Source organism: Telmatherina bonti (genome assembly GCF_933228915.1).
Source record: "Telmatherina bonti genome assembly, chromosome: 7".
Lineage (NCBI taxonomy): Eukaryota > Metazoa > Chordata > Actinopteri > Atheriniformes > Telmatherinidae > Telmatherina > Telmatherina bonti.
In genome coordinates this window covers 30,595,602-30,656,549 of record NC_136625.1, presented here as the reverse complement: position 1 = coordinate 30,656,549, position 60,948 = coordinate 30,595,602, and the positions used below count along the sequence as shown (strand labels likewise).

The 60,948-nt window shown below is 38.2% G+C and overlaps 3 protein-coding genes across 3 annotated transcripts in view; all 3 read right to left on the bottom strand.

Annotated features, from left to right (window-relative positions):
* Positions 1–232: 232 nt before the first annotated feature.
* On the bottom strand, positions 233–27,650 carry col6a1 (collagen, type VI, alpha 1). Its single transcript, XM_079243463.1, has 35 exons — positions 27,386–27,650; positions 26,618–26,747; positions 25,075–25,275; positions 24,830–24,989; positions 23,750–23,863; positions 23,617–23,637; positions 22,908–22,928; positions 22,755–22,799; positions 22,610–22,663; positions 22,435–22,479; positions 21,959–21,985; positions 21,836–21,862; positions 21,678–21,722; positions 21,528–21,581; positions 20,924–20,986; positions 20,777–20,839; positions 20,646–20,699; positions 20,525–20,560; positions 20,384–20,446; positions 20,052–20,114; positions 19,122–19,184; positions 17,980–18,042; positions 17,804–17,854; positions 17,680–17,715; positions 17,348–17,410; positions 11,463–11,528; positions 6,428–6,463; positions 6,042–6,078; positions 5,814–5,822; positions 5,585–5,718; positions 5,122–5,219; positions 2,923–3,109; positions 2,668–2,839; positions 2,541–2,570; positions 233–2,336 (listed from the first exon to the last, which is right to left on the bottom strand). The coding sequence occupies exons 1-35, from the start codon at positions 27,468–27,470 to the stop codon at positions 1,732–1,734; spliced, it is 3,021 nt and encodes a 1,006-aa protein (XP_079099589.1). The 5' UTR covers positions 27,471–27,650; the 3' UTR covers positions 233–1,731.
* A 4,910-nt stretch (positions 27,651–32,560) lies between these two features.
* On the bottom strand, positions 32,561–35,021 carry LOC306758524 (TERF1-interacting nuclear factor 2-like; the record flags this gene model as incomplete). The annotated part of the gene is made up of 6 exons (XM_079243851.1): positions 34,896–35,021; positions 34,152–34,354; positions 33,963–34,055; positions 33,575–33,670; positions 32,677–32,795; positions 32,561–32,597 (listed from the first exon to the last, which is right to left on the bottom strand). The coding sequence occupies exons 1-6, from the start codon at positions 34,906–34,908 to the stop codon at positions 32,561–32,563; spliced, it is 561 nt and encodes a 186-aa protein (XP_079099977.1). The 5' UTR covers positions 34,909–35,021.
* Positions 35,022–44,837: 9,816 nt separating this feature from the next.
* The window catches only part of LOC306758747 (sodium channel protein type 2 subunit alpha-like), a gene marked incomplete at both ends in the record, with an annotated part of 37,163 nt that continues 21,052 nt past the window's right edge, over positions 44,838–60,948 (bottom strand). Inside the window, 11 exons of the mRNA XM_079244126.1 lie at positions 44,838–46,072; positions 46,886–47,156; positions 47,390–47,490; positions 47,665–47,806; positions 47,890–47,943; positions 48,179–48,451; positions 50,600–50,722; positions 52,393–52,566; positions 53,319–53,473; positions 53,597–53,714; positions 57,965–58,375. Coding sequence (XP_079100252.1) covers positions 44,838–46,072; positions 46,886–47,156; positions 47,390–47,490; positions 47,665–47,806; positions 47,890–47,943; positions 48,179–48,451; positions 50,600–50,722; positions 52,393–52,566; positions 53,319–53,473; positions 53,597–53,714; positions 57,965–58,375 — 3,057 coding nt within the window. The remainder of the gene's footprint in view (positions 46,073–46,885; positions 47,157–47,389; positions 47,491–47,664; positions 47,807–47,889; positions 47,944–48,178; positions 48,452–50,599; positions 50,723–52,392; positions 52,567–53,318; positions 53,474–53,596; positions 53,715–57,964; positions 58,376–60,948) is intronic.

Sequence of the window (60,948 nt, the reverse complement as noted above, 5' to 3'; positions counted from 1 at the left end):
AACCAGCCACTTAGATCGGAATTAAGTTTAATTCCAAATTGAAATTTGCATTAGGAATTAAGTGTTTACATGGTCATTTTTCCTCAGTTTAAAGCGGAATTAATTTTTATTCTGAATTAAACAGGAATTAAAACTCCCATGTAAACATACAGTGGTCTTGCTAATAAGTACATCACAAATTGTAGTCATTAGTATGAGTGTAAAGAAAAAACGTGAGCAGAGACACTGGGGTGTAGCAACCTTTATTGAAGGAGCTCGTACAACACTACAGAGGCATTGCATCTTCAGCTAAAAATATCTTCTTGAACGACATTGGTGGAAGCTGATACACTCAGACTAGTAGCACCACAGATGATAAAGACAGTCTGGTAATTCTCTGAGCCCCTGATGACAACAAATCATGTTGAAGTTACAGTTGTGGGGATGTAATAGGTATGTGTGTTTTACAGTGTGTGTGTGTGTGTGTGTGTGTGTGTGTGTGTGTGTGTGTGGGCTCACAAGTCCCATTAAGTTTTCTTTCCAACTTTGAACAACAGCAGATGTTTTCCTACATTTCTGATGAAGTGCAAAGGTGTGTGTGCACTCTGCATGTCTTTGTGCTTGAGTGGAGCTTCTCTGCCGCACAGATGATAAACAACACATTTCTGTCATTCTGTTATTGAACCAATAACCCCAGCGTAACTGGTTACGGACTGGTTACCCAGTACTAACATAAAAATCCACACATATGTATATGTAAATGACGTTCCAGCAGAGAAGCAGATACACACAGACTCACACAGACTCACACATGTTGGTTCCAGCTGTCCTCATTAGTACCAGGAGAAATCCTGAAGGGTTTTATTTGCAAGTCTGTCTGATGTCACATCCTGTTATTTCCTTTTGCTTTGGTGATCTCATACAGCTTTCAAATTCTGTTGAATGTGTGTTTCCTCCGAGTCAGGAATATGTTATAGCTTTCTCAGTAACTTTTCCATCGTCCTTCATAGCTGAAGAACTTAAAATAAAGTCGTTGACCGTCTAAAACCATCTTTTTTGGGTTAAGGGTCATACGGGAGCAGGAAGAAGTAAATGTGTCCGTTTTCAGTTCACAGTTGTGGTTCTTCTCTTCATCTGGCTTACTGTGACACAAAACATCTGACACCACTTAATAGAGCGGTAAAATCTATAAAATGAGTCCACATTAGAGCTCAAACCAATTCGTTAAACAGTGGGAGTTTGGGTCCCGGAGAGACGAGACAGTGCAGCTTCAGGAAACCTCTGTAAATCCTCACAGGTTGGATGAAGTAACACACTGCTGAGAGTTATAAAGAGATGCAGAGTACCTGAGTCGAAAGTAATACGGAAGAAACATAGAAATAAGCTTTGATGTGGCCATTACTAATGTCTCTCCAGGACCAAAGCTGTAAATCTGGACTTTTTCTAACCTGATATTTTACCTCAAAGGCAGTAATCTTTCTCAAACTAGCTGTTTCACCTCAGTAAATTTGTTGGGTAAGGGTATACAGAGGTTGAGATGGTATGCCTTGGAGGATAAATGAAGGTAAAAGAGCCATTTTATGATATTAGCATTTGTCTGCCACACAATCATGTGTCGTTTTATGACATTTTGTTTTTTCTTATTCAAACATAGTTGACAACAGTGTATGGTATATGAGTGAAACTGAATATGCAAAAAGAATGGGACTAAAAATCTAAAACATGTTAATCCTTTTGTTCAAGGCTCTGCATTTAGGGCATTGCCACCCTGCGAGTGACGGTTTGGTAGAAAACCCCACGGAGCAGAGAAGGGTAATCTGGGACACGGAAGAGCTGGCGGTGGGCGTTAGTGAAGCCGTCCTGTCGTCCCCTGCTGACAAGCATGCGCAGGTTAGCCTCATTGACCTGGCTACCCGCCGAGATGACAAAGAGATCAATGCCAGCATCCGCCACTTCACGAACACGTTTCTCCAGGATAGCCTGGGTGACGCCTTGAGACCTGCCATCAGAGAACAGCACCAGCTTCTTCCTGCCTCCAGCGGCATCCCCACGGCCACGTAAATTCTTAATTGCGAACGTCATGGCCTCTAAAACATCGGTGCCGTCGTTTTGGAACACTGCTTCTTCTATCCGAGTAGATAGCACGGTGATATTGTTACTCAAGGATTGCTCCATACGAGCACTCCGGCTATACTGGGCCACACCGACTCTGACACCGATACCTCCTTTCCTCTCTGCGTTCAGGAAACGTTCAGCCAGGCGGCGGACAAAGGCCTTGCTTATCTCAAAGTTCTTCTGGCCCACACTGGCAGAGCTGTCCATCATCACCAAGATATCAGTGCTATCAGAGAAAGAGACTGCAAGACAAAAAAACAAACAAAAACAAACTCAAAATAAATCCTAAAAAGAGGTTTCAAGAGAAAAAAAAGAGGGTTTTTTTTGTAAAAAAAAAAAAAAACTACAAAGAAAACAAGGTGCAACATAACTGGAAAGACAATTTATAAAGCTGCTTATATAATGTAAAAATTGTACAAAATTTTGAAATGCCAAACCAGACTTACTGGGACATTTGTAATCTGGGCATTTCTTCTCTGGAAGAGAAACAAAACAAGTCTGTTTAAAGTCTGGTTCTTCTTCAAAGTGCTGAGCAAATGAAGTTGTGTTTGCGTTTGTGAAGCTACATTTCACCTTGACAGATCTTGGCTGTGAGATTTTGAAGGAAATTGTCATCCAGCAGTTCAGCAAAGTTCTCCAGTACGAAGGAAAAGCCAGGTTTCGGGTCATTCTTACATACCACGGATTCAAGCTGCTCCTGGTTGGGGTGGCGGCCTGCGAAATCCTTCACACCTAAACCACCCACCTGGAGATGAAGATCTTTGGGTTAGCTAAAATAAGGCTGTGATGCAAACATTGAGAATGACTGTCCAGGCTTACTGCACTTACCAGGAGGTCTTTACCACAGAGCACATTGAGGGGAACATTGTCCCTGCTGGTATCAGAGCGCCCATCAGTGAGAACGAGAACAACTTTGTTTTCTTTCGTCATCAAACTGAGTATTTTGTTTACAGTAAATTCGAGGGCCTCGCCTGTGTATGTGGCCTCAGCCATCCAACGCATGTCTCTTACTGCCCTGCACACGCACACACACACACACACACACACACACACACACACACACACACACACACACACAAAAGGTAATTTGATAATAAAAATAATAAACTTTTTGTTGAAATAATGATAGTCACTGACACACAAGCATCATTTAGTCTTTTACGTTCATGCTTTTTTTTACCAGCCTATCCAGCAGTTTGGCTAATCATAGTGGTTTAGCTAACGCAAACTGAAAATGTTGACTAGGATTTACCATCTACGCGTTTAATCATCTTTGGGATTTCTTAAAATAAATTGTTAAACAATTTATGGTTTTGCCAGTGTTTGTTTTTCTTGTCAGAAATAAACCTATAGATTTATGTCTGTGTCATGGCTGTTTTGTAGCCTAGCATTACACAGATCAGTAGCAAGACTCAGCATATTGTTAGCCTATTAATATTAACCAAAAGTCATATTTTGGCCAAATAGTGATATCTGCATAATTTTATGCCGCTAAAACTGTGCATAAGCACCCATGAAACTTTAAATTATGACTTAGGGAATTTTTCTTGGAGGCTAATGAAATGCTATGTCAGTTTAATAGCAGTTTTGATAAAACAAACAAGAGCAGCTAACATTTTTTAAATTAGGCTATATAAAAATAAAATTTGTCTTTACTACACCTTATGTGCTAAAATAGAAACAATTTCCTTGCTATATAATTTTTCAAGTAGTCCACACCTATTGACCTATTTGGTGATATCTTTGTCCATATTAACAATGCTCATGCTGGGGAATGTAATGTTAAAAATCTGGGACTAGTCCTCAAAGTCTAACTTAATTCATGATTTTTTTAAAATTCTTTTTTACCCCTAAATGTTTGTCTATTGTGAGAAACAGTAACAAAAAAGCAAAAAATAAATAAGAATTTAATTTAAAAAAAAAAAAAAAAAAAAAAAAAAAGTATTTATTGCAGTATCAAGACCCAAGATCCAATTGCCAAAGAACTTCTTACCATTGGTTCTCTTCACAAATGTTGAAACAGCTGATTCATATTGTTTAGCTTACAAAAAAAAAAAAAAAAAGGGACATAATGACAAAGCTAGTTTAGGTTAAACTATTGGTACTTTTGGTCTCTTTCCACTTCAAGCTTATGATATAATGCACTTGTCCTCTACAGTTCTTTTCATCTTTTTTTTAAAAGAAAGTTATAAAAAACATCCCTGTTACACATTATGGTCGAGTTCGGGGGGTGGGGATGGGGGGCTTGGTATATTTGTAAATTAGCCACTTTAGTGCACTTTGGTGAGTCAGGCTTAGGGGTTAGGGTTGAGGGCTTATCCACCCACTGAGGAATGATTATAAATAGTACATTATTTGCTGTCATTAATTTATTTCCTTAAGTGCTTAGTCAAATTAAGAGTCGCTGGAAAGCTCACACTCACTCCTAGGTACAATTTAAAGTGATCAATCAACCTAACATTGACCAAAGTTTCTTTCAGTAGAAAAGAGAAATTGATGTGAAAAAAAAAATAAAAAACTAAAGTTGACATAATATTGCTATATAAATATTTTTATAGATCAAATAAACAAAAATTTAAAAATTAATTAAGATTAACAAGTAAAAAAGCATCACTGTACATGTCTGTAGAAGTAAAACACTGTGAGTGAAATAATGTACCTTTTAGAAAAAAAAATTAATGCTTGAAAATTCTTTTATAGTTCATGTTTTCGTTTTAAAGGCAAGTTCTCATTTACCGTTGTTAATATTGTACAATTATAAGATTTATTTCCTAAATCATTTTTGTATTTTTGCTTGGCATAGCACATCTTAGCAAGCTCTATTATCCGGTAATGAATCTAATTCTGGGTAAGAAAAAAGTAGATATCAAGTCCAATTTGACTTATTTTTCTCACATTGGAAATTATAAAGGAAATTTACAACATAACAAAAACACTACAAATCCTAGAAAAAAGTAAATGAGAAAGCCAGAAGTAAAGATTAAAGCAGGCAACCAGGACTCCTTTTGCAGGTATGATTGAACTTACTGTTTAAAATCAGTGAGGTTGGTAGTGAGTTTGAAGGCTTCTTGGGCTCTTGATCCACTGTACTGGACTACACTCACAGTGGACTGGTCCACTGCAAACTAGAAAGTAAAACATTGCACAGTGAGTGTGTGTTTTGGTCTGTGTGTCCTGTCTGCAAGTATGTGTTTTTGTCTGTCAAAATTTTCTGAGTCCCACCCATCCTGACTAATTACACCCAAACTGGAAGAGCAGAGTCACTGGAGAGACATAAAAGCACTTTCCAAATCCTAAGACAATATCGCATATTGACACTTTCTATTTTCAGGTCTGATCTCAGAGCATGCATTTTGTAAAAACCTTTGAATAAAAAGACACATTCTTGTTTTAGATACTAACCACAGTGGATAAACATCCTGCAGAATGTAGAAGAAAATAAAAACAGATGTGAAATATCAAAACACAATGCATCAAAGAAAGATGTTACCTTCACTTGGTGGTCTTTAATCAGTCTGTCAATAACTGTGATGATAAAATCTTTGGAAAGAGCATAGTTCTGGGCACCAATACTTTCTGAGCTGTCCACAATGAATGCCAGGTCCACAGGTGCACACTTGCAATCTGAAGATACAGAAAATACACAAAAGCAAAGTAAATAAAAACTCATTGTGGCCCCACAGTACAAGGAATAATTAAGATAATGACTCCAAACTTACCACAACAGGCTGGGAACCGAATATGATAGCATGAAAAGAAACACAAAAGTCAAAGTTAATTAACTGACAGGAAACAAAACATAAACACATGACCAGAGTGACCAGGTTCGGTTTTCAATGGCATGTTTACATTTAAAGGCACTGATTTGGAAGAGACCAAGTGTTGTTCTAGAGTACATATCGCTTGATTAAGTGTGTATTTAGCTGAAAATGATGCATTTAACTTACAGCAGAGCTTCATGATTATATCCAGAATTTCGCATTCCTGTGGAATATACATTACAACCATGGGCTGTTACATCACATAACATTAAAACACAAAACACAAGCAGGCCTTGGAGTGTTTCAAGCTGCTCAAAGAGAAAAAGAAAACATGACACTGGCGATATTTTACTTCGAAGTCTGTAAGTGGCTATGTGGTTTAGCATTGAGGAAATTGGATGTGAGGCTTTGGACTGAGCATACAGTATCATTTTCAGATTTAAAAGTAGAGCAGCCTCAAGGGGGAATTAAGTGTGTGGTAGTTGGTCATCTGGTCCTGGGACTAGAATGAGGGCAAAGGTTCAGATTAAATGGACTGATTTTCTTTCTTCTTTTTTTTTTTATATACTCACATCAGTTCCTGGTGGTCCACTTGGCCCAGGAGGACCCTGAGGAGAGACAGAGAATAATTACAAGAAAAGAAGACAATAATCTTTGTCTTTCTGCTTAACAAAACTCTTCCTGGTGTTATTTCAAGATGACAAGGCCAAGCCCTCATATTTTACATTTTAACTGGAATTAAAAAAAAAAGGGGGTTTGTTTGGAAAACCATTACTCCTGTGACTGAAAACCAGATTCCCACAATAACTGAACCCACATCCACACCCACACATATGTGTGTTCTGCTATCTTTTTGCAACAACATATGAATCTTCCAAAAGCACGCTGCCACAGCATTTTGTTTTTTTCGCACAGCTGAAAAAACCACACAGAAAAACCATCTGTTTTGTTTTAACAGACATTAAAATTTGGTTTAAGAGCATTCTTTTCTAAGACAAAGACGCCAGCATCGCGTGAATGTGTGCACACAAACACGCACACATTAAGGAGCGAGAGAGACAGAAAGACACAACAGTTAATTGTAGAGAAGAGAAACTGTCCCAAGAACACATGACGCAAACCTTTCATACAAAAATATGCAAAATGGACAAAAGCCAGGGGAGAAGTCGTGAGAGGAAGAGTGGGAAGGGAGGAGCAGAGATGTAAGTGTGGAAGGGCAGGAGTTGGTTAATGGTTTGTCTGTGAAAAGATTCCTTCATATACAGTGTTATATTTAGATAGAATTCCTGATTCTACACCACAAGCTTCATCTGCCAGCTGGTGAAAAGAAAAGGAATCCCATAATCTGTCCATCAAACGGAGAGCAAAATCCAGCTTTTTAGTTTTGTGTTTTTTTGTGCTGAGATTAGCTAATGTTACACCAGTTGCTCAAATATATGCAGATTCTTCATCATTAATAATTTGACTGATGTCATGCACTAATTTGCTACTTTTTAAAGGGTTCATGTTTCTTATTTGGCAGTCTATATGAGATGATGCATTTTCATACAGAACAGCAAAGTCATTTGACACATTAATTCATTTTCTGAACCAACTTTGTCTTATTTCACTAACAGGCATGTTTTGGGTAGCAGAAGGAGGCGGAGGACCTGAACAGAACTCAACAGATTCAAACCAGGAAGTTTTTTTCTGTGAGACCACAGCGCTGACTGCTACACCAGCTTACAGCCCACAGTGTAATACGGTCCTTCACATTTGCTTTATGCAGATTGTTACTCTCCATTCCAAATGACAAAAAGCCCTTTCTATAAATGTGCCACTGGTTAACTCTCAACCAGAATTATTTAACCAGTGACCAGGAAATCACAGTCATTTTGGCACTTAGTTAGACAGGAAATAATTACTTCCACCAGGGAGGCAGTAGCGCTTATGTTTTTACCGTCTGCTTGTCTGTTTGTTAGAAAATCTACAAAAAAACTACTGGAAAGATTTTCATTATTTCTTTTCTGAGACAGGGTACATTCACATCAGGATAGTCCACTAGACTCGGTCTGACTGGGCTCAGCTCAGTTGTACGGGGGTGTATCCATTCAAACCGAGATTGCATTCACATTGCACTTTGGTCAAACGCTCCAAACCTTTACAGTAATATATCCCCATTCCCACCAAAGGTGGCGTTGCACTAGTATTTAGCTAAAGAGAGGACAAGACTCGAGTCGCGAGTTAAACATGGAGACTAATCTGTCGCTGTTTTGGTTTTTTTATGTTGTCTTATGTAAGTATACCCCAGAAATACACTGCAACAATGGATGCTGTATGAACAACAGACTATCGCTATGTATTTACCCACAATGCACTTTCTGATGGACTTTCCGAGCAAATGGTCTCAGATTCAAATCAAAAACGCTGATGTGAATGTGCTCTTATTCTCTTTTAGGTCTCATTAAATTTGAGAGTGATCTGGATCCCCATTTGGACCCAGGACTCTTTTTCAAGGATCAAAGTGAGCTGGGGGTGGGGGGTATTTTCAGTGTAACGCATATAACGCCACAACAAATGGTCACAGTGCTTGGCCCAAAAAATACAGAAGTTCCCAAAAGTTTTAAAAAGATAGCATTGGATCATGGGAAAGTTCTGGATACTATATGCCAGAAAAAAAAAAGAAAAAAAAAAGGATCTTTCACATTTTCAAAACTGCAAGAGAACAAATAAAGATATAAACATGCATCCAACACCACAATGTAACCAGGACACTGTGAATTCAGTATCTATGTATCTAGGAATCTAATAGTGTATCCATAGAAAACGAATGTAGGACTATAACACAGGGTGGAAATTATAATATGGGGACAAAATTAACTGCTTGGCGGCAGTCTGCACTCTCATGAGTGTTTATTTATTGGTTGGCAGTCTGGCACATATTTGCCAGTGAAATACTGACTGGTTGAAATCTTCAATCTTAGCATTGATATGTGGATCATTAGACCAAACTTCTCTCTCTAAGCCCCACTGAGTTTCTACACGGCTGTAAATTGGGCTGTATATACTGTAATAATTACCTTTGACCTCACCCAGTTTTGACTAAGTTCTAGTAGGAAAAAGTTCTTCTCCCAACCTTTATCTTAACTGATAATATGATCAAGTGTTTCATGGTACATATAAATCATTCCTGGGTGTTAATGTGTTGGTCTCCAATTTGCACTGGTTTATCTCTACACCCCTGTTACCTAATCCAAGTCAGTATTGCCAAAGAATCACATGATGTACTTACACTTTAATTAGATCTTATGATAGATTTTATACATCTGCAAACTCCTCAAATTGCAGTTTAAATGTCACGTTTCCATGTAGCCCTTTAATTGAACCCATCGCTCATCACTGTCAGTGGTCTAAAAGTCAGCAGAGGTGACTTTTGGCCTACAACAAAATGTTTCAGCGTTTACATGTGCTGAAACGCTTGTAAACGGAAATATTTTTGTTATTTAATTAGATTCTCCTGGAAGCAGTCAAGCTTTGTTGTTGTTGTGCTCTAGTTTTTTACTTTAGTGATTGAAATGCCTGAAGGAAACTAAAGAGTCAAATTCCATATACATTTTCCTAAGTTTGGCCAAGAAATCTGGCGTTTGCCAGACAACGCTTTGAAGCCGTAATAGTATAAACAATGTTATGGATGTGTTGGTGCACAAAAAGACTTTTTAAACACAACCACTTTACACACATATTTAACTTAACAGAGTATCAATAAAAAGGTGAAGTTAATCGTATCTCTTCAAAAATGGATTTTTTTTTTTATAAATATGAAATGCTACCAATAACTTTTTCCACCCATGTGTGGTTTGTGCAAATGTTTGACATGAGCTTTAACACAGTTTTCAGAAGCAGGGAAAAGACTGATGGACAATCCAAAAGCAGAACATACGTTACACCAGTGTTTCTCAGTCCAGCTCCTCAGGCCCTGCATGATGTGTTACTGCTCCAACAGACCCGATTCAGATGAATGAATCTCCTCATCAAGTTTTTAGATAGCCTGTTAACTAGCCATTCATTTATTCATGTGTGTTTAAGTAGGTATACCTCTACAACATACAGGGCAGTGGGTTCTAAGGAGCAGGACTGAGAAATACTGCATTATACTATAGCAGTTGACAGCATGGAAGCACAGAAACACATCATGTCGTTGCCATTTGTGTCTTTGCAATACCAGGAGCCCTCAGAGAGTGCAGACCTCTGTCATGCTATGGGGTCACTCACATGAAAAAAAAAACCTCAAAATGCCCAACAGCCCACCCAGTTGCCAACCCCACACCAACAGTCTTACGTATACTTCAAGCTAACGTCACTATGGCTGTGTCCGAATGTGCACGCCAGCTCCTAACCCATTCACTACGCAAGGCTAAACTTTATTGTGCACTTATTCTGTTGGTTAGGGCATGAAGCTTGCTCGTCACAGATCATATGACTACTGACTGTCACCACGACAACCATCACGTGTCATTCCAAATCCAACCCAAACTTTACTTTCTTACATTGTATTTGTTTTCTTTCTTTATAGATTATTTATTCAACAAAAAAGGATGTACACTGAATGATAATTCTTTTCTTTTTTTTTAACCTGCTTTGATGTTTGTGTCACTTGCACCACTTTGAGCTCCTGCCTGCAATGCATTGTGGTCTATTGGTCTATGCTGACCCATCTAGTGACCACTGATGATCACTACTTTTCAAGATGCATTGTTGGTAATTTCTAGTGTACTATTTTTTTCTCTTTGGACATTCAGACACCCCTAGAAAATGGTGTGATTACAATAAAGGGCACTACGTAGGGCAGGGGTGGGCAACTCTGGTCCCTGAGAGCTACAGTCCTGCAGATGTTGGGAGTATCTCTGGTGCGACACAGCTGCCTCAGATCAGTGGGTAATTAGGAAACTTGTGCAGAATTTGACTTCAAGCTCTGCAAAAGTCTGCTGACTGAATCTGATTGGTGTCAGGTGCCCTGGAGGGCCCGAGTTGCCCTCTCTCCTGATGTAGGTAATAGTGTGGACAGTCGGACACCGTCAAGCTCTGCACAAGTCTGCTAAATAACTCCTCACACTTGCAGGACTATGGCCGTGTAGGATCAAAGTTGCCCACGACTGAGTTAAACAGGCAAAAAAACCAATGCCACTAAGAAAATAATCTGTGTTAGTGGAGGCAAAAAAACCAAAAAACAAAAAACCAAATGATCCAAGATACATTTCATTGATTGCCAGTGTAATGTGAATAATCACTGGAGCAGTGAAGGTGCATTTATCCCCAGGTCAAAATGTGTCTATGTTTGTTGCGCTTTGATAAAACATCAGAGACTTTGTTGTATCAGTATCATATAAATAATTTAGTCATTTTCGCTAAAACCTTAAATCAGAGCCACTTGCTTTTGTAGCAGGTATTTATATTTTAAAAGAGAAAAACAAAATATCCCTATAATTATGTGCAAATGTGAAATATGTTGTGGTTTTGAGGGAGAAGTTTAGCTTGTATACATGGAGCCCCTTAAATATTTCAACTTACATGCAAACCTATAGCACACATACATGCATGCACACAAAGTATGGTTCAGAGCATTCTTACTGGTTTGCCCTCAGCTCCCCTGTGACCTTTGGCCCCTTTCGGTCCGGGAGGCCCTGGTTGGCCGTTCTGTAAAAAAAAGGAAAAAGAATTTAAAAGAAAGGCACACATCTGTTTCTTTTCTTATCAGTGTATATTTCATGTTAAACTACAAGGCAAGTCACTCAATTTTCAGGATGTCCTGTTGTGCTGCAACCCATGTGACTTTCTCATCTTTAGCTTCCTGCCATTAATAATTAGAAGATTTTTCTCTAACAATATAAGCCATGATGAGAATACAATTTTCTCAACCATTTTTTTCAGGATAGGTGTTCAGTTCTCAGTAGCAAACAAGGCTGTTCTTAAGTAATGCAATGCAAAGTTCATTTAAGGGGAAAAAATAAAAGAAATAAAAAGTCATCAAAAAGTTTTGGATACATCTGAGCATGGCAGTTTATGTCACAGACGTAGAACATGGCAGGAAAAGGGTAACTTAATTATCTTTTTACATTAAACAAAAACTGGAAATATTTGCAAAGAGTTTTTAAATAAGACAGACTGAACACTAAACTTTTTTTTATGTCTCATAAAATCGCATGAGATTTAATGAGAACATTAAACAAATGAGGTAATAAAAAAAGAAATGGACTAGCTTTTGGGCCTAAATTATCCATAAACAAAAAGAATATTCATTGTTTGCTCAGCAGTAAAAGTTTAAGTTATCAATACTGACTGTAAACACTTAAAAAATACTGAACGGTCATATTGGCTGGTCCAACAGATGAAAGTTATCTCTGCCAGATGGGTATCATATCAGAATAATTTCAATATGTCCAGTCCTCCCAAAAAACCCATAAATCCGTTTCAAATAGAGTCAGAGCAGCTGCAAGGGCCGAGAGATGCCAAATCAACTGCAGCTGTTGCACTTTGACCTGCAGCTGATTACTGAGGCTTTATCGCTCAGCCTGCAGACGTGCAGAGAATAAAGAGATCAACACTGTAAATAAATTAAGGGCCATTTTCATTAAATGCCATGTTCCCACAAATACTGGTACTCAAATGTCAGTATTGTGGTCAGAAGAAGAAAGCAGGCTGCTGTAGACACATGAAGAAGCAGAAACTTCAGGGACTAATACACAGATTAAGGGTGTCCACTCAACTGAACTAGTGCCCAGAATTCAATAGCCTTTAAAAGGTCTTCTTTTCATAGGGAAGTTGTTTTAATAAAGGAAATGTCACTCAATCACTATGTTTATATGCAAAGTTATGGCAGCAACAGTTAAAGCACAATTAGACCATTTAATTGCACCGCTGTCACTCAGCACAGATGCATGCACAGCTGGGTTGAGCTATAGTTAACATTTAAATTTAAATAACCAAATGAACTTGCTTGTTTGATCTTTTACTGGCCTTTGCCAAGGAGTCAGTACACATGTAAGGTTAGTGACCAAAGTAGCGGATTCTCTGTCAGACCTGTTTGTCTAGTTTTTGTACAATTAACATGTTTACATGAAAGTCCAGTTTTGTTCAGACAAACACAACAACATTTTCAATTAAAGGTTTGTAGGTCATTTACTACACAGAATAATTAATAAGGACTGTGACAATACGCTCCGATTTTTTGGCTGCCGATTCGATTTGAATCATGATTCTCACAATTCTTCAAAATTGCTGATGTTTGTCGATTAAAAACAAAACAAAAAAAAATGTACAAAACTTCTTTTGCTCGTCATTTTTCTTGATTTCAGTTTGGAAAAAACAACACAGCAGCTAGACCATCATTCAGCTGCTATAATGCCCAATAAGACAAATAAAAAGATTAATAAAAACAATAAAAATGACAAAAAAAAAAACTTATAATTGATTATTTATTTGAAAATACTTTTTTATTTTTTTCCACAAAAAAATTTATTTTACAAAGGTAAAAATCCTGATATTTGATTTTTGGATTTGATTTTCCCACCCCTAATAATTAATATCTTTTAATTTTTTTCTATGATATTATATAAACGTAATAGATCATTAACTAACTCATTTAAACCGAAAACACATGATTTACTCTGTAAAATGACACCAAACATTTCTGCTCTTTGATCTGAGCTGAAAACTGACTCAGATCTTCTTTTCTACAATAAAACCACTGACTTGAGTTGACAGATATGAAAAAGAACACAGACTAGATGATGCAAGCCACCTGGCTTTTATCAGACACACAAACTCATGTTAGCCTTTAATAAGCATACACACATTTACACTTATATATGTTTTTCACATGTGTTTTCACTTATTACAGACTCTCAACTTCAAACACCATGATGTAAAGAACTTGAGCTACATCATGCACAGATACACACCTCCTGACCCTGACTTTATGACATCATATTTGATGACGTACAGCCAGATGTGAGTGTTTGTTTTACCTTGTTCTCTATGCGCATACTATTATCCCCAAACATTTAAGTTAAAGTAAAAAGGCAGAAAAGTCAAAGGGTCTGTCCTCACCTGTAATATACTCTAACACCCCCCCCCCCCCCCCCCCACCCCTCCGACCCCATACCTCTCCCCTCTGGCCAGAGAAACTGCAAGCAACAGCCTGTTGATCATGAAAATATTTTAACTATTGAGATTAGCTTTCTAGTTACTTACAAATAATTAAAGTAAGTGGCATAAGAATTCAGTCATCTTGATGTTTAATGATTTATGGCCAGTTTGGTATAATAGTCAAACAGCAAACATCTACTGAGATAGACAGAAAAAGACAGAAAAAAGGAAAAAATCAGTGGGAATGAGTGGAATGTAATGAATTCATTTTTTCCATTTGAAGTAAACAAAAAAGAGGAAAAAATGGGGGAGAGGGTGGGCATTTCCTTTAAAATAAAGGCTTTAGTCATGAACTATCCAGTGGAACAGAGGCCATCCAGTTTTAACACATTTTGTTGCAAATCAGTTCAGCTTTATTTGTGTTGCGCCAATTTAAAGTTATCCTAAGTCAACTCAAGCCATGTTACAAACATCATCAGTTCAAGCCAATTCATTGTGATTTAAAGGTGATATAAGTTCAATTTATAATAACATTTTTCCTAAAAATGTATTGCCTATCTGAGGGAAACCACTGCATTGCATCAAATCTGGTCTTCTATTCAATCCTTAACTTGTTCTTTGGGTGAGAAGACTGACATTACTCTAATGCAGTTGTTCCCAACATGTGGAACCACATGTATCAAGTCTGTTGGAGTCACATATTTACATTGCTTTCCTAATTTTTATTTAACTTATTGGATGTTGCAAGACTGTGAGGCTAAAAGGCTACCTGGGCTTAAAGGAAGTAGAAATTGAAGGGGTTGTGTAGGAAAACTGTGCAAATAGAAAGATTTGTACTTTGGAGTTTGTTTGTTTTCTTTAATAACAATGTGAAGGATGACATCTGAGGCTCTGTGGCAAGCTGTCTTTCTAATTAATTTTAATATCATAAATGTTTGACGGTATCTAGTATCAACAAGAAAGTTAAAGCAGCAACTGGGTCACGAATAAAAAGAATCAAACTGCAGCTCATACTTGCAGTAAATAGTCTAGAATACTAGCTTTGATGCTTGCAAATTATCTCACTTGCTTATCTTTTGGAGGCTTTAGCAGGGTTTGTCCTGGAAAATTTCTGCTCCGTAAATCTCTGCAAATACTGCAGACATTTATTTTCTCACGTGCAGTCTCTCCTGAACATCTCTATAAACTGTCATGACAGCAGTGCATATCTGAAAAAATGTGGTGATAAAATGGAACCTTTTTGCTGTATAACCATCAAATTGAGCTTTTTTTTTTCCTTTCTTTATTTAACGAATGAATTTAGTCTAATTAGATTTACAACTTTTTAGCTGATGATATGAGTCCTCATTGGTTAATCAACCATGTTAACATTTAAACTTTAGGCTGCTTTCTGCTGTTTTGATATATATATTTTTTTTCTTTCTCACTTCTCATTACTTTCTGAGTTTTTCTTAATACATGTAGCGCCCAACTGTGATGTTAAAGTTTAATATACAAATTAAATCAAACTTTTACTTTCATGGCCCCCCTGCTAACTAAAGCTTTACATGGATTTACAAATAGGTTGCTCGATTTGTAGTTGGAGTCAACATTTCTGAGCTCCCAGAGAGTCTGAACAGCTCAGGAAGCCTCAACTTCAAAATTCAACTTAGCTGCTCTGCACATAAAGAGTTGTAAAAGATCATTTATTTATTAGCACTTCTGGCAGTTTGTGTCTTATTGAGTTAGTTGCACAATTGGTAATGTTCAAACTATGCCACATTACATATTACTACCTTGTTTTAGGCAGCACGTAAAGCATAATGTGTTGTTATTAGCTTGTGAAACTAACCATGAACAACGACCAGATTGTTTTGATAACTAAAATGTGGTAAGTAATGCATGTTGGACTGTGTATTAGCTCTTCAGTCAGTTTGAGTCTTATTGCAGCCCAGCCTATATCAAATATAATTGGGGTGTTTGAAAGCACAAGGTATAGCATTATAAGTTGTTTTTAAGCTTGTAATGCTAAAAACAGCGAGTCTGTTAGCATGAACGACCAGAGAATCCCAGATGTTTCATGACTAGCTGCTGGAATATGGTGAAATCATTTCCAGCTCAAACTTTGAGACTTACATAATTCATCAAAATATTCCTGTTTGATATCTCTGCTAATAGATTATTTAATATGTTTTGGCTAATTTCTACAAGTACGAATAAAATTATACACTAACTGGCATTTATAAAGTTTACAAGAAGCTTTTGGAGCATGATATGCTCAATCACTGGTTAATGGACTATTACATGAAATTTTAAATCACTAAAAATAAATATGGCCTAAAATAATTTATTTTCTAAAATTGTTTATACTTAAACATTGCTTTTACCCGTTAATTTTTTTTTTTTTACAGATGTTGAACCATTTCCTGTATCCTGCAGATGGTTCCCAAGATAAATATTAAAAAACCCAAAACAAAACAAAAACATGTGGATGACAGTCTGTACTGGTGACACAATGAATTATACATCATTTATTCCTGACTGGCTCTACACTTCTGCAGTCTTGATAAGTTATAAACTGATCTCGCACTGTGTCCAATGCTTACAGTGTGACTGGTGTGGAAGGAAAGACGTCACAAGTGCAACGATGTACAGATGAAAGAAAAGTGCAAACATACAGAACTGTTTATGTCATGATTCATGGCACAGGAACTTTAAAAAAAAAACAAAAAAAAAAAACAGGAATAATTTTTATGTCAACACGGCTAAATTGAACCGGGGATTAAAGTGTTAAATCTGGCAAGCTCCATGGATACGCATGATCCACACACACATGCACATGCACTCACGCATACACCCAAAGAGTAATTCAGTCTCTTCATCGTTTCTGCTCATTTCCTGGTATCCCAGACAACGAGATATACACAGCTGCATCGGCTCAGAACCCTCTTCACAAATGCTGCACACACACACACACACACACACACACACACACACACACACACACACACACACACAAACCCACACACACAATGAGTTCAAATGTATTTAAGAAAGCATTTCCAGCTGCAGAACAGGAGGAAAATCTGAGAGCAAGATGGATGGACTCAGGAAAATAAGAAAAGTCAAGAAAAACTAGGCAATGTCCAAGAGACTAATGAAAGTAGAATTTAATGAAAGCTAAAAAGATCAAGTTATTGAGAGATTTTAAATTTAAAAAAGTATCCGTTATTTAAAGTATTGAAATACATCAGCAAGAAAAGGTATAATTTGACCATGATTCATGATGTATGACTCATATCCTGTCAGCAGTTGCTACCAAAGGACTGAGGGAAGATAAAACAGCAACTAGCAACTTCGTAAAGAGAAGAAGGAGGAGGCAGACTCACATCTGGGCCTGGATCTCCGGGCTCTCCATCATCTCCTTTGGGTCCGGGACTTCCATTGCCACCCTGAAAGTCACAAAGCAAATTATGAAAAGGTCACAAAGGAACATTAACATGACAATTCATTTTCCACTGGCATCACTTCAGTTAGTGGTGAACTATAAAATCTATAAAAAATAAAGTTAGTAGTTGTGAGAAGTAGTGGTAATACGTTCATAAGATGCTGTAGGCAATCAATGACGTAAATGTCATGTCAAATATGAATTCCAACAAGTGTTAAGGGTATCGAATTAAAATAAAATGACAAGTGAAAAGAGAAAATTGTGATAACCTACCGGCTCCCCAGGGTTCCCACGGGGTCCGGGGTAACCCTAGAAAAAATAAAAATATTTTACGTACACACGATGAGAATAATGTCGACTGTGTCGTCGAGTTAAATAAATTATTCGCAGCACAAACCTGGAAACCAGGACAGCCTATTGTGCCGTTTCCTGGGGCACCATCTTCTCCCTGAAAATAAAAAAAAGAAAAATTCACAGCTGCATCTGTGTGCAAACACATGTGAACCTCATGGCAGGGCTTATGATAGATGGCACACATCTGTCTTCCCCCCCTACTCTGTCTCCCACACTCACTCTGTCCCCCATAGGGCCTCTGTCTCCTGGAGCTCCTTTGATTCCTCTTGGTCCTTTGGGTCCCTTGAAGATACAGGGAAAGAAAAAATCAGAAACATGCACAACGTAATAACTCCTCACTAAAAACATTTGTCCTGCATTTGACTTTGTGTGTGAACAAAATCTCAGACTTCTAACCCTTCAAACCTCCCGATAAGTCCTTAATTTGTTTGTTTTCTTGTGAAAAATGTTAAGACATGACATCATCAGCAGGCCAGAAGGAGATCTGAAAAACTCAGCAGTGTTAAACAAGGAGAACCGACATTATTAACCGACTTTGAACACTCTGTGACACCAATAGACATGAAACACAACATTTCCACACCCGTATTAGTCACAGCGGAGTAAGGCTGAACTTACATGGACGTGTCAACTGAGTTAACATCTAAAAACGGAATCAGGTTTTATTTTAATGTCTGATGACTTCAGTCTGGTTCAGGGACTTCCAGCGTCATGTAACTATCAGAAAGCTAAATCTACGTTGGCGTTTGGCAAGCTGACCCTTAGACTGTGATAATAAGAGTCCAGTAACTTTAGAGGTTTAATACAGGTTGATTTTAATAGTTTCAACAGACACCACTGATGACTACAACTGCTCCTTTAACCCTTAATAGAGCACGCAATGAAATATCTTGAATTTAGACATTTTAACCTAAAATTGTCCTTCTGGTGTACCAAGACCACTATTCTGTTATTACATCAACAAAAAAAGAGGTTTAATGCTGAATATGAAAGAAAATTAAGTGATCCAAACGAGGCACTTGCATGATAAAGGGTTAAAGCAACTAAAAAGATTCATTTTACATTTTTATTTTATTTTATTTTTTTTAATATATATTTAGCAAATTCAGCAGGGTTAAGTTGAAGCTACTGTGCTTATTTGTACATCCAACTTTTTAAAAATGTGTTGTTTTTCCTGAAACTTGTCCACTTTAAACAAGTGAGATAAGGTCAGCCAAACAACATAATCCCAATCTTTCATACAGAATACTCATTTCATCTATGACAGATGTGTGTTTATGTTGGATCACTTGCAGTTATAACACATCTTCACTGCTTTTTGCCCTTATTAAGAAACTGTGAGTTGGACTTTCAGGGCTCACCTCTAGTCCAGCTGAGCCTTCATCTCCTCGGTAGCCGGGAGAGCCGGTCCTTCCACGGTCACCCTGGAAAGAAGAAAAAAAAAACCCCACCATTTAAGAGGTACTGGTAAAAAACTCACATAAAATTGTGCAATAATGATGGAAAATCTGTTAACAAGCTGTGAAACTACACATTTAACAGCTTTATTTTAGTCTTTTCTACAAATACCCTTCAGTAAGTATTTATTCCTAATAATAATACTTTTGTAAAACTTTTTCCATGTTTAAAACAGCATTTAATAACGGTCTCTAGTAAACTCTGATGTTCCACATGAATGTGAACGATGAACAATGCATATTTGTGCACGCTTAGCGTGTCAGCTATTCCATGTTTTCAGAACCACTTTGTTGGTCAGCATTTACTGAGATCTGATGAGGAAAGAAGGAAAAAAAAAAAAAAAAGCACAAAAGAACCATTGAAACTTGTGACATCAAGAGAGTTTTTATATTATGATTTCTTATAATTTCCCTCAGGAGATTCAAAACGTATTTTACATTCACTCATTACCACAGCTAACACTTGTAATGTATTATTATTATTACTCTGCCTGGTGCGTTAAGAAAACCATATTGAGGCTTTGGCTGGAGCAGATGGAGAGAAGAACTGAGTCAGAGGGGAAAGAGTGAGTGCTGGTGTTCCCAGGAGGAGTAAACACACAGAATGAGAAAGGGGCGATGGAGCAGGGAGGAGTGGGCAGCGGCAGTTTGGCCAGGCTCGCCCCTGTTTAAGCATCATGGACACATTCAGAAATTCCCATCATTAAGTAGAAAAAGAAGGGTAACAGAAGCGAAACTGTCGTGGAGTCTGACCGACTGGTCAACAGGCAGTGCGTGCAGCGCATGTTTGTTTATGTGTGTTTGGTTGTGTGTGAGTGTGTATGTCGGCCTTACAGGGTCTCCGCTGGGGCCGGTTGAGCCCTCCCTCCCTGCCTCTCCGCGCAGCCCTGGCTCCCCCTGGGAAGAAAAAGAACACATGTAAAGTTGCCAAAAGGCATTCAGCACAGTGACAACACAGTAGAGCCAAGTTTTCAATGAAATTAGATCAGCAGGAGAACATGGGGGCTGACACACAAACAGTACCAAATCCCTCATGTTGGGGAGGTTGAAAATGATTCAAAATGTGTAAAAATGGATTTCATATGAATTTCCAAGGAAGAAATGTGAGATCTAGAGAGACTGGGGATTGGCTTCCATCGGCCTTTATCATCCCTATCATGACTTACTGGGTCACCCCTCAGACCTCTGTTTCCACGGGAGCCTTGTTCCCCCGTCTCCCCAGCTTGTCCCTGCAAGAGATTTCAAATTTGTTCAAACATGTCATGCTATGCACACATTAACTTAAAATCAGTATTGAGCCTATTAACCTTATCGCCAGGTGGTCCATCGCGTCCAGGAGGTCCCTAAAATACATGCAACAAAAATCAGAAACTGTTAAAAGCCATGAAGGTCATATGTTTTGTGCTGTATGGAAGAGTTATCACATACATCATCTCCACGCTCTCCTTTGTCTCCGTTGGCGCCGCGAGGACCTGGCTCACCCTGTCACAGAACAGTCAAACACAGGTCAGTGCTCCTGCTCTGTCTTTTGTCATTCTCCTTTGTTTCCCTCTTCCTACCTGAGGCCCCAGCAGCCCAGAGTTTCCGGGCCGCCCTGGTTCACCATTTCTTCCAAGATCTCCCTGAAAAAAATCATAAAAGGTAATTTAGCAAAGCTGCAAAAAGCAGCCTGAGATATTCATGAGCTGGAATCTCATGTGTCTTACTTTTTCTCCTTTCCTTCCATAAGATCCAGGATCGCCCTTCGGTCCCGACTCTCCCTGCAGGCCCTGGTGATGCACAACACACGGACACTTTCAGTGCATGATGATCATAAGCAGCTGAAGCCACAACACTCGATCTTGGAGGCTGCTGTACTTGTATGCTCCTGTAAGCGTGAGTTTTGGAGTTTGTTTACATTAGAACTATATGGCTTCATTTAAACAGCCTGACAGTAGAGAATGTAAACAAAGTTGTGATTAAAGAGGCAAGAGTCTCTGTGTGCGTTGCCTCGGTGTGTGATGTTGGTCAGGGACATTCCTGAACATGCAACTTTGGCTAGTGGCTAATCTGTAAACAAAGCAGTTGGAGTCTTGGGCGGATGCGGAAGTGGCTTGTCTGGACAGAAGAAATGAAAACACCAAAATATACAATGATGGCCATATCTGATTGGCCAGGTATTTACATTCCTGAAGATTTGATGTTGATGTGACAGTTTGTGAATATCTAATGACTAATCTCTTATCTGGCAACGATTCAAACAGTCTTTAATGTTAATTGGTGACAACAGCTTGTGTCAAAACAGACAAGAGGTAGAGCCATGTAACTCACATCTGGTCCAGGAGAGCCCTTACAGCCGGGAAGCCCGGGGAAACCAGGTTCCCCCTAATGAGAAAAAAAAAAAAAAACACACAAAAAGATGTTAAAATGCATTCATCAAGTACACAAAAGAGAAAGGTTCACTAATTATACTGTACTCACCTTGCGCCCATCTGTTCCATCCCTTCCCCTCTGACCTTTGTCGCCCTGAGGGGAAAAAAGATAGAAATCAGAGAGCGATTATTAAGAAAGTAATGAATGATGTAATAGAAAACTCCATAGGAACAGAATCAAACCAAAGACGTTCAAGAACATCTTACCTTAAAGCCTTTGTGTCCTCTTTCACCCTGCAGAAAAAAACAAAAGAAAAACACATCAATAAGTTTAGGAGACTGGAACATGCCAATGCTGATAGAAAATACATCATTATTTGTAATTTATACCTTATCTCCTCTGGGACCACGGTCTCCCTGGAAGCAAAGAAACAAACAAAAGGCATTGTCATGATTTGCAGCATCATAGTCAGTGATAGTATGGATAAAGTCTGGGAAGAGTCAGGGACCAGTATAACACTAACAAGGCAGCGTCCTCATGGAGATGAAGATAATGAAAACATAACGGATGAAAAACTCTTGACAGCACTTTTGACAAGCAGTAAAGTAGAAATTGCATGAAAAAAACCTTGAACTGAAACAGTAAACTACATGAATCATACGACATAACGGAGAGAGAAAATATAAGAAATCCAGTATTTCATTCAGCTTTAATATGAATCAATACCAATAAAATGACAACAGAATGTGAGCGTATGTGGGTTTGATTTTTCCAGGCTAAGCTAAATGCTAACTCTTACAACACCCTCTCGCCCATCAAAGTCTCTAATCTTTTTCAATGATAATTAACTAATTAAAAGCTCTACCTTCATTCCACTGTAACCAACAGGACCAGGATCACCAATGTCGCCCTGAAAAAGAGACAGAAACATTAGATCAACTGAAGATCAAACTGGCCACTAAGAAGTAATGTAAGCATGATACTTAGAAGGAAGGAAGTTTTGTTGTGTCTTTTTTTTTATGAAAGTGGATGAGACCTACCATATTTCCAACATCTCCTTTCACACCTGGCATCCCTGGTCGACCCATCTCTCCCTGCAGTGAGGAAAAACATATTAATCAGATCAGGGTTTCAGATAGGGGTTATGAATTTCGATACTCTTAAGTTTCCATATAAATGTTGCACCTTGGAGCCGGGATCACCATCTGGTCCTTTGGGCCCTCCAGGAGCCTGCAGATCAGGCAATAAAAGCAGTGATGAGACTCAAGAAGACAAATAGCTATTTTTTATTTGCTACAAGACAAAATAATAATAATGATGATAATAATTATTACTTACATTACAGTCAAAGGAGCAGCACTGGAAAAAGAGAAGAGAATTTTTAAACTGGGAAAGGTGTCTTTTTGTTTCACAGCTAGAAAACAACTGGGCTGAACAGCATTCCCAATGCACAGCTTTAAAAAAAAACACGAGACAGCCCATTTCTCAGCCATCTTGATTAGCTTTTTTCATGTTTCCTGTGTGTTTCCTCGGCAACCCTTTTTTTGCTTCCTAAGATGCCAATTATAGCACAGAACCCAACTGATCACATAAACTTAAAAAAACAAATGGACTAAATCAGAATGCAGTTTATTTTATTGCAGTACACACTTGACTTTAGAAGCCACAAGATTGGAAAAAAAAAAAAAAAAAGATGCCAAGTGGAGAAATCTGGGTTTTAAACATCTTTAAGCTGTTAAATTCAGCTGGTAGAGCAACGATCTGTCTTAGCACTTGCTGCATCAACAAAACTCATCCACAAATGTGCTTTTCCTGAAGAAACTAAATGCTCATTTATCTTTCGATCAAAAGTTTTCAGGAAGAGAGGAAAACATAAACATGCAAACTGCCAGAACGCTTCGAATCACAGATGGCACTTAGCCACACTAGCCAGTCTAACTGTGAGAAAAACCAAGCCTGTCTGCAATTCAACAAACACAATTACTGGTAACAACATTTATAGATTTTTTTAACCTAATTGCCCCCAAAAAGACATCTTAAGACTTACCACATCCTTTGTCTCGTTTGTCTGTAAATAAATGAAACAAATGGGTTAGCTTTGTCTCCATACTTTTTACATTAAAACTACAGAGAACAGAACAGCAGAGAGGTTTAAAAAAAAAAGAAAAGAAAATACATACGATGATATCAATGATGGATCTAATGGTTTTAATCTTGGAGGTTTTGGTATTATCTGCCGCAGTGAAGTTCTGTCTGTAGGTCTGATCCGTAGCGATGAGTGACAGTCTGGTGTCCTGAGGAGACCAAAAACACAAACATCTTCACGTTTGCATGAAGAGGCATTTGCACTGTGCCTTACTCATATGAAACATTAATCCTTCACGGTTTGTGTGTGTCTGTGTGTGAAATCTCACTCAGGCATTTCCTGGTATGAAAATTATTGCTTGTTAAAATACAATTAAATCTATCATCAAGTTATTTAATTCATAACATCTATTCAAACATCAGCCCACGCTGGTCATGTATGAACATCTGTACAGCTTGTGTATGTTTTTGTACACACACACTCATTTATCTAAAATATATGGACAAATTTGAGTCTCATGAGGACATTTTGCTTTATTAAAATTGGCTTCATCTTAAAGTTGGTTCATTTATATTATTCAAATACATCTCACTGCAGACATGCGTAGGATGTAGCCAGCAGAAATGTACACAGACATGCAGTTTATTATTCCTGTCAGATGGATGTTAGAGAGCTGAGAAAAGTTTTGAGGTTACGGTGTAAAACTGAATTTCAGGGTTTATAGTTTGATGCAAATACGGCCTCAGTAGGCTGAGTTGGTCACACTTTGTGGTGATACCCTGTAGAGAGTGGCAGGGAGGCTGGCAGGATACACCCTCACTAGCCTATCACAGGCAGGACACAAAAACATGTTAACTCCTCTGCCAACCAGCTAGTTTCACCCAAAGATAAAATACTGCAGCCTGACATTTCTCTGGGTTTGTAACGTGTTTTTTGCACAGTTTGACTTTGAGAGATGAATTGTGTTTTGGAAAGTTTGTGAGATTTTAGATTATGTGTAAAATGTGGATATTATGGAAGCATCTTCCAGTGACCAAAAGCATGGTTTATCATGTGAAAAGGAGCTCTTAACAAGTTCAGAAGCAAAATGTTTTGTTTATGAGTCACATGGGTCTCCAAGGTCACAGAGGTTAAAACGTCTCTGTGGGTGTTTATGGATGTGTATGTTTTCTACCTCCTGGTCAGGTGAGATGGCCACAGCAAACACTTTGACACCATGTTGTTTGGCCTCATTAGCAGCTTCCTGCACACCTCCACACGGCTCTTTGTAACCAGTGATAGGATGCCCATCGGTCACGACAACAATGTACTTATTCTCGTGGTAGTGGGAACCTCTGCAGGAAGACACGCAAACACACACTCAGATGCTGCTGCTGTGCTGGTTATGGTGCACTGCCTGCATGTCTGTGTCACTGATACCCAACGAGCAGTTCAGCCAGGCCCCTCTTGATGGCGCAGTCAGTGTATGTGCCCTTGCCGATGTATGTGATGCCATCGATGGCATTCTTCAGTTCCTCGCGCTGGGAGCGCATATCACTCAGTTCCCTCACAAGGATAGATTCGTCACTGTAGTGCAGAGCTCCTGAGTTCCAGGTCAGGACACGGTCACAACGGTGGCGCCTGGAAAGCATTGGCGTTAACACAAATGCGACAACAGCAAGCAACTCTGTACAGACAGAGACTCCAGTATTTACAGTTCATCTAACTACGTTTCAAAAACAGATAATTGAAACTGATTTGAACGCTTAATGACACAAATATCAATTCAACAAACTAATAATATTAAAAATAGTGTCAAACTCAAGTGTTGTAACATGACATGATCAGTTCCACAGGCAATACGAGTGATGGGTATGGTCAGATACCACAGTCAGCCACAACACTGTAACCATTGACAGCTAATGTTAATAAACACTGATGACCTTTTGCCGTAATATCTAAGTGCTTCGTTAACTTGTCTGAAAGAGAAAAACTGGGCAAGCATAAGGATTTAAGCTACTTAGTTTAGTGGGTTGGTTAGATGGTTGTCATGGTAACAGCCATTCTTGTAGGATGCTATAGGTCTACAGTGGCCTGAACCCCAAAAATGTGGTCAAATAAAGTAAAACTGATGAACCAGAATGAGTGTTGTGGATATCCTAGGCTCTTTAAAGCAGTTAGCACGTGAAAGCCGCTCCAGTATGATCCAACCTAGTTGGTGCCAGACAAATTACTACAAAGATCATGTTGGTTCTGATGAAACGGTGTCTAAACAATAATAATTTGTTAATTATTGGACTGTATAATTACAAATTGTTGGAATATCCATGCTGACCGGTTCCTCTGCTGAAAGTGTCTACAATGGACTCGTGAGCATCAGCGCTGGAGTGGCACACACCTGCCTGATGGGGAAAAGTGATGCTTCTGGTAATGTTTTGCTAAGAAACTTTGGTTACATGGGTGTTACATTGAGATATTCCTTGTAACTTAACAGTATTCCCTGATGGCAGTAACCTCTTCAGAAGGAAAATGCAGCCAGCCACACAGCAATGACTTTGAGCTGATGTCTTATCTTCAAAAGTCTTCAGATTTCCATCTGATCAAGCATCTGCTGGACAATTTCTTATACTTATATCTGCACCATGTACCAGATACCTGAAGGTACAGAATATCTTCTGAAGTCTAATAAATCCACACTGCAATGAGCCTGGGCAGTTTTGGCTGCAAAAGGAGAGCTTACTGAATATTAAGCAGGTGGTCATAATGTTATGGCCGACTGGTGTGTCATGCACCTGAAACCACACCCAGCAGTGATGTCACAAAGTTCACAAGGAGCTCGCACATCCCTGCTGCATCGTGACAAGCTAAGATGGTCCATGGCTACATAGGTGCAAAGATTTGTATATGTCTTCCATCAGCACATAGACATGATGTGTGTGTGTGTGTGTGTGTGTGTGTGTGTGTGTGTGTGTGTGTGTCTTACATGTCCTTGAGTTCATCTATGAAGTGTTTGGTGAATTCTTTAATCTGGTTAATATAAAAGTCGGTAGGGGTCTGTCTGAGGGCGACACTCTCGGATGTATCCAGTACAAAGAAAAGGTCAACAGGACACTCTGCTCACAAAGGAAACAAACAAATAAGGATGTCATCACACATCACCCAACGCAAACAAAACAAAACAAATAAATGTGGATTTTATCAATCTTAGAACCATTAAATCATCCATTCATTAAAGACAGGCAGTACAACAGAGACGTCACAACTGCAGCAGGCCTAAAGGTAAAATGATACGAGAGTTTGGAGCATCACATTTTGTAGAATCACACTGATCAGCTTATGTGGGTTGACTTTTACAAGTGACACCTACACTGGCTATCTACTGGCCTATCTGCTAATACACCTGCATGGTAACTGTGGCACAGAACAGGCCTGTAGGAACTACTGCTTTGGTTCTTTGGCTGCCATCACTTTGGTATAACACATAGCAAGCTCACAGGCCCACTGCAAGGAGCAAACACAGGCCTACTCATGGTGAGCAAGTATTCTGACTGACAGTTATAAAAGCATCTTCATGTATTTATAAAACTTCACCCGAAAGCATGTCAACTAAAAACTATTACAATCTGATCTTATAGCAAATGTGACATCACAGCATCCAGCTGCAGGATGGCCGCTTAACATGCAGAACAACGTCACAGACAGCAAGTACGGACACACACACGCTTCAAATCAAAGTTTCCAGCAAACTTACCCGCATGCTTAGGTATTTGGACCTGCGTTTGCGCTCCTGCCACCAGAACGCACAGCAGCGCAAGGAGACCTCTGAGAGCCTCCATGATCAAACTGCTAACAAAAATTAAAAACTATCCTGAAAACCAAATCATACGACACCCTGATCCACAGAGAGATGAACACCGAACCTCCCGTGGCCCCAGATTCTTTTTTTTTTTTTATTACACTATTGGAGATCCAGCACTCCGCCGCAGTTTGTCCGAGGCGAGACCCGGAGCGCGCAGAGGAGGATCAGAGCGCACGGTAAGGAGGGAGGAGGAGAAGGAGGAGGAGGAGTTCACACGCTTTAGCTGGAGAGGAAGATGAGCTGCGTTACACCAGAGCGCGCACGGGCCAAAAGTTTACACTAAGTTAGAGATATGCCCTCTTCCTTAAAAGGGGGTCTGCCGGGATATGGAGGCGCATTTAAGTTCCATTTAGTAAATAAGTGGCTGAATAAGTTTTTAACTGGTTTTATAGTTTAAGAACATGTAGTCTGTGTTTAGTATTCATAGATAATGCTTCTTTATTTCTGCAAAGTTTGTATGTTAGAGCTCTTTCTCAACATGTCAGCAAACCAAAAACTGCCTGCATAAAGAGGTGAAGGCTGAAGAATTTGATGAGATTTAATGAGAAGCAGCTGACAAACATCTTGGAAGCATTCTGTATCCCGTTCCTGTTTTAAAAAAGCTCGTTTCGTTTGGAAGATTGAGTAGGTGGAGTCTTCCTACATCTGGTTTAGTTCTGCGACCTGACCTGAACATAAAAGCAAGTTATGGAGGGGTCCCCCTCCCTCTCCTCTTTTAGATTTAGATACTCCTTTAAACTGGAAAGCAGAAAGAGACACAGTGCCATCTACCGCTCCTTGTGCGCTGATCTTGGACATGACTCTGGAAAGAATTATGAGGGAGCGTGGAAAGGGGGGGGCAGAGGAACGTGGGCTGTTCGCTTGGCAAGGTGTTGATGGGGGTGGATGTTACATGGTTGCTGTGGACACACGTATGAGTGTGTATGTGTGTGTGCGTACTCCAAGTGTGGGACTGCAAAGAAGGTCTGGCTTTGAGTCACATTTTCCATTGAGATCACTGAGCCAGGGACGGAGGAGAGGAAAGAAGGGAGAGGAGGGATGAGAAGGAGAGAATGGGGAACATCTGGTAATGATCTGTATTTATTAGCAGGCTCTCATAGTAAATCTGGGGGATTTTTAGCAGCTGTGTGGCTCTAGAAGTTCTGATGCATCCATATTCAGATGTTTCGTTGCCAGCCTTCGTCAGGAAACTGTTATTCCATAAAATTCCCGGAGGAATGCTCTGGCACAACAGCTGTCCTTTGAGTTGACTTTCTGAACAGAACAGACTCCAAGTTGCCTTTTAGAATACTGGAAATGGGATCCAAGTTTCTCACTATGAAGATGAAGTCGTCGATGTGAAAACACACACACACGCTCCCTGAAATAAAGACTCAGCATCATGTCAAACGGCTGACTTTCCAGAAGATCGTGTTGTTCAGACGAAACCTGCAGCATTTCCGAATGAGAAAGAAGTCATGTTACTTTGTGCATCTGTAGACTGAAAACGTCTTGCAACACCTGAGACACCACGTTCATCTGTTGGACGCTTTTTCCTGCAGACGGCAGTGGCATGGATGTCTCAAAAAAAACGAGTCAAAAGTTGCTTTGCATTAACAGAAGAGGAAGAAACTCATCTTTTTTCAGTTTCAAAACACATGGAAGTGATTCATCACAATGAGCTTGTGTCATTGATTTGGACCAGAAATGGTTCAAATGAATGTTTTCAGTTAGTGGACATGATTTACAGCTGGCACCATAAAAGACTCATTACAGAAAGTGGTGAATTCCCTTTAACGCATCTTTGTAGCCGCCAGTCGAAAGCTCAAGAAAATTACAGGTTCATCAAAATTCCAAACCATGCCGAAGAAAGTTAATGACAGGAAAAGGCCAAGATAAACCTCCACAGCATCTGCCATCAATTTGCAGTCCACTCAGACATTTATCAATACTCTAGTTACTTCGCTCAGCAGCAAAGTAAATGTTTGGCGAAACCAGGACTGTGCAAGAGAACACAGGTCAAGCATCGTGTCTGGTTTGCAGTCTGTTACTGCCACCTAGTGAAGTCCTTTCATATCCTGCTTGCAAACCTAAAATCACACGCTGCCAACAATCCTTCCTAAACCTTTTTTTTTTTTTTTTTATGATAAAATAATCCAAGCACAAAGTATAACCAAGCTAATTTAATTTGAGTCTCACAAAAAAAAACAACAAGGGAATAAATCAATGTCACCATAACTGCACTCTCAGGATTTGTCACCCAGCATATTTACAGTCACAGCTTTCATATCCGTATTTTTCAATGTTTAAAAAAATATCTATGTACTTTCCATAATGGCTTTCTGAATACACAGCAGGTTAACTAAATGGTATGAGCTCCCATCACTCATAGTGGAAAAACCATCGCTGGGCTACAAAGTGTTTTTGCCCAACTCTCAACAGACAGAGGGAAGTAGTGTGATGGTCTGTTATGATGGACTGCCAAAACCACAACAGATTTTACAAGATGCATAAAAACAACTCCAGTAACATTATTGGGCTGTTGGTTGAGTGACCTGGCTGCACCAGTCATGCAGTGGATCGGAGCCTGAGCAGGAACATTTGGAAGTAAACTAATGACCAGAACTAGCAGCTGTCTTAACACAGATCAGAGGGAATGCGGGTTATTTCATAAGGGAAACTAACAGTATCTTAATGAGGTTTTCTCCTCTGTGATTCTTGTTGGGCTCTGGAAAATAGTTCTCACTGCAACATTCAGATGTATTCATGCATCAGGAACAAATATACAGAAATGTAAAAAAAAGAAAAAAAAACACTCAAAGCTTGATGGGGAATGAGGGAAGAGAACCGCTTGTGCTAATTATTATAGTCAGCATCTCCTTGACTCCATTTAAACATCACAGCATCATTCTGTACTGCAAGTTTAGTCGATCCAATAAACATTTTAGTACCAATTTGTTAGCAAGTACAGTGTTTACAATACTTCAGTTCAAAATGTTGATTGGTTTTAGATCTTCTCCAGATTCAGTTCATGTTGGAGTGGCTCTTCAGGTGCCTCCTCAGGTGGTTCAGACAGGTGTAGGTCTTGGGACAGAGCTGGCAGTGGTACGGTCTCACCCCTGAGTGGTTCAGCATGTGCTGCTTCAGCACACTCCCATCTGAGAAAGCTTTCCCACACTGAGAGCACACATACGGCCGCTCCCCTGTGTGCACACGCATGTGAACTGTTACTTTGTGTGCCATTGTGAAGCCTTTGCCACACACTGTGCATTTGAACGGCCTCTCTCCCGTGTGGGTGAGCCGGTGGGTGCGCATTGCTCCCATCTGGGAGAAAGCCTTCCCACAATCCGGGCAAATGTGCGGCTTCTCGCCCGTGTGAACCCTGGTGTGACTCCTCAGTCCTCCTGCAGTGGAGAAGCACTGGGAACAATGAGTGCACTGGTATGGCCGCTCTCCAGTGTGAGTGCGCATGTGCTGCTTCAAGTCGTAGCGATTCCTGAAGCCACGACCGCACACGAGGCAGCTTTCAGGTCTGTCGTCGTTGTGGCGCAGCTCGTGATTGGTCAGACATTTCTCAGACAGGAAGCACTTGCCACATTCCTGACACTGGTACGGTTTCTCATGGTCAACTCTCTGATGATACTTCAGCTCGCTGATGCCAGGAAAGGTCTCATCGCAGTATCGACACCTGAAGCGATGATTGGGGCTGTATGGAAGCTGATGCTCGCTCATCTGATGGTTCCTGAGCAGATGAGCCATCTTGAAGGTCTTTCCGCAATGGGAACACTCGTACTTTGTCAGCAGCTGTACACACTGGTGTCTGACACGTTCGTGCAGAGACCTGAACTGACAACCGCACTTGGTGCAAATGTGTGCAGCATTTTTACACTTTCTCTTCCTGTGTCCAGACAGGTGAGCCTCTGTGCGGAAGGCTTTACCGCACTGAGAGCATTTGTAAGGCTTCACTGCTGTGTGGAACCTCTGGTGCTCGAGGAACTCAAAGCGGTACTTAAAGCTTCGTCCACACAGCGGACAGTTGTGAGTGACCCTCCCACGTGGGTAAACAGCTTTGGCAGATGTCTTCCTGGAGGACAGAGATGCAGAAGTTCGATGACCTGAGCTACTTTTCTTGTGTTTCCCGACACTCATTAATTTCTCCGTCACTAGTTCACCAATCTCCTCATGCCGCTGTTGATGTTTGGACAGGCTCTTTGAGGAGATGAAGCTCTTACCACATTGCTTGCACTGATAAGGCTTATCGTGATCTACTTGCTGATGATACTTAAGGTCACCGATTCCGGAGAAACCGGCACCGCAGTGGCTGCACTTGAAAAGGCGGCTTTGCATGTGAGTAAGTAGGTGCTCCTTCAGGCTGCTAGACTTTGGGAAACTTTTACCACACTGCACACAGTCATAGTTACTCCCCCGTTTTGGGCAGTGGTGTCGGAATTTATCCAGTGAGGTTGGAAAACTGTTCCCGCATTTAATACAAAGATATGCAGCGTTTTTACATTTGCGGAGCCTGTGACCAGCCAACAGAGTGGCTGTTCTGAAGGCCCTCCCGCACTCTGAGCAGTTGTAAGGCTGCAGCCCACTGTGGACTCGCTGATGTTCAATCATGACAGAGTGGTGTTTGAAACATTTGTCACACTCGGGGCACTTATGGATTCCTGCGTGCTGTCTACTGCGAGGAGATGAAGGGATGTCCGTTGTTTTGGGCGATTCTAGAAAGTCTGCTGAAGTGGAAGGGTTTGTAGACAGTTCTTCGTCAAACATGACGATTTGTGGGACGTCGTTATTTTCGTCATCACAAGCGCTCGGATGGGAAGCAATGGCCACTTCCAGTGACGGAGGAAGAGACAGAGATGGAATCAGAAGATCATATGATTGAAATGGAGCTGCAGGGAAAATGAGGGGGGAAAATTAACACTGTACGAAACATACTGATACATACCACAACGCTGCAATGTTCAGCTTAAGCATAAGCAAACACACCAACAGTGGACTTTGCAAGTTTTCCATGGCACTGTTTGCTCTGGAGAAGAAATTTAAGGTCATCCCCATTGGATACGCACTGCATATACTCCTCTAGGACAGCAGGAGCTGCACTGATCCAAGATGCAGTCTATTAAAAGAAAACAGAAAGGTTACAATTTAAGATGAAAGTGGCATGACATTTTGTCTTAATCATCTTGTAATGACACACGCTTGCCTGTTTGAAATCTGGTATAGGCAGCAACTCCTCCAACCGAGTGAAGAATTCACAAACAAGAGTTTCTAAGGCGGTGTCAAAGTCAGGACCGTACTCCACAGGAAAAACATTCTGTTGGATAAAAGAGAAATAAGCTTAGCTTTAAGAGCATATAGACAAAAAACAGAGAAGCTGCAATACGAATGTTGATTCTGTTGGCATCAAATCTGATAGCTGGGAGTAACTGTAATAATCTGATCTGATGCATACACATATTCTAAAACCCCTTTTTTTTTTTTATTTAAAACATTAATGTCAGTGTCAAATATTTGATTCAGTCATCCACTAAAAGCCATTTAAATAAAATGTGCTTTTTGGGGCAATATTATTATGCGATTAAAATGGGATTTGTTAAAATTAACTAATTACAAAACCTCTAACTAATTAGATTTTTTTTAAAATTGAGTCCCACCCCTAATACAGACATATTCAAAAATACTACCACTACTACTTGAAGTCGTAGTGCTGCCAACACGAAAATCGCACTGTAATATTTTTACTAGGGGTAGGAAAATCGAATGGAAAAATAAAAAATTTGGATATTTTTGCTTCACAACTTCAAAATTGATTTTTTTTTCAAATAAATAAAAATAATCCATTGTATATCTTTTGTCATTTTTATTATTTTTATTGATCTTTGAACTCGTCTTCCTGGGCATTATAGCAGCAGAATGATGGTCTGGGCCCTGTGTTGCTTTTTCCTAATTGAAATCAAGAAAAATGACAAGCCAAAATCTACAAAAATCAGCAATATCAAAGAATTGTGAGAATGGCAATTTAAATCGAATTGGCACCCAAAAAAAAAGAAAAAAAATTGGAGAAAAGCATATTGTCAGAGCCCTAATTTTTACCTTGAGAAAGTGCTCCCTGCCGTCAGTGTCTTCGATGAGGCCTTGCACCAGCTTCATGAAGTTCGCCTCTGGGGCTTCAATTACAGGGTCATTTGCCTGAATGACAAGACAAGACAGATAACTTCAGGTTCATCAAACTTTGAATACCAATCAAAGTCTGCAACTAATTCTACTTGTCATCAATAATCAATCTGTTTGGTTTTGGTTTAAAATGTTATAAAATCATGGAAAATGCTGCAGCGTAGCACTACAGCTGAACGTAATGTCTCCATGTTGTCCTGAACTTAATTTACCTGCATATAAGACCAATGTAAATGAAACCCTAGCAGTGGAACAGTTTATAAATTAACTTTTTTTTTTAAATTATTATCTTATTTATAAACCTCACCTCCTCCATGCATGAAGTTCGAATTCTGTTCAGATGAGTCTCGACAGCCTTGAGGTCTTCAGGGTGTTCAGAGCGTAGCAGTTCAAGAGTTGTCTGGAGGAAATGCAACTTTTAAGTCCCTCCTAGTAACCTCTCTAGGGATTTATAGTTTAAATAATTTTTTGTTAATTTTTATATTATTTGACTCACCCTTGCTCTCAGGCCCAAAGAGAGCAGTCTCCCCTCTCTTTTGCTCATCAGTTCAGGAACAGCTTCTGTTACCATGGACACGAACTCCTCCAGTTTCCCATAGTGCTTTATGTTCCGCTGCCTCACCACTTCCCACATCACTGCTGACATCAGTCGGAGTGGTGGGACCAGGAGTGCCAGCGAGGACAGCGGGACACTGAATTCTTCAGACACAAAAGTAGACATGGTCACAAAGATGTGTCTTTAGTGTTATCTGAGATAAACAGGCTGGACATTAAAACAGTTGCTCATGCCAGCTTATTAAAGCAAACGTCTGGAATTGTGTGTTTATAAACAACCCACTTCATGCTTTCGTCAACTACTAAACTAAACAGTGATGAGACATAATGAATTAATCAAATGGTTAATGCTTTCTGAGAGTCACTTTTGCATTAAGGTTTAGCCCCTTCACGTAGTTATACACTTAAATTCGCATACAATTAACTGCATCGCTCATTTAAAACTGCAAAGCAATTAATGCAAACATTAAGTGTTATTCCAGACTTTTTAAGTCTCCAGTGTCAGATATTAACACGCTAATATGTTAGCTAGAGGAGCGTATTTTATTTGGGTAAAACCATTCTTGTTCCAGGGAATAGTCGAGGCCTGCTGAGCCACGGCTAATCCTATGGTTTAGCTACTCGGCTAAGCGCAAAAAGACTGGAAAATGCATAATGTTGTCCAGTTTCACAAAACAATACATACCCATGTCGTTCATTTTTTAGTTCTTCAATAACGCTTGTCGAACACTAATTAAAATATAGTATCTTTCATAGTTTCTGTTAGCTTGCTAGCTATTCAAATATGGAGCTTCAGGCGCCAACTTCTTCCTGAAACACGCTATTCATGAGGGGGCGCGTTGGCCCTGTCAGTGCCTGCTAGGAATGGGTCAACTCGATTTGCTGTGCGGGGCAGCTCGGGAGAAGATTCCGCCACATTCCACTGATATTATCACTAACTCCGCCTTACCGGACTGCGACCATTTACCTAAACTAACAACGTTTATACTAAAAATTTGTATGGTCAACTTCAACATCTGAAACAAATCTGTATTGATACTAATATTTATTAGAATAGAATTATATTTATTTTTAAAAAAAAAAAAAGTGGTAAGCATTTTTCCAGATAAATTTAAACAGAACTGGAAGAAAAATATCAACATTGAGGTTTTAATATTGTTGAATTAATCCACTAATATTTTCCAGTTGGTAAAATATAAAAATGAAAGAAGTCCAATCCTTATGGTGGTTTATTTAATGATTAGAGTACAAATACTGTTAAATCACTTATTGTTAAAAATTTTTTTTTTTTTTTAAAGTAACGAATTATAAGACTGAGATGACTTTAACAAAATTTTGAGCTGCAGAGAGCAAATATTATATGCATCACAGTGAAAAGTTGCCCTTTAGGTTAAAATATCAAAGTTTAGTGACAACACTGAAGACGAAGGTTAAGGAATATTCAGATTTAATCAGATTTGATAAGGTTTATAAAAATGGGATTCCTACAAGAGACATTGACTTACAGTGTCACAGTTCCTGAAGTTCACAGGCGCTTTATAAATAAGCTGCTGCTGATGATGATAATCAGTATATAAGTCAATCCTAGCTGGCTGAATAAAATCCTTTTGAAAAATGTGACTTAGCAAACAGTGGAATCAGGTAGTCTCGGTTTGGATTACATTGTGACTTTTGTGAGGAAGTGTCTTGTCATGTGATTGAGACATATGCAGATCTTTGCATACTGGGAAACACAGGGTCGTGTCCCAAGATGTTTCATGGTGTACTTTCTTAGTTCACTTCAATTTTTATTTAGACCACACTTTAAAAACGGGTTCAGAATTTCTTCAGCTGAAAAGCAAGAGGTTAAGTCATTTAATTATTTTCCTTGATTTTTGCCTTCAAAGCAGAACGTATCAGGAAAAAAAGAAAAGAAAATGATTGGAGAAATTTTGCCATCACTGAGGAAAAGATGTTTCATAATCAACATTCTACCACCATCAGAAATGTGCAGAAGTGGTGAGTAACCATTTTTTGATGTCACAATAGTGTTTGCAAGTGTTTTCAGCTATGTTTATAATAATATACACACACATCTACCTATCTATCTAGTACTATTCATTCCATTTTTGTGCATTTTTAGTATATTCTGTGGACACATAACTTTCAATTGACCCTTAGGTCCAGCCCCATGCTATGCATTATTTGAAAGGCACCCATCTTGTTCATCACTTCTCGTTCATTCATTCATTCATTCATTCATTCATTCACTAACCTAACCGCTTAGTCCGATTAAGGGTCATGGGGAAGCTGGAGCCTGTCCCAGCAGTCTTTGGGCTGCTTATATATAAGACTTTCTTTTTTTTAAATTTACTTTATTGCAGGCCTTTTCAGAAGACCAAGAAGTTGTGAATGAGGAAGAGGGATTGATTGATGAACAACACAACACAGAAAAGCCAGAGTAATTTGTATCCAACGACACAAATGGAGTAATTTTGTTCTTGCTTTTTATGTCATCAACATGCAAGTCATTCTTCAAAATCTCTGACCGTGCATATGACGACATCTTAAAATATTTAAAAGATTTTTTCTCTTTTTGAACGGTGTAATATTTGACACCGCTTTACAAAACATCACAACCCACTTCCCCACCGCTTCATACATGATGCGGAAGAAATTAGCATAAAATATGACTTCACAAAATATGTTGTTTTTCCAAAGTGCCATTCCGTTTATGCCTTTGATGAAGCAGTAATACAAGTATATAATGCAACTGGAAAGGCAATACGGAGAAAGTCAAACAAGTGTGGCTATGTTGCATATCCCAGACACACACAAAAACAATTCCATTGAAGATGTGGCACTTTAAGATCATATATCCAAATGACAGGAATTAGCAAGTGTACCTAAAGTACGCATGCAGCAACAGGAACAGTTTAGCATGCATGTTTAATATGTATGTTTAATATACATACAGTATATTATTATACATACAGTATATTAAACATGTCACTATAGGTTAGGAACATCATCAATTGTGATTGCAAAGTTGTTGGGCATTGACAGTATCCATTGAAATCCATTTATTGACCCTAATGCTTTCATACGCCCAGGGGAGATATCAGGTGTGTGGAAAGTTTTTTTTATCCGTGTAATGCGAGATAAGAGTTGGCTAATGGTTGAACATACAGTGGCAAAAGTTTATAGGTTCAGTGAGCATGGAGATAAATGGCATTTTGGGCAAACAGCTCTTGCACATTCTGGTAAACCATTTGCCATGTTCTAATGCCTCTTTCATATCACTAAAGAGGGTTCAAGACAGTGTGCCTACTGTATGTTTAAAATGGCCTTTCCCAAAGGAAGAAAAGAAACTGTTCATGTGTTGGTCATTCTACCCTCAGCAAAATGTGTTTAGCCATGTGCCTCACCCAGCGATAATCCACAAGCCTCCAATATTTATATTATATCTTGGTCAAACTTGTGTAGTAAGATTGATTGTAAATACGTTTCTTTGCTGTTAAAAGAACTTTGCTGCTCATTTGCATGTTTTTGTAAAACTTTGTACAATAAATACCATAAAAATATGTGTTTTTGTCATCATTGCTATACTGGCATTCTGGTTAGAACTGTGGAAGAATAAGTACACAGTAAAATAAAAAAAAATAAATAAATAAAATAAAATAAAAAAAACAGGTCATATTTGAAATTCAACTATAGTAAGAAATAAATGTCCGGTATCCTGACACAATATCAATGCATATCTAGTGCCCCGAACCCATATATAAACAAGTACCGGTACATCCAATTTCAACCAAATTCTGGATTTGTATAAGAAATGGTCCAGAGTGTTCTGAGACTTGGAGAAATATCCTCTACAGATATGTCAGGATTCTGGTCCTTTTCAGCATCTTGATCTCAGATACTTCCAGACATGACCGCAGGTCGTATTTGAAGCTCATATATTACAAAAGTCAGACACACTTGTTATCCGGACACAATATATGTCCTAATGCAGTATCTTATATCCATATATCACCAGATATAAAACATGTCTCAGTTTGCACCGGAAATGGTCCTGATTCTTCCAATATTTAGGGAAATATCCCCTACAAATATTTGTGGATTCTTGCCCTTTTCACACAGTGAACCTTTCCCACATTCAGAGCATATTATGAATGTTCTGATGTGTGTACATGCTGATGGAGTGTCACCTCGCTCACCATAGTAAATCTTTTCCCACACACAGGTAACTAATACAGCATTTCTCCTGTACAGTTGTGTCTGTGTATCTGCAGTTCACCAGCTGAGATGAAAACCCGGCCATAGTCGTGGCACAGATAGAGCTTTTCACTTGTGTGAATCCTTATGTTTATGTTTAAATATCCTGACAGGGAACTGTTTCTCGTAACACGTGAACTGAAATGGTCTCTTGTCTGTGTGCATGTCTTGTTTGTTCTTGAAGGCTCAGCCGCAAAGTGCACATATGTGTGTTTTCTCCTGTGTGTGTAGCGAAGCTGTTGAGCCGTCAAAGTCCACGTAACTGGTTTAGGTGTCTCTCAGTGAATCAAGGAGAGATGATGAGAAGAATTACTGCTCCGAAGCAAAGGGCACTGTTCAAAAGGAGAAATTAGAATGAGGGAGATCAAGTTGGTTAATTTTATGGCATTTCTTTTCTAATTGGTTAAAATATATAAACACCAAGGCTGAGATTAACTCCAATCTCCAATAAGTAATAAAAAAAAATGTACCAGTTTCACCAGTTTGCCATGTTGACAGCAGCGTGAAGACAGAGAAGCCACTCGCTCCCACTCTTCAGTTTGATTTGAATATTTTTACTTCTTTTTTTTGTTTGCCAGAGCAATAGTTAGTTATTATTGCCTATGACAGAAATGCACCCCTCTATATTTAAACTTGATCATAATTTTTCTGTACAATCCCCAACTTGGGTTTAGTTACTTGGATCTCTGATTTCTCCATCGTGACAGTCTTTAATCTGCTCTTTGTCAGGACCAATGTGCTTTGGGAGCTTCTTATCCCAGGAGCCCTCATACCTATACACCACAAGGGGGCGATTTATCCTAAAGAAACCATTAAGGATGACGGTGAACCGTCATATTTGAGGAAGAAATGTGACCAGAAGAAGAAGAAAAAACAGGTGAAATAAAAAACAATATAAAACAGAACATCTATCCATTCATTTTTAACACCCACGTAATCCAATTCAAGGTCATATTGGAGGCATGTTGGAGGCAAGCCTGACTTCTATCAGGCAGGAGGCTGGTCACACCCCAGACAGGCAGGTTACTGGTTCATCACATAGGTGGCAGAGACTGTTATGTAATGATAACTAATCATAGTTAAATGAAATGATTGAAGTAATTTACATTGTCAATCACAAATTTCACAGCTTTTCTTTCTTTGGTTTTGTTTTCTAAAAAGACAAAAATGTAAGAAAACAAACAAACAAAAAAAACTTAGCCTTCTGAAAGTGTACAAATACATTCATTCTGTCAATTTATCACTGACACACTAAACAAACTGAATGTTTGAGCATTGTTCTACAGACAGGAAGTCAAACTTACCTCTGGAATCCATTTTGGCCTTTTGACCACAGCACTGCTTACTTTTGAGCAAAACATTGAAGCCATCAGCTTAGGTTGCATGTAGTCATCCAGCACAGACGTTATGTTACTGATCTACTCTAACTTTATTAAATACATAGTTATTTTAAGGCAACCAAATTGCATTCTATAGAAATGCTGTGCCAAATGTTTTTATTTATTTATTTTTTTCATGAAACAATTGTTAAATAAATGTGTGTTTATATATATATATATATATATATATATATATATATATATATATATATATATATATATATATATATATACACATATATATATATATATATATATATATATATATAGATAGATAGATATATATATATAGATATATATATATAGATATATATATATATATATATATATATATGTGTATGAGGTATCTGTGTTTGTCATGTCACACATGCGGTGTGCCTGATACCAATGGGTTAATGTCTCTCTGGCTTAGCATAGCTCATAAAAGAGGGAAGGATAAATCAGGTATCTGACATGTTGTAGTTTAACACTGTTCATATTGACTCAGAATCTCTTCAAAAGTTAGATTTAATTCAAATAAAAAGGCTCCAAGTCTTCAAACAGATATGTACATACATGAATCCCCATGTGGTGGCAGTGAAAGATATGAAACAGTGATGGCCCAACAAGTACTTAGCAGTAACAGAGGATCCATCCATGGGAGAAGTAATTAGATAGCGCTTCATCAGGCCATCTGGGCAGTGTTACCAACCATGACTAAGTAAATCCCTGCCGTGCAAACTGCCTGAAACTGGAGCGCCTGTACCTAAAAGGCTTTTTCCTCTGTCTTCATTTCTGAATTCCCAACCTATTTTACTGGGATCAAACACAAAAATTTGTAACTTTGCTTAACAGGTCAACTGAAACTTTATTTTTTTTTGTCAGTAATTTTACTGGTAAACATAGTAAAACACAACTGCAGCAATGGCATGAAAGGGTGTTTTTGTAGCTTACAAGCCACTGGTCTGTAGGTTTTAGATGTTTCCACACTTCATCTTACTGATACAGGCTTGTGCAGAACCTAAAGACAAGCTGTGGAGGTGACCCAGTTTTATGTCAATCAGGTATGTTGGAGGAAGGAAATGTTAAATCTGCAAGGAATTGACCCTCGATGCTTTGAGCTGTTCTCTCATGCATAGTGTCTTTTTTTTTTTTTTTTTTTTTTTTTTTTTTTTAAATACAATCTTGGCAGAAAAATACAGCATCTCAAGGGCTGCCCCAACATTTTTACACAGACTATAAAAGATTATTCTCTGTCGCTTAATTTTAGACAGAAGAATTTTCTGTAAAAGTTGCCCTGTGCTTCCAGGATGGAGTCTGACAATTTAAAGCATTTAGCACCCGAAAGCTATCATACTGGAAACAATTCAGACTCCTCCTGACCTCACAGGCTAATGATACCAAGGCAATGTGACTCATGACATTAATTTAACTCAATGTTAGTCCAGTATACAGTATGGTAATGACTAAACAAGCAATTCATCAAATGTCCTTTCTATTAGCAAGCTCATAATATGTATGCAGGCAATTTGCAGTGCATTACACTGACATTGCTCTGTTTTGGTTTGTGTAAGTGCATTTTGTAATTAGACATAGTGCCTTTTTAATCTTTTTATAAATGTTTTCTCACTCTGATGAAGCTTTAATCTCCACCACATGCCCCAACGCTTAAAATTCAGATCAATTACCAAGTCCCATTCAGTCAAGTCACATTTTCCTGGCACTTCACGCACAAACCCAAATTAAATTCAGTGTAATTATGAGGATGGATGGCAAAAGTTAAATGTGCGTGTGACGGATGTGTTAATGCATGTATCTGCACATGTGTACTGTATGTGTGAGTGTGCGTGAGAGAGAGAAATGGAGGAAGGGAGAGAAAAGACAGAGTGTGTATTTGAGTGCGTAATTAAAGCAAGTGTGTGCGTGCGTGTGTGTGTGAGTGTGTGTGTGTGTGTTAACATTCAGATTATCCCTCTATCCCAGCTGGTCAGAGTTGGATTTGACCACCCAGACAACCAGAGAGAGGAAATCTCAGCTAAATCCAAATTGGCACCCTTGATGATTTTTTTTCCCCCAAAACCCAAAATATGGGCGCCCTCAATTACAAACCAAAATTCAGCACTAATACTAACCAATTACAATTATGTTAGTATTTCAAGTAAAGCAAATCTTGAGAAGCAAAGGGTCAGGACCCAAACAAAAAATTCCAGATTACAAAATTCAGTTTTCAATTTCTTTATTTTCCTGACCTGAAAATTCAATAACTATTGGTAATCTCACAGCTGCATCTTGTTGTGGTATTCTGTATGTGTGTGTATGTGTGTGTGTGTGTGTGTGCGTGTGCATGCATGTAAGTGTGTGTGTGTATTTTGAGCCTCCATTTCTCTAAAATAACATTTAAGCTACGTTGTTGAGGAGGTTTTATGTGATTGTGCTGCATTTGTGGAGGCATTATAAACAAATTTAAGCTTTAAAGGGCAACACACTCACAAGGACAGATCGCCATGGAGATGCAGAGGTCCGTGCACATCTGTCCGTTTTTTGTTTTTTTTTAATACACATGGACTCATGGAAGAGATTTAACAGCACCATGAGCTGTAATGAGGTCAAATCAGCTAACTGGCTTCTCATGTACAAATAAAGCCGCCTTACTTTTTTTTTTTTTTTTTTTTTTTAAATATTTTTTGTTTGTATTTTACTTTTTAGTAATAATGTTCAAAATAAAGTCTTAATTATAAAACAGGCAAAGGGAAAGTTTTAATCATAAATTTCTAAATAAATTTAAATATTCTAAGACATAAGTCACCATGCGAACTAAAATGTACTGACATTTGAGAAGTCCACAAATACAGAAGTGAGTTTTATTACCATTTATTAAAGCAAACCGCGAGTTGTTTAATGGAAATGCAACATAGACAATCATGTTCTCAAGGACTCCTTTTGTATATTTATAAAAATGAACATATTATGTTTATATAATTTGATCATACTGCTTTATGGCCATATTGAGGGTCACTGAAATGGCCTTTTAATATAAATACATTACAAAAAATAGGTAAAAATCAGTTTACAATACTTTACAGCCTTAAAGCTCATTTTCACACTTAATTACAAAAATTAACTTTCGCTGCATTCATGCCCCTCCAATCCACATCCATCAGGTTAAATTAAGTTTATAGACAAATTCAGAGAAGTGTGCGGATAACAATCAAAATCAGGCACATGAATTGGGGAATTATTAGCACACACAGCCCTTCTTTGCGACTGAAGCACACATTACTTGCAATCTGTTAGATGTGAGAAAAAAAATGTGCTATGTCATGAAAAATGTTCTCCACATTACTATATTTGTAATACTGGATACATAATAATGCTTCTTTCATTCATATTTTTGAGCTATGAAATAAATATTCTACATTGAATCATATACTGTATATGATATTGTACATGTATCCTTGTTAGCTTGAATTGCTGACTGTGTTGTTACAACTTGTTTTAAAGCATAAAATGGCTATAAGTTAATCGTATATCTTAAAATTTGAACACTTTACTTTAAATACTAGCTTCAGCTACAATCAGATTTAACCTTTATAAGCATTTCACAACTGCCAGACATGTTAGCTAGAGATAAATAGCCTTTTAACATTGGAAATTAACTTAAAAATATCTGCATTTATACAAAATATGAACATGTGTTTGTAGAAAAAAAAAGCCTCAACATGCAGTGACTCAGCTCGGTCATAAAGCTCACAAAACCGCTTTTAAAAGTGTCTATTATGAACTGTTCTGGCAAAGAAATGCTAGACATTTAAACAATTAGTTGTAAGAAAGCTTGTTTAGTGTTTTCCTTTCATGACAAAGACATAAAATGCTTTACTTCAGACAGAGTTTCCTTGAAACAGATGATCTTTGCCTTTGAAGCATAAATACAATTATAAACTAATGCCAAAGGTAGTAAAAAATTGTTTAAATGAATGTTATTACTAGCTAATCTACAAGCTAGCTTGCTAGCTAACAACACTCTTATTACACAGCCTTTTTTTTTTTATTTTACAAAAAAACTGGTTCATGTTGCCATGTACACTTTAGATTTCCATTAAGGTGTGAGAATTATTGCTGACAAATATTGTGCAATAGCTTAAAGCCATAAAATTATAAATAAGAATTTGACATTATAAATGATTTCCTGTCATAAAAGAGTTTCTTTTAGCTGATGTACAGCTATATAAAATTGTTTATAAGTTTGCATGAGTTTTCAGTATATTAGCATGTATATAACCTCATCTGATTTTCACACAGTTTGTAAAAGTAAATAGTGAGAGGGCAATTAAACAAAGAAAGAGGACATTTTAGTTGATGATTAATTTATAATGATTTATTGGATTCACATATTAGATCTAGGATTACAGATCTAATAAGCAAATCTCCAAAATGTGCATCAAGTTTTAAATTAGATTTATGTTTTTATTTACCTTAGTTAAGGTATAGTGAATAATCTCTTTTGCTTAAAGGGTCTGGGGCTATTAAAATCTATTTTTGACAAAAGATTGGTCAACGTATGAACTACTTTTTTATAGATGAGAATGAAATAAAAGTTTTTTGTTTACGCAGTTCACTACATCTAAATAATAATCAAGTATGTTTTTTCCCTCATATGTTTGAGTTTTCTTTATCTACTTTTGAGCTTGTGTGAAAATCTGATGATGTGCTGGCCATTTTTAAACACACAGTTCAAAATGCTAAAAAGGTATGACAATGAGTTTAACCTTGCACTTCTGCACCTGCTTTCTTGAAGTTGATGAACATGCAGAAATATTCAACAGATGAGATATTCCATGTAAACACAGGCTGTGAGCTACTTATAAATATTGCATATTTCACTGGTATCTTCCAGAGTACTTAAATAGTTTGATGTTGAGTCATCATCATCATCATCATCATCATCATCATCATTATTCTCTGTAAACAAAGACAGACAAAAACTATCCAACCACTCTCCACACAGCTCAGTTTCACAGAAAGGTTTCCTCATAGTATTCACCAGGCTCCCCAATTTCAGGATCCCGAGATATTGATCTGACTAAATCAGAGGGGCTGAGGGATACTGCTCGGGTCACACTATCATAAGATGGTGGTGAAGACATTAGTGTGTCTTCTGTTGTCTGTACAACCACAACCCCCATTGGCCCATAGTGTTGTATCATAGAGGCTATCAGCCCTTCAGTCTCTGGAGCGTTCTCTACATCCACTACAGTCTTGTAGTTAATTTGTCTATAGAGGTAAGAGGCCTGCTTCATTTGCCGACGCACCAGATGCCTTCTATAACACCTCTGGATGATGACTGCAGACACCTCCTCCAACTTGTGTCGTAGCGTGGAGGTGATGGGCTCATGAGAAAGTTTGGATGGGTTGGCATTCATAAATTTCTCCTCCATTTGCTGTTTGAGGGTGTCCATTTCTCCTGACTCTCCCAGGACTCGCTTTGTGAAGGCAAACAAGATGTCCAGGCAATGGATCCTATCCCCACTGACCATGGGAAGGTCCATAGAGATAAGCTGGATCTTGTTGGGTTTGGGGATACGCAGTGGCTCCGAAAGAGCATCAGCAAAGTTGGAAAGCATTGAAAACTCAATGAACTGCGTGGCTTCAGAATCAAACTTCTCCCAAACCTCATAAAACATTTCAAAGTCATCCTCACTGAGTGGCTCTGTGCTCTCCTCAGTGGCAACGCTGAAATTTTCCAGAATGATAGCTATATACATGTTTACCACAATGAGGAAAGAAATGATGATGTAACTGACAAAGAAAGCAATGCCCACTGAAGGGTTGCCACAGTTTCCACGGGCATTAGTGCCAGTATTGACAAAATGAGAGTCACACTCCTCTGGGGGGCTGGACATTATGGGGCTCAGGAGGTTGTCCCAGCCTGCTGAAGTGCTGATCTGAAAAAGGCAGATGATACTGTTCCCAAAAGTCTCAAAGTTAAACATGTCATCAATCCCATCTTGTTTTTTCACATAGGCAAAGTTTGCCATGCCAAAGATAGCATAGATGAACATGACGAGGAAAAGTAGGAGGCCAATGTTGAACAGTGCTGGCATGGACATCATTAAGGCAAACAGTAAAGTCCTTATTCCTTTGGCTGCACGTATAAGTCGAAGTACACGTCCTATCCTTGCTAGTCTGATGACTCGAAACAGGGTTGGAGATACAAAGTACTTCTCAATGATGTCAGCAAGAACAATACCTGAAACAAGAAAGAAAAATACATCTGTGATATTGGGAAAAGGATAAACTTTTATTGTATTTCAAGCTCCTCTTGCTATGTTTTTTTTTAAAAATAACTTTTTTTGCAGTATTATTTTTTTCAAATATAACCAAATATTCCAGATATTCCCAGAGATTAAAGTAATTCTCACAGAAAAGCTCTCTCCATTTTACTCCTGTGGATTTCCACTATGAGCAGCCATATTCAGAGGTGTATAATCCAGTTGGCACAAAGTAGAAGTCCTGTCCTGCAGCTGTTCCAACCAGTCACTAAACCAGCTAAATTTAATTAGCTCAGCTCCACTGCAAGGTAGATGAGCCTGTTAGTGAAAACACTTGTTCTAAATGCGCAGGTGGATCCAAAAACATGATAGGACTTCTACTTTATTTTTACTTCTACTTCTACTTTATACACCTCTGGCCATAGTTGTTTTTGGCAGATTTAGCTAAAGAATGAAAAAAAACAGCAGACTGTGGATTTCAGGTCTCATTTAGCCATCTATCTGTTTATCAAATGAGAAAGTTAGCTTAATTTTCAATGGGTGGAGGCAATTTATTACTGACATTTTCTTTAAGACAAGAAGGCAACGACTAGTCATTGTTGTTTTTAGAGCTCACTGTGGCTAAAATATATATTTTATGCAAATATCCTACATAGTGTAAAGAAAAAAAATTCATTCATGATATATTCAGAGTTGAGAGTATGTCTTATAATTATTACCCTCAAGACAAAAAATGAAATGGAATGAAACTGACTACAATTAAATGAAGTATTGAGTGTTTCAATTCTTACCCACAATAGAAAGAATTATCACCACAAAGTCAAAAATATTCCATGCAACGGTGAAGAAATAACATCGGAGGGCAAACAGCTTGATCAAGCATTCGGTGGTGAAGATCACAATAAAGACCAGGTTGATCTTGTTGAGAATGGACTCCATTCGCTCCGACTGCTCATCTGTTTCCACCATCATGGTCACCATGTTGACAATGATGAGCATCATAATCATGATGTCAAATGCTTGCTCGGACACCAGATCAAAGAAGAAGGCCTGGAGGATGTTCTAAGATGGAAAAATACAGTCATTCAGTCAGTAAAGCTTTAATTATAAAATTTTTTTATAAACAAAAGTGCATAATTATACATAGAATGCTTAATAATATATAGCAATGATAATTGCATATGATGAATTCTATACTAATGTGTTTTAAAATAGTGTAAATCATGTGAATTTAAAGAAATTTTAAAGGATGTCTCCGTATTTAAGAAATATATTATAAGTATAATTTGTTGTACCCCAGGTCTTGGTATTGGTTTTTGAGGTTTCTTAGATCCCAACTTTTTCATAGCATTATAATACTTCTTCTGTTCCTCAGTCATAAAGATATCTTGTCCACCTAAGTAAAAAGGGAAAAAAAAATCTCACATTATTTTTACAGAGATATTTATAATCTTATAGAATTAAATACTCAACCTATGTTTACAAGTAAAACATTAGCCGCCCCTTCTGCCCTGATTGCTTAACATACACAAAATTGCTTGACACTATCAAGGGATCAAAATGTAAATGCTTATCTTTCTCTTTTGTTGATTGAAATTGTCTATGATGACGCCAATGAAGAGGTTGAGGGTGAAGAAGGAGCCAAATATGATGAAGACAACAAAGTAAATGTACATGTAGAGGTTTATTTCTCTGCTGGGTTGTTCTTCCACCTGTAAACAAAGCAGTTTTGTAAGTTTAATGTAAGAAACTACCAATGTCAACCCAGAAAAGATATTTACAGGCGCATACTTACTCCTCTTGAATCTACAGCTGCATTCATAATTTCCATCCATCCTTTAAATGTTGCCTATAAAAAAAAACAATACAAACTAAACTTACTGGACTGTTAAAAAACAAACATGGCAATGAGTGTCTCTGCTGTTGGAATCTAAATTTATTGAAGACTAAATATGGTGGTACATTTCAAGGACAGAACATGGACAGAACATTTCAATGGACAGAAGTATGTCAACACAAGAGGTAATGAACAGTCACATTGGTTGTATTAAAAGAAAAAACTTTCGCTGGTAAGAGAAACTCACCACTTGCAGAAGGGAAAGGTACCCAAGTCCCACATTGTCGAAGTTGACCTTGACCGTTGTCCAGTAGAACTGGGTGTCATTCATGGCAAGGCAATCAGACTTGTTGTTGATCACAGAAATGCTGTGGGTAAAGCCTGTTTTGTTCACACACTTTCCAAACTTTCCAGCAAACAGGTTAACTCCCATGATGCTGAAGATGAGCCAGAAGATGAGACACACAAGGAGGACGTTCATAATTGAAGGGATAGCTCCTATAAGAGCGTTCACAACCACCTGATAAGAAACAAACAATAAATTAAGTCAGTTCTGTTGTTCCACATTATTCAAATCTCTGATTTTGTATTGATAAATCACTCCATCATATAGGCCTATTTCTTCATATGTAAGTCATTTAAATGTTGGATAAATGATTGACAACAGAATCCTCATTGCCTATTTTTTTTTAGGTGCAAGCGTGGCTGACTTGGACATCAGAAATCATCCAAATCACCTTAACTTCTAAAATAGGTCAATTTATGGAATCCACCCCACCCATCCAGAAATACCCACCCCAACCAGGTGAGGCAGATGACTGCCTGAGGTTTTCTTCCTGTTAAAAGGGAGTTTTTTTCCTTCCCACTGTCGCCTCGTGCATGCTCAGGATGGGGGATTGGATCGAAGTCATGATTCGATGCAATCAGTTGGTTTCTATTATAGGCTATGTATGAATTGGCTTGAAATGATGTGGATGTAAAGTGTCCAGAGACAACATTGTTGTGAAGTGGCGCTGTACAAATAAAGCTGAATTGAATTGAACAAGCCTGTCACTTTTGCTATTTTATTTTTGGTATTTTAATTATCATTAATCAATGATCTAGTCATCTCTTTCAGGCTGTTTAAGCTAAATACTTCCAAACTCACTAGCATGCTAAAGTAAGGAATCACAAATGTGGGGGAAGATACAAAAATTGTGGAAATAGCTGTGCAGGGTTTTGAACTAGTAGCTGTTTGCATGAAAGCAATTGCTAAAAGACCAGAGTATTTCAACTTCTTTATGACACTGAAGGAGAGGCAAGATAATCACCAAACCTATCATTTTATGAATACATAAGTATCCAAAGCACATTTCATGTCAGTCTGTCCAGTAATGGCCTATATTATACATTTATACATTTAATTTGAAATCACTAATGTTTCAACATAAATCCAGGACTTTCCAGGACTAGGAAACCTTTTAGTTATCTTTGGTTACACAAATAGTCAAAAGCAATCCCGTCTCACAATAAAATTAGCCATAAATACCCCAGTAACAGTTGCCAATTATTGGATGGTAACCTAACCCTCTGTAGATGTTTTGCTTCTACCAGGTAGTGTTAAAATCACATAATAACAGCTTCAAGCACTGATTATAAAAATGTGTAACCTACAACATTGTGCACTTTTCTAATGATAAGCCTAAACTGTTAACATTTATATTTAACCATATTCATGAAATCTACTCCTAACCCTGCACTTTTAACTTCTAACCCCTATCCAATTGCAGACCACAGTGAAGTAAAGAAAACTAAGCAATCCCAACTGGGACTGAAGGTACAAAAATGAAAGGACTGTGGAAACACTTTTACAGAACAAATTTTGAAGTTTGCTGCATGGGAGTCACCAAAGTCATTTCGACCAAATAGGTAACAAAATCAACATGTAATGTGTGTTTGTTGACATGGACATTGTATCACATAAGTTGCGTCTTCATAGAAAAAGGAAATAAGTATAGAGAAAGTTGTTGTTGTTTGGCTTTGGATCATATTGTCTTTGGGTTGTGGTTCAGTTCTTGTGGATTTCTGTTCTTTGGTTCTGGTCTTGTCTGACATCTTCTGTGTTTACAGTTTTATTTTATAGTCTATGCCCTTGTGTATTCTATTTACTATCATGTCCTTTGTCATATCCCGGTAGCTTCACATGTTTGTCGCCAGTTGTTAAGTGTATTTTTCTTAGCAATTTTTGTTCTTTTCTTTAGTTCAGGCTTTTCTTTAGTTGGTTTTCATGTTCGAAAAACACTTCATCCCTCAGTAAATCATTGGTTAAGTTCCCCTGCTAGCCTCACCTCTGTCCTACATCTAGGTCCCGCCTTCTCGCCCCCTGCTGTCTAGATCTCTGACATAAACTGCACAGTTTTGTGCTGTGGGAGGATGTAGCTATTAATTGTAGATCATTATAAAGTTACATGGAATAGATATATGTACTAAATTCCTAATTCTAAAACTTCTGGACAAAGTCTGGAGAAAAATGATCAATCAGATTATCATCTTTCCTGCACCTGAGTCCATTCTGCTACATTTCCAACATTCTTATAGAATCCTTTCCTAACAAGATGATACCATGGTTTTATCACAACAAATTGACAAGTTAAAGATATCAAAAGAGACCAAAAACTTTAACACTCACCCTCATCCCCTCAAATCTGGATAGAGCTCTCAGAGGTCTCAAAGCCCGCAGGGTCCTCAGGGACTTAATGGCAGCAAAGTCCGAATATCCCAGTGAATTTGCTACAAGGCTTATCAATGACACCTACATGGAAAACAGAAAAACACCAACTGTCAGGACATAAAACAATTTCAGTTGCATAAGTTTTTATGTTTAAATGTTTATCAAAGTATTGGACAAAGATTTTTTTTTAACACATCCACATGTAAAAGAAAAATAAAATAAATAAAAATGATAAAAGAAACATCAAAAACATTTAGAGAGCCATATTTAAAAAGTTTTTGTGTATTTTGGGACATTCCACAGTTAGGAACACTCCTACTAGATTTTACGGTTTAGATTTGGTTGAGTTTTGGTTAATATTTTAGCAAATTTGGACTTCCACTCTATTCTACATCCAAAACAGACAAAATGGTATTCCGCTGTTGAATGACCCTTAGATGACAGCTATGAATGGAAATGACATGGTATAAATGACCGACAGAGGAAATTCATGTTGTGATCGATGATGGTAAAACACAGACCAGTATGCATGTATGGACACTCAGCCTCCATGCATGCATACTCAGCTATATATGCATATAAATATGTATATATAACAAATAGAGTGAGTTTTATAAAGAACTTACATCAGTCTTTGCCAAATTTGTTTGCCAATTTTAATACAATTATTCCAATATGTTAATTAAAAGCAATCAAGGGCATATAAGAGCCCAATATCCTGCATTTCTTTATAAAAGTCTATTTAGAGATGTGTTTATCCAATATATCTAAAGAAGATACTCAAAATTCATTCTGGACTACAGGCATCATTGGCTCCACATGCGTACAGACGTAAAAATACAGGGTAAGAATAAATAAGTGAAGTTTGATAAACAGATAAGATAGGTGAACAGTTGCAACGGTTAACAGCGCTGTCATGTTTTAATAAACAAATAAAATAAACAAAAAAACAGTTAAGACACAACAGATTTGACATGAATTCATTTGTAGAGTGAAACTAAGAAAAGAAATGTCTGTTCAACAACATTTTTTTATCAGTTTAGTGTACTTTCCACAGTATTGTAGATCTTCTGTAGATAATCCTCTGAGCACATGGATCTTCATTTGTTTTGGATATGAAAAGTCAAGGTCCTGTAGTCACTGATTCAATGAACACAAAGACCACTCAGTAGTTTTTTTTTAGTACATTTCTAAGAAAAGAAAATCTCTGTGGAAATTATGGGTTTGGAAACAGGACGGTGACTTTTGATATCACAACGGAAAGGACTTACAAGTGAAGAAACACAGGAGCTTTGTGATGCAGATGCAAGTATCCAATCTCAGAGCCCATACTCACCTGGGACCCGCTAACTAAAACTTACCCTAACAATAGCTCGGTCTGTGGCGATCTGTATAACAGCAGGCAAAATCAGAGGAAGTCAAGACAGGCCTACAGCCGCACGCCTCGGCCGCGTTGGATGCCCTCACACTACAGAGCCTCACCCATTTACTCCAAACGTGTTTGACGCTGGCAAAGCTTAACATTAAATCCCAGAACTGGAAAAACCCTTTTACTTCATCCAGACAAATCCTGGCATAAGAACAACTGCAAAACTATGCAACGTTACAACCATTTTGGTATGTTTTAATCTAGTTAACTGCTTCCGGTAATGCAAATACAGCGAATGGAATTACATTCCAACCCGAGATATCAAGATTTTATTTGTAATTAACAGGACTGAAACATAAAGTTCAGCTAAATGTTCACTTACATCCACAATAAGAAAGTCGAGCCAACACCAGTAGTTGGTGAAATACTTCTTAAAGCCGTATGCAATCCATTTAAGAAACATTTCCAGGACGAAGATGTAGGAGAAGACTTTGTCAGCATACTCCAACACCACCTTTATGACTTTTCTCTTCTCGATGTAAATATCCTCGAATGCCTACAGTAAAAGAAATGACACCAAAATAACAAAATTACAACAGTTGATGGTGCAAAAACAAACTTGATTGCATTCATTTTTATTTATTTATTCCACTTTTTTGTGAATATTTTTTTCTTCCCAACAAAATAAATTTTATATGCAAATCAAGTCAGTGTTTGTATAACCCATTTGCAAGAATATTTTGGTTTGATTTATTCCTCCTTAATATGTAAGTTTTTTTTGGTATGAGCAATCTGACCTTCCTGCTCATAATTAAATTTACTTATGAGATAGCAGCCTCACCATTAACCCTTCACAGTCACCTTTTCATGCTGCTTTTGCCTCATAATGAAACATGATATGAAAATAAATAAATATATTTAGAGCTTGATGGAAAAAGGCTTTATTAAAAACAGAGTCCTTTGTTAAAGGCTATTTTTTTAGATGGAGCTGCAGTAGAAAAGCTTCTGTGTTTGTTGCTGTCATGAACTGTAGAGGTATGTAGAAGTATGGAGTTTATTAAATAATACATTTGGTTGCAAATACATTAAAAACTTGATGAATTGACTGAAAAACACTGTTTTCAGGTTGATTTAACTTTGCAAACGAGACCTACTATTATTCTGACTGAACTCCAGCATGTTGGGTTGAAATAGCCGGATTACTTCAGGCTAAAACCAAGAGGTTTAATATGTAAAAGATGTTCTGTCCATGTCTTTTCTTTCGCTTTTAATTTAACGTGTGCATTGTTGTTACTGTAGCAACATTACCAGAGCGCCGCTGCTGAGCAGGATCATGAAGATGATGAATGTCTCGAACCAGCTGTGCTCTACAATCTGATAGCAGGTCTTTCTCAGCCTCCACCAGGCCTGGCCCAGACCACGGCTTATGTCGACATTGCAGCACTGACAGTGCCTCAGGCATACTGATGACAATTTCAGAATAAATTCATACTTCAGATAAATTGGAGGAAAAACTTTTTTGTTTTTATTCTTGGTAGATAAAATTAAGTAGTGACAGTAGTTGTGTGGTGAAATGTGATACTCACACTCAGGGAAGCAATCATCTGGCTCCATACTGTCTTCATCAAGGTCTGAGAAGTTATCCTCTTCTTCCCCAGGCTTCCTCAGATCCACTGTGCTGCCCTCTGACAAGCTGACCTTCTCCTGAGAAGACACGTCTCAATGTTACCAAACCATTATCCCATTAGGACAAGTGTCTCCACATGGAAACAGTCCATTGTATTAAGATACTATTCACATAAAACAACAGTTTTTTTTCAAAGGGATAAGCAGATGTTTCCATTTTGGAATAAATGTGACATGCTTATGAGGTTCAGCACTAACAGAGCGGAGAAAAATGCTTCTCTGTTTCATGAGGATTCATCTCATTAAGGCTAAGCTCACCTAGATGCATTGCCTTGCCTTTCAATCTCCTCTGAGCCTTAATACAGCTTTGATGAGATTTTCATGTATTGTAAAGACAGCATATTTTGCATGATTCACAGGACAGAGATGCAGGTTTAATCCAATATAGCAGCATAAAATCTAATCCAGCATTAAAAGGCATCTACAGGAGCTGGAGACAAGATTATCAGCATTACCAGTCTAATAGCTTGAAGTCAGAACAGACACAATATGGACCAACATATTGTTTTAAAGCATATAAAGAGCATATAAAGATCTTATAGTTCCATATATTCCAAATAGAGCACTTCGCTCTCAAACTGCAGGTTTGCTTGTGGTTCCCAGAGTCTCAAAGAGTACTAAGGGAGGAAGGGCCTTTAGCTATCAGGCTCCTCTCTTATGAAACCAGCTCCCACTGTGGGTTCGGGAGGCAGACTCCCTCCACACCTTTAAGATCAAGCTGAAAACCTTCCTTTTCCAGAATTCTTATAGTTAGGATATGAGCATCTCCTGAGTTGGAGTCTGCATGTACGGGACCCAGCTATCCAGGTTATGCTCATTGCTCTTATAGTTATGGGTAGTCTAGCCAACCATTACTTATGTAGCAATGGGAATGTTACCTGATGTACTGAGAAGTACCTCGCTCTATTTCTCTAATGTATTAATGTAAATATATGCCAAAATTGCCGTCTCTAACTTATTTCTCCTTTTTTCCGCGGGTCTTCCTGAATAAGTGCAATTGTACACGTTGATCTGTCTTTCCTGTCCTCTCCACCCCAACCAGTTGAGGCAGATGGCTGCCCTCCCTGAGCTGGTTTCTGCCAGAGATTTTCTTCCTGTTAAAGGGGAGTTTTTTCCTTCCCACTGTCGCCGCGTGCATGCTCAGGATGGGGGATTGGATTGAAGTCATGACTCGATGCAATCAGTTGGTTTCTATTATAGGATATGTATGAATTGGCTCGAAATGATGTGTATGTAAAGTTTCCTGTGACAACATTGTTGTGAAGTAACGCTATACAAATAAAAGTTGAATTGAACTGAATTGAATATAACAGTGTAAGCTTGAATCCTTTAAGATGAATTGAAAATGAATTCATATCTAACATTTTCATAAGCGCCATATACATTTTTTGGTATTTAATGCTCTACACATGTAAAACATATCCTTCTTTAAAAGTGAGCAGCTGCCAATGCAAGTTAAGAGGACAGAAGGTTGAAGGAGGGCGGTGTGGTGTGCAGTGGGAGGGAAAGAGGAAGAGAGAGCGATAGACAGCAGGTTGCTCAGCTCAGCCTCGCCCTGCTCAGCTGTGGCAGTTTAATCTGCTCTACAGAGCCTGGCTCCACATCTGGCTTACTCCTGTCTGACTGCCAGACAGGGCAGAAATGGCACACCCTCCTCATCACCAAACGCCTGACCTATAGGACATTCTGTGCACATTTGCTGTAAAGCTTCCCAATGAACATATTATATCTGAAATATACAGAAAAAGAATGGAAGAGATAGTCAGAATCATAATCCCAGTTTTTTTCCATATTGGTGAGACAAATAGGATTTAAAGTGTTAATTACTGTGCTGCAAATGTGGGTTATATTATGTTTACATTCAGCAAAGTTAGGCTACCAGTTCAAGCCTCTTTTTCAGTCCTTGTGTTAAGATAATCTAGCTTCAACAGACCTAAACGTTGTTTCACAGCTGTCTAGTGCAAAAAGTAAATAAATGACCTATTTTTAAGAGCAGCTTTCCTAGCATTTGATGGCGTTTAAGCAAACTGTCTAATGTGTAACAGAATGCAACAGTAAGAAATAAAATCTACATGAATATATTGTACGTATGAAACATGTTTCTGTGAGCATGTTGTGCCTGGACGACATGGCATGAGCACAGAGCATCTCTAATCTTTATCAGAAATGTCAAAAGGAGGAAAACCAGAGAGGGAAAAGCCAGATAAGAACAACTAAATGGATTTAATAAAGAGCTGCTCTCCAAGAGCTGCTGGACAAAGGACCAATCAGAATCAAGCAGGACATTGGAGCATGTCATAAAACACACTTTCCTCATCCTCTTCCCTCCCCAGCAATATAAACAACACAACTCTTTATTGCTTTCTAGATCCTGCTGAATCTGGTTTCAACTAATGTTTCCAGACCTTGCTTAAAATCACAAGTGCATCTTGACTGAACATTAAATCTTATGCACTCTGGGATGGAAATCTACAAACCGGGCTTTCTTTAGTATACAATATAGTGCAGCACCTAAATTCACAAAAAGCAAATATTGCAATCATTGAAACCTACAGTTATTACAAAGCAAGCACAGCTTTAATCCCACATCTGGTTACTGGATTCAACTAAACATGTTTTGTTTATTTACATATTTATTTGCCGACACTGTTAGAAACGGTTGTAAATTGATTTTCTGCATTAGCTTACTGTAAATAATTTTAGAGCACTGTTAGATTCCTACCTTTTCTTAGTTACCGATCCTCCTATTTTTATTGTGTGTATCTTTATTCCAATTGGATGAAGAATGATCTTTTTTTACATTATATACGCTATACTTCTAAATATAAAGTCAAATATGTCATGTTTAATCATTGTTATTGCAGTGTGCTTTCTGTTAAATCCTTTTCCGTCTGCTATTTGGATTATGTTAGCATAACATACACATCACAATATCTACAGAAAAAGTGCAGAAAAGTCCAATATTGATAGCTTGATTCAAATCATAAAGTTTTATATCATCTCTCCTCACAGAGAAGTGTCCAAACTCTGTGAATTGCTGACGTGTCCAAAGTCTCAACTTTCAGCCGGATAAACTTTTCTTTCATCTTGACATCTTAATAAATAACAGTTTCCATTTAGGTCATACGTCTCTTTTTTCTGTTTCAGCTCTGTCATCATAGTGTTCCAGTAATAGTAACAGCAAGGTTATTTTTGTAGTAATCGGCTTTTTAGCGTGGCCTTGTTTTGCACTATCCAAGTTTTATATGTGTATAAGAGGCTAAAGTTGATCTTCCATTCATCCATTCATTTTCTTGCCACTTATCTGGGGATGGGTTGCGAGCGCAGCTGCCTAACCACAGAATCCCAGACTTCCCTCCCCCTGATCAGTTTTCTACAAGTTACTATATTTCAGATTATTTGGTGGAGTGATTTCCCACATCTTTTAAATGTGCATTTTTACACCAGCTGAAGATTTTCATATTCAGGAATTATTTAGAGAGTAATGACTTAAGAGATGCGTTCACATTTACTACAACATACGGTATATCAGTGGTGTCCAGCTTCAGTTGTTGAGAGCCACAACTGCTGGTTTGCCATTTATCTCTAATGCAAAACACTTGTAGTAAATACTTTTTTTCATGATTATTTGTTAACACAGGGTGCTGCAGTTTATTTCTGTGTCTATCTGTCAAAAAGCACTAAGAATAAGGTAAATTTAGAGTCACCAAAGCTTAAAAGCCAAGCTGAAAACCATGTTAGACAGACAATTTGATTTTTAATGCAGCAAGACATTGTATATTTTTATAAACTTATTGACAGTGCATCATCAGACAAAATAGTGTTATCACTGAAAAAGAATTTTTTTATTTTACCTAAAAACTTTCTGACCTTGAAAATATTTGTTGCTGATTGGTTTTGGTGGCACAGTGACATTTATTATTTAAATTCCTGGAATAGTTGTTTCCCTGCAGCATCCCAGGAGAAACCACACCTCACAACCTTGTGCTCCAGCCCAGAGCAGAAGCTTCACTCTGTTTTATGGCACCGCGTCATTTACTAGCAACTGGATATTAACATACCAGCAGATTTGAACTTGCACCGAGAGCAAGAGGTAAGACACAAGTCAGCTTCAGACTGACTTTTACTGACTGGAGAGAGTTCAGAGTTCAGGAAGAATGAAAGATGGATGGACATTACTCTTTAAGTCCATGGGTGTTGAAAAAGGGATACCATGATTTTCACCTGTACTTTTATGTAAACTCCTGTATTTGATTTCACAAACTTACTGGTTTGTTGTCTTCATCCTCTGATGATTCTGAAATCTCTTCTTCCTCAAGAAACTCCACATCAGACTCCCCAGGTGCGATGGGAACGACAACAGTCAGGTTGGGGTTGGTCATGTAGCTATCCTCCTCTGGCGCGATGCATTTCTCTCCATGGTCTGTAAAAATTCCCCCATTGCTTTCCATGTGATTTCCAACCGGCTTGACAGCCTGACTGGCTTCTTTGGCTTTCTGATTTTGACTCCTCAAGCCATGCCTGAACAAGTTGACGACACATGAAAAAAGCCAGGACACACCGCTGTGGATGCGGGCAAGGGCAATCTGAATATTGTTCAAATCTCCATCTTCATCTGGAGCAGAGAGGTTATCAGAGCTGAAGGAGCTGAGCAGGAGGGCAAGAAAGAGATTCAGCACCTGGAGACAGACAAACTTTAGGTCACATAACATATCAGATAAACAAATAATCAAAACACTTGTGACATATCATCAACATTTAGCCTTAGAGCAGCAGGAAACGTTGGCTTTACATTATGATCTTGCCAATATTTGTTCTTTTTTCTTCATGGAAAACAGAAAACCATCGCATTTAAGCTACAGGATAAACAACTCTGATTCCAGACATGATGCGCCACATATTTTGTCAACACTAGAAAATCCTGCCTTGTAATTCAGGAGGATATTCTACAAAGTTATAGTCAAACACGTGGATTCTGTGGTTCCATCTACTCTTAAGTCAGGGTTCAAAGCTCCCAAGTAATCTGTCAACGAGCTTAGAGAACAGCAGCATCAGGCATATGTTTGGCTATATATAGGTATAAATGTGCGTGTGAGTGTGTGTAGTGTGAGTGTGCTCACTTCCTGTGTACATGGGTATTGTGCACAGTTGGTAAGGATCATCTTTAGCCACAGAGCCAGTCAGAGAAGGGGAGTATGAGCAGATGATTAGTGATGAATGCCGTCTGACCTTCTTGCCCTCTAAGCATTCCAGATAATGATAATCCCTTAGATAAACAGCTTTCCCACAATATATGTGCATAGATGGTTTCTGTCCATTAAATTCCGTACGGAGCAATATTGCAACCAGACCTGTGCTAACTTAATTGAGTTAATTCAGTCATTGACAATGTATGTGTATTTATTCATTATTTATTTGACAAAAACTAAGCAGTTTGTAACAAACTAAGTACGTCCCATTATTTTATAGCTTTGGTTGGTATAACTTGAAGTAATTGTTTTATATATGACATTATCAGTCTCTTAACATCATTAAGACAAGTTTTGCGCTGCTCATCTTTGCAATAGTGCATAGTGGTTTGTGAGCGTTTGTATATAGATAGCTACCTTAAGGGACCACAACATTTCAATCAGTCTGAGGTACTGAGTTATTACAACACCGTGGTTGTATATTTACTTCTGTGCATGAGTTATTTTGCCTGTTTCATGGGTTACAGGCTAGCTGTTAAAGCAGAGGACAGATGGCCTCACATTTCACATCAGGCTGCTTTTGTATTTAGAGGAGATCATCATTAGCTCAGTGACTGCAAGATGTCTAGGCTCAGTGGCTGCAATACAAAAAGCCTAAAACATCACTGCTCCATTATTTCATTTCTCAGTTGATGTGAGGTGTTTGGACTGATATGCTGTGTTTGGTTTTTCCCAAATAATACCAAGGATTAAGGTTAAACATCTCCACTTTGTACTAATTAGTTTAAAGGACATTGTTTCAAAAATCCTGTGTTTGTTCAGACGTAGCCATGCTGGATCCAAACTGTACTGCAGTACTCTTTTACAGAGGAGAGTGTTTCTTTAGCAACCCTTCCCAACAACCTAAAAAGCAAATGATTGGCCCAATGTACCTTTTTGTTTGGTCCAAACTTAGCCTTGATTATAATGGTGACATAAAGTGAGTGTGGCTGACCACCACATGTGGCCCACAAGGAAACTGCTTTAAGGAAGGCTTCATGCATTATCCTTCCTGCAATCCACTCAACTCTTACAAGAATTGTGATTTTTTTTTTTTTGTTTCCATTTCTACATAACATGACATAATCTCTGTGACAAAAGAACTGGTACTACCAAAACATTTTTTTTCTATTTAAAGAATGTAAACAAAACAGGCCAACCTCAAATACTGCATGCAACAAACTGAATCAGACTATTTTGTATTATTTCCTAGTTGTTGTGTTTGACAGAAAACCTGTTTCCTTACTAATCAGTCCAAAGACTCATTAAAGTAACACAATATAAGTGTCTGACCACAAAAATCAAAAATGGTTTTGATTGCACAATGACGTGTTTTATGTACATTCCTATAGCAGAAAAGCACATTTGACAGTTTTTTTTTCTCCAGGGTGCTGTCTCACTTTACAGCAGCAATTGAATTTATGGCACTGCATAACATGCCAGCAACTGCATTTCAACATATTAGCTGCTTTGAATGTGCACTATGGATGATTAATTAATGAATATAAGAGGACGTTATTGGAGAAAGAGAAGAAATGAAAGGGCGATGTGGATAGAGCAAGCGGCAAAGCAAGAGTCAACTGCTGACTGACTTTTACTGGCTGGAAAGCGTTTAGAGAGGAGGTCGGATGCAGGTGTTGTTAGAGGGAAACTCACTGAGAAAATTTAACAAAATTGACTTGTGTTTCTTTGAATAGCTTTTTATGACAATATCCTTACAAAGCATATATCCAATTGAACATCAGGATAATCAGAATTTTCTTATTACAATATACAAGACAGCGCTCTAAAATCTACAATATTTACATAACTGCATAATTCTGACTGAACTGTCAGTAGGATCATGAGTCACAGCTTTTTGATGGATTTATAAAATACAGTACATCTGCATTAACTCATCATGTAATTAACATGAAAAACATATTTTTAAGTTTCATAATAAATGATTTAAAACTTTACTAACAAACATACACTTCAGAGAATGAGATTATATGAGGGACAAACTAACAGAGTAGCGACGGGGC

Coding starts and splice junctions, on each gene's coding strand:
- col6a1 (XM_079243463.1), bottom strand. CDS start 27,470: ATGGAGGCTCTCAGAGGTCTCCTTGCGCTGCTGTGCGTTCTGGTGGCA. Junction 22,800..22,907: donor GCTGCTCCTTTGACTGTAAT/GTAAGTAATAAT, acceptor CCTGATCTGCAG/GCTCCTGGAGGGCCCAAAGG. Junction 22,480..22,609: donor AAGGAGATGTTGGAAATATG/GTAGGTCTCATC, acceptor TCTCTTTTTCAG/GGCGACATTGGTGATCCTGG.